Genomic DNA, 72,089 nt, shown 5'->3' with positions numbered 1-72,089 from the left:
TTTTCTTCTTCGGGTCTTCATACTTTTTTCCCCCCTGTCTCTCTCCCTCTCACACAGAAAAAGAGAAGCATAAAACAATATAGTCTCTGTAAAGCTCAACGGTTACTTGTGAGCTGACGATGTGGCAGACTGCAGATGGTTTTCAAGGCAATGACTCACTGTGAGCAAAAGGTAACGGCTGAGAGATGCAGATGAAGTCAAGAAGCGTTGAGGATGTCAGTGGCTCTGAGGGAGGAAGACCTCTGCTGGTCAGCTTGGTGTTGCTCTCATGGAGCTAATGGGCCATTGCCTTATTTCACTCTTCAGCTTTGGAGAAACATACAACACGCAGAGGCACACGCAACCACACTCACATACACATGCGTGTCATCACTGAGTGTAAAGGAATAATTCAGGCACAATGCAGACAATTCTAAACACGCACGGATGCTGTAGTGAATTACAATCTGAAATAATCGTGTCACTGCAATGTCTTTTAATTTTTTTACCAAAACACATGAATGGGTTTATTATCACTATGGCCATGCCACAGGAAGTAGGACATGGAGGTCATTGGCAGAAATCTATCAAGGCTCATATTTTTGACGAAAAACATGTGGGTGAAACAATGTAGATTGTTATTATCATTAACTGTAATTATAGGATGAAATTAAGTGGATATTATATATCAACAGAGTGGTGTATTAGAAACGGACACACAGGAAGCGTTAGTTCTTTTATTCGGCCATGACAAAACCCTAATTTCGCACTATTAGGTAGACTATTGTATCAATGCAGTAATCATGTTATTACCAGCACTGTAGGGCAATAATCCATTGGTTGATACTCTATATTTATATCCCACTGGCTCCACCAAGGCATCCTTTGCTCATTATCTCTGTACCAGTTTTCAACATCTTTCATTTTCTCCACAAATCTTCTCCCGTCACACACGGAGCCTCGGCAGCGCTCTCCTCACATCACGCCCAACCTCCAGACTAAAAGCATGAAGCAGTAACTGTCTCAGTGATGATATCGATAATACACAGCATGGTTTGTTTGGGTTTACTTTAATCAATAATGAGCTGAGAAATGTGAACAGATTTCCTGAGGCAGTATGGGTAGTGTAGTCGCCGAAAGTTTGTCTCAGTGTAGGTCTGAGCTCGGTGCTCCCTGTCGGGGTACTAAGGGGATTGGATATGCTCTGCTAATGCTATTAGTGTTGCAGCTGGGGGTTACCGTCTCTAAAAGGAAAGGGGAAAAGGGCGTGAAAAGTGAAAAAAAACACTCCAATAGGGGTGTGTGTGTGACAGAGGTTTGCATATTTCTACATGTAGACAGGAGAGATTCAAAAAGGAATATTAAGGCAGATTATTGCACACAAAAGAAAATATTAAGTAGCTAGCTTTAATGCAAAGTGTTGGGTGAGCTGTTTAAAAATATATATTTGGCCGTAAGGTACTCCTGGGATATGAGTTAATTAATTAGTCAATTAAGATGGCCAGCACCTCTTCAGAAACTGACTTATTTTTAGCCAAAGGACACATAGTTGCCCCGATTAGTGTTTTTTTCAGAAGGTCTGCGTTGTAATTTGATGCAGAAGCAGATGTCTGATCCATTTAGACTGTCTTGTGTCAGAAAAGCCTGTTTAAGAATTGTGAGACAAAATCTAAATAAAAGAAAAAAGGTGACAGTAAAGTCTCAGATTAAATACCCAGAATCGCTCAGCACATTGATGTTGGATGATATAAAGCATGCTTTCATTTCCACTTGTGCGACAACTTAGTCCTCCTTTTCTCAGTGTAAGTGATATTACTGAGCTCAGGGGAGATCTTTGCATTGGGTAGCGGGAATACTGAACAGTAAAGATAAGGTAGACTATATCTAACACTCAGCATGAGTTTTAGAAGGTCAGCATCTTGTTTCTCCTGAGGTGAAGGTAACTTTATAGTCCTCCAGTATACGTGGTGGACAGGCAGGACTCTGCTCTGCCGACCATTTCACCAGCTTGCCTCCAGGGTTGATCTGCGCTGTGAATCAGCTGGCGTGTGCCTTCAGGGAAGGACATTCATACAAGAAATTATGAAATAATAAGCAAAGAATTCTTCTAAATCGTTAAATAACAAGGATTTCATCTGGTGGAAAAACATGGCCTCATGAATATGTACAGTGTGTCGAGGACGGACATTCACCGCGGGCGATACTTTTTTATGAGGCTGCAGGTGATGTTTTGAGGTTTTCTCACCGCAACAAAAGTAACGGTTTGATTTGACCAGTTGGTACAAATACAAACAGGATACATTACGGTATATTTGGAATTAGATCTGTTCCCCTGTAGGTGATCCGGTTCTGTTGCATACTCTTCTAATTCTAATCTCTAATTGGCTACATTAACATAGTGTTTAGTTGTGTTCATGCATTAGTATAGTAGTTACCATACTTACAAAACTATGTACATCTCCTTCACCAAAGCATTTCAGTGATGTAACTGTTTAAACTACCAAAACTAATATGAGAAGCGATGTTTCTGTTTTCCACCGTTACCCCTCACCTTTTCTCTCTCGATCGTAGCCTCTCTATTTCAAGCTCTCCATGATAATCATTATTTCCCCCTATCACACATGTTTACACATTTTTCTGTTTTCCTGATGAATATTTACCAGCAGTAAGTAACAGAGGGCAATCAGCTGAGATTTGTTCACTCCCACCCATGTTTCATGCCTGTGGGCTTCTGATTGCATGTGTGTGTGTGTATGTTTTGCATTTATTGGCACTCTCCTGCAGTCAGCGTCAGGCATTTGGATCAAACCCAAGAGTAACCACTTGTTTTAACAATTCCCATTATTGTCCCAACATTAGAGTGGTATTCATCTGTGGAACGCAGAGCAGCAGCGCTCAGCCGGTTGTCAAGCTGACAGTCAGAGGACGGTAAGCACATTCCACTGATTGTGTTTAACGGACAAATAGAGGTTTTAGGATGTCTATTATATTTTGCCTTTGTGATTTTACAGTATTGTTGCACTGAACAATTTTACTTTTGTGTGTCACTTTCAGTTGTTGATAATTTACAGCTGTTTATTAAACTTATTGTAATTCACTTTTGAGTAAAGCAATAGCCAAATGAAACGTGACATTCAGTGTTGGCATTTCGAGGTTCATAGTTTTTAAGAGATTACGTTGTGTTAGCTTACCCCCGGCTTCATTTTTAAGGGCCTTCTTCATGTGGTGTTAATTTGGGAGGGGTTACTGGTTTACTATTCAGAGGTCAGTTGTTGCTTCCATGACTTACAGAAGTTGCACTTTTTCATTGGGAAACTTTCTCAGCCTCAAACACCACCAACTTTAAATTTACGGGTGACGGCAACATTTTGGCATTCTGTTTTTCTTCTTGCCTAAGAAAGAAATAGATTGTATACGATTCGCCTCTCGTTGAAAGGTTGTGGCTTTCTTTTTTTGTGGATGCACAGATTAAGGAATTCTACTTGCGATGATAAAAGAGGTGATGTTGTTGATGCATTACCAATATTACTCTCCAACTGCCCATATTGAGTCAGTGAGGACTGTTTCTAGTTTCCATATGGCGGAATATTTAAACAAATTCAACACTGATGTTCCCCATTCTGTTTGGTATGCGGGAACAGACTGATTATAACAGACATCGAACCCCTCAGCCATCCCCACTCACTCTCAGACGGGGATGATGGAAGATGAGTTTACAAATAAATGGCTACATATAATCTTGCTGTTAAATGCACCATTTGAAACGCCTGTTCAAACTTACACAAGGAACTCAAGACTTTAATACTGTAGTTCTGCTATCTACAGATTTCATGCAAGATCCCACTCTTTAAATAGAGGTCTGAAATGTAGTGCTGTTCGGATGATGAACGTAAAATACTTGTGATGTGGTACATAGAGTAATATGCCAACCTTAAACAACAATATCATCTTGATTTGGACCTATTTATTAAGGTATAGCATAAATTCAGTCAGAATTATAATATTTTTCGGGCAAAATAATAGCCTTACGGTCTCTGTAGTGATGTTACTACTGTTATATATGCAATGTTCATATTGTGGCATGTGGGTCTTTAAAAATGACACCCAGTAAAATATGCAAATAAGCCAAACATGTATACTTACTTCACAGGCTGCCACTTGAGTAAAGCAGGCGGAATTGTTCTTTGGCTCAGGAATATTGTTTGTAGGACAGGATTACAATGAATTAACAGTATCAGAAAGAGGCATGTGCAAACAGTACACGTGTCAAATCCTAATCTTAACCTATGTGAGTCTGAGGCTAGTAATAATGACACCAGCAGTTGAACCGCCATCATTATACAGAATCCAAATCAATGGTCGTTGAGAGCTGCGATGATGTTAATTGTTCCAATTAGTGGTGAGCTCTGTGTGTGTGTGTGTGTGTGTGTGTGGTGTGTGTGTGCATGTGCAAGTGGTTAGTTCTAATGTCTCTAATGAATAGATGTGGCGCACAAAGCCTGTGGACACCTGCTGTTGCCATTAGTCCCAATGTGCACGATAATCACTGTGGCTTTAAAATATGAGCAAGTTATTCACCAAGGACCCTTCATCATGTGGAGCCCTTCTGAGGAGGCCGTGATAGCTCCTTGAGTTACATGCTTCTTCCAGAGGAAACAGAATGCCACAGAAAAGTCCATTTGTATTGATTCAATGCAGTTTTCTCGCACGTGGAGCCCTGGCCCTCTGCATGAGTAGCTTTAACTTCGTGGCCCATTCTCTGTAGATCTAAATAATAAAGTAGAATAGACAGAATGAAGAGACAACCTGCATGGACGACAAGCCACAAACCACCATCTGTTGCCTCCCGCCATGTATGCACCTTATACTCTGCTCCCTTTCGTGGCCAAGCTCACTGATTAAATCATCCTCGGAGGAATTTTAACAATCAATGGTCAGTGAATCCCAGTTTCCTGCTCGTTCCCATGGCGACGAGGAGGACGGAGAACTGAACTGTGGGAGACGTAGTGATTTAAACTGGTCTGACTCCTCAAGTCATGGCTCCAGTTGGCATGGTGGTACCACTCATCTTGGTGCAACTATAAACATGTATCATCCGTGTTTCGGGGTCGGAGTGGATTCGTGTGGGGTCAGGTTGTGTCGGGAGCAGAGTGGCGATGTGGAGAGAAGAGGCGGAGAGACCGCGATGACAGCTGACAAAATAACCAGGAGACGAGATGTTGAAAGATTGAGTGTTGGGGGTTATCAGTGCGATGGAGGACTTCGCTGTGAGCTGCTGATTTACTTGGCCTGAGGAGAAGCCACGGCCTTCCACCCACTCCGTCGCAATGAGACACGGCGGAGAGGAGTTCTCCTTTTCCTCCTCATCGTCATCCTGTCTCAATTACAGCGCTCATCCCTCCATCTCTCGTTCCTTCTGCCTGTCTCTGTTTGTTGTTCTCCCCCTTTCTTGATAACCCACTGAGCTCCTATTACCATTCTGAATCAGCCACCGTGTAACGGTTCAATCCAACTTCCAGGAAGGTGAATAATGATGACAATTGAAATAATTACACAAATGGGCACAGTTAGTCTCTCTTTGTGTATTTCTACCTGCATGCATGCTCGCCCACTTCCCATTCCTTGCATGCGTCAGTCCACCTGTACTTTACGTGTTGGTAGTGTGACTGACGTGTGTGTTATCAAAGGGTCGCAGGCCTCAGTGTACAAGCAGTAGCAATGGAGAGGAGGAAATAAACCACAAACAGGGACTATAACTTGCTTCCAGGAACCAACACATCAACCCACACACTCAAAACCCCCTCACACACTCAAAGACACACACACCCGTAGAAATGCAGGTGCATGCACACACACACACACAGTATCTGTGTCCGTCTCTATTCCCTACACCCTCTCTTTATCTCAGATGGCAGGAGCAACAGTTAGTGATCACATGACATCATAGATAGATAGATAGATATATACTTTCTTAATCCCCAAGGGGAAATTTGTCAAATCATCTCATTGTTTTATTTGCCGATCAGCTCAGGCCCCAAGTAAGTACAGAATAAGAAGTAGAGGAGTAGAATGCATGCAGTTAGTTCAGCTATATTTCACTATTTAAACAGAATATATTAGGCAAGTGCCTGTAGAGCTACTGGAGCGAGAGGGTTCGGGAGGGGGTGGAGGCTGTTGCTACGGAGACCGGAGTCACGGCGCTCGTCATCATGAGGCTTCTTCTGCATTGTGTGTGTGTGTGTGTGTGTGTGTGTGTGTATGTGGACACAGCTCTGTGAGTTCACCCCCTCTTTCCAGACAGGAGGCGAGGACATCCCTCTCCACTCTGCCAGCAGAGAGAGGAGAGAGAGAGAGAGGCTGAAAACCCATAATGCACTGCATGCTGCAGGGCTGAAGTCGTGCAGATTCATCAGTTCCTGTTCGGTGGGATTGTGTGTGTGAGCGCACACACACTGGTACACCCAGACCGAGTGCAAGTGAAACGCACACAGACAACCAGGCAGGTAAGGCAGCTTTTCTCTGACCGTGCGGACGGCCACTGGCTTTGCCAGATGATCTGTGTGTCTGTGTGTCTGTCCGGTGCAGCCTTGAGAGAAGGAGAGTTGCTCTGGAGGGATGGCAGGGTATCATTAAGATTTGACATGTGAGGATTCCGACAACTTCCCTGCCTGTTGCTCGGGATTTTTCTGACACGGAAATGTCTGAGTTTGGGATTTTTCAAAAGCAAAGATATATCTTATATATTTGAACGATCTGATAAGCATTTGAATATGTGTGTTAGTTTTTGACTGTCACCGGCTTTGTTTTTTAACATAGTTTTTAATCCAGCTTGTACATTTAAACGGAGCTGATTTGAAAATGCTCGGAAGGTTTTTTTAATTAATGGACTTATTTTATGGGATCATACTTTCTCATTCTGACAACTGTTTACCTTCCCATGTACATTGGGAACAGTCCACGAAATTTGGTTATAATAGTTAAACATTGATTAAAGTTTAAAAAAAGAATCAAACAAAAGCCTTACGAATTCTACAGTAATATGGAAAGTTTAGCATTAAAGATTTAATCTAATAAATGTGCTTTACTTATACATATATGGATATAAGCCCGATGTGGCAATCAAAAGAATTTGACCCCATAAATTGCGCTTTAATTAAAAGGATCACTGGTGACATGTTTTTAGACTTAATTTTCAAAGATCTTTGTAATTAAAACTTAATATACAGTCTAACATTACGACAAATACTTTAATAAACTCTGCCTGTTTTTGTTGTTGTTATATATTACATGTTGTGTCCAGTGATTGGACGTTAAAAGCTAGGTTTCTCCTTTCCGAGTCAATGTGTGGTTTAAAGGACACTGAGGGTTGTGTCTCTTGCGCCGGAGACACAGACAAGCTGGAAAATGCGATTGCAGGAGCTCAGAGCTGGGACTCCTAAACTTTATTACCTTTGGACCCCAAAAGGAAATTTCCGTCGTCCACCCATGGGACCCTATCCTGAAATGATGTTTCTCCAGTCATGTGGAGACACAACAGGAGACTGAAACGAGGGCCAAGAGTGAGAAATTAATTTGAAATAAAACAGAATGATTTATTATTATCATCATCATTTACAAGTCCATAGAAATCCCTGAAAGAAACTTTAACACATACATTTTCTTTTAATTAAAATACAGCTCAAGGTCATTTAATTTATAGTAGCTTTAATAACAAGAGCTTTGAGAATGTTCTACCTGCGTATCTTGCACCTTTTGACAATGTGTATATGTCATATGGATGTGAGAAGCTTTTTCTGCTGAACACTAACAAACTATGCAGAGCGGTTTTGCGGTTCGGGGAAATACAACGCAAAAAAGTCATAATGCAGATCGGACAAAGAGATATTTTGAATATTCAGTGTATCTCCATTTAGCTCTGAGAGAGCATGACTTCTATTTGCACTCTCTTGCACAAATCCACCTGGCAAAACTCAAAATGGATGCTTTCATTAAATGCCACTCTTCACTATCTGTGTTGCGGCATGATATAATTATCCACCAGACCCCGAAACGATAGTAGCATTTATATATCTGGTCTTTGGTGTCCAGGAGACTGAGCGCTGTGTACTGTACTATCATCTATATGAGGTCTTCTTTAAAGTGAGTGTTTTAGTTTAACTTTTTGGCCAATGGCCATTCATCTATTTCAACACTGGTCTGTAATAGAGCTCTGTGTTGACAGGATCCCACTCTTTTCACTGAGGTCACCTCTAGAGTCCGATAATTGGTACCAGAAAAACACAGAGCTGTTCAGACCAGGAAGAAAGACACCAGAGACTCTGCAGTCGTGCAGTTTTAGCAGACTAAAATACTACGACTACTAATGCCTCTGTTGTTTGAAGATTGTCTGTTTAATTGTTGTTTCTTCAGAACTCAACATTAGAACAGAGGTCTGTTATCAAAGGTTGAAAAGCTCTCCGTCTGCCACCTCGATTTTTCCATTCGTAAGATCCTCAGATAGATTTTCTCTCCTCTCGGTCCAGCTCTGGCTTTGCTTGGCTACATGTATTAAAGGTGATATATGGATACAGATCTCCTTGTCCAACTTGAACACCTCCTGTCTTTATACTTTTTCCTCATTCCTGGCATTAATGACCTGGAACACGCGGGACACCTGTTCATGGATCTGAGGCCTTGTTTTGATTAGCCAAGAATGAGTGCGGGACACTGGCTCGTGTTGGAAAGCGGCGCCTGGGAAGTCCTTTTCGCCCCCTCTCCTTTTCTTTGTATACTTTGCAGAGCAGTGAGCTGGAACCTTAGTGTGCATTAAATTATCTGTAATTGCAGCAATTATGTGCAAGTCCAAAACCTTTCACCGTGCCTTGTTTATTGATGCGTCTCTCCTTTTCGACGAGAAGCCTGACGTTTGAAAACGCAGATTTACTCAAGTGCAGAGGTATGATTCTGAAGAAGGCCGACTTGTTATTTTTACATTATACTACTGTGCACTTCGACTTCACTTGGTCTCCAGTGGAACAAGTGCTCTCACATTGTAAAACCTTATATTGAGAATGTACAATATAATTGTCAATACTTCATACACTTCATGCTAATACACGTGAAGATAATTACATTACATTACATGTCATTTAGCAGACGCTTTTATCCAAAGCGATTTACAATAAGTGCATTCAACCTAGAGTACAAACCAAGAACTACAAGAACACAGGAAGCAACACTTCCTCAACTCAGTCGAACCACAATAATACTCCAATTACATGATGTTTGATAAAATACTTCAAATACTGACAGGGTCATTCTGCCTCCACAGTGAGTTTTTACTTTTAATACTTAGTACACGTATCTTTTCGCAGCTTTTTACATAAATCTTAAAAGTAAAATATCATAATAACAATGACTGTGTACTGGGAAACATGTTGCTCTGATGACCCTCACCTGACCCATCAGGTCCCTGCAGCTCTATGAAATGTTACTGTTTTTCTTTGCTCAAACTGTTCGCATGTTCCTCATATGATTTGCTAATATCCAAATCTTGTCTTTCCGGCTTGTTTCTTTCCGCAAGTAGCCAGTGCATCTGCAAACGTTTAAGTATATTTTTATTTGTGTTTTCTTTCACTAAATTTACATTTTAAATGTTTTCTTCATTATTTGTGGCATTGCTTCAGTTGTAATGGCCAATATTGAAATTCCATCATAATACAACATTCACACACACATGAAGACTCAGAATTCCATTCCCAATTTAGCATCATCCTATAAGACAACTGCAGGGCCTTTTTTTGGGAACACACTGGTGACTTGTCAGCTCTAAAATCTATATTCCATATTACTGCCGTCTGTACGGCATTGCTTTCAATCTATGAACAAATTGAGAAATATTTATAGAAACTGGAGCTAAACATTAACACTTGGAGCAGGACGGAGATCAATCACAGGTGCTTTTGAGAGCAGGCTGCAGGCTGCCGTTCAATCAACACCTTTACCCCCCCAGCCACTAGTCAGTGATGTGGCTCTAAGTCACTTGGTTACACCCACATGACACATACACACACACCTCCACACACACACACACATTCACCTGCGACAAAGTGTTTGATGGAGTTAGACACCATGGCAACAGCGTTGTGACTCTTGCTGTCCTGTGAGTAGACTGAAGCTGAGGAGGAGGGAGGAGAAGGCTACCAGCTAGCACAGCAGTGCAGCTATTATTATACGCAATTTCTTCCTCACTATGCTCTGCTTTTCCCTTTTCACCTTTTCACCTTATGCTGCATTTTTTGTTTATTTTTCCCAAGTGCAATATAACTGGCTGTAAATTGATTTTAAAAAACTTAGTAGAGGGGCCAGAGGAGAGGTAAGTGTGCGTGTTATAAAGGCATTTATTCTCATCGATTGTGCACAAATTGAGACATCAGAGGGAATCGCGATGATTTTACAGCTGCAACAAGACAGAACTCCTAATAATTCAAAATAATAATAAGTAATATACACTTTTATTGATCCCACAGTGGGGAAATTCTTCTCTGCATTTGACCCATCTTTAGTTATTAAGGAGCAGTGGGCTGCAGTGAAGCGCCCGCAGAGCAACTGAGGGTTCAGTGTCTTGGTCAAGGACACTTCGACATGCAACTAAATGGGGAAAGCCTACACATATATGAATAACAGAAAAATAAAGAACACAGACAAACTGAGAAACAGGCTGGATGAGGTAAGAAGATGATGTACTCACATAGAAACCAGGGAAACACACAGACTAAATACACAAGGAAGCGGGGTGATTACACACAGGTGGAATAAATCAGAGCGTAGCAGACAATCCCAGAGGCGGGAAAAGACACAGTGTCAAGGAAGTAAAACCATGCATGACACAAGTGGAAATTGAACTTACAAAATAGAACTGGAATCTAAATAAGAAACTATTACCACGACAGTAGTATATTTCATCTCGCATTCCTTGCACTTTGCTCGCCGCATCATCCTGTTTCAATCACAAAACAGAACGATTCAACTCCCCCTCTATTTGTTTTCCTCCCCTTTAACACTAGTTTTTAATGTCTTACTTTTCATTTTCCTCCTCACAGTTAGTTCACCCCCTCTCTGGTCCTGTCAGACGCGTTTCATGCAGGTAGTAGCAGAGATAAGGAGAGCGGTGGGGGGGGGGACACACAAACAGCATCTTCATGAGATTTACTGCCTGCAGATACAGATGGTGGAGAGACTGCAAGGACGAAAAAGAAATGGAGAGAGGGAGTAGTTGGAATGGTGCAGGTGGATTGGGTACTGGGCAGCATTGTCACGGTCTGATTGTCAGCATTTGCTAACATACCCACGTGGTACGCAGACGTGCCCGCACTCTCATGCAGTGTGAAATTGTGGGAACGTGGCTGTTGACAGTGGAAGTTTGTCTGGGTTGAAGTTCCCCTGCGTTTCTCTCCTCCCGCTTTTGAAAAGGAACCAAGCGCGAGCTGTGAAAGGTGAACATGCATTCTGCTGCGGATGAATTATGTGTGACATGTTTGGCCGTGCTGCCTTAAATGGAGACTGCTGTTTCTGAATACAGTAGGGCTCTGCCAAGAGAGAGAGGGAGGGAGAGAGAGAGGGAAAGAGAGGGAGAGAGAAGGACAGGGAGGGAATTAGGAGAAAGGGGAGGAAGACGAGGCAAGGGAAGTAGAAAAGGAAGGAAGGACAAAAAAAGAGGAGGGGTTAGTGACTGAGGGCGAGAAAGGGAGGAGAGCCGCGGAGCAAGCATGAGGTTTCCACTCTTCACTCTCCCCTCAGCAGCAGTCAGATGAGTCCTTGCAGAGATACAGTAAGTCGTTGCTGTTTACTCTCTGCATGTGTGTTACTTTTGTGTTGGTTGAGACACAACACTGTGTGTGTGTGTGTGTGTGTGTGTGTGTGTGTGTGTGTACATATGCAGATGGGAACCGTGCTACACTGCTAATGTGAGATAGTTTGAGGCGGGACATTTTTAATGTGGAAAACAGCTGAGCAGACACAAGAATGGGTAACGATGGTGTTTAATGTTCCGCACACACACACACACACACACACACACACACATACCCTTTTCTGACAGACTTCTTCTCTCTCTCTCTCTGTCTCGGATTACACTGAAAAGCATGTTGTGTGACTCCAACACTAAAGATATGCACTCACATTTATGGATGAATGAATCAAAACGCACAGTTAGACGCACACACACTTGAACTGCCCTCCTGTGTGATGACGGCACTCCTGGTGTTTACACTACAGCTGCCCTCAGCAAATGATTAAACTCCCGCTTCACTTCGCCGGACACACAAAAACATGAACATACGGGCTACATGTGCACACACAAAATCATCATTGACATTTGCATATTGTAGAAAGGCCCCCCAACAAAAAAGGGAGTTTATCATTTAAAGTGTGTGTTTTCCAAAAACAATAGAAGAAACACTACAGAGCTCTCAGGTTTGTTGTATTATTCTAGTATTAGCAGGGTTTGTTTTGCAATCAAAGCTTAATCAGTGAATTAAGTTAAAGAGTTATGAGATGTATTAGCTTTGGGGGTCAACATATCTTCACAGTATAACTCATCTGCAATTTTTCCTTATATTTTAGACAATGTGAGCATAATCAGAGCTCACGATGCCACTCTTCCATATCGCTTATGCTCCATGTAGCTTCATCTTCTTTGACCGTTTCTCATTTGCAACGTTTAAAACTGATCTCCTGAAAACAAGACGTAAACAAATATTCTCATTTATTTCAATATATTCACCAATAAGCCTTTTTTTTTACATGAGTTTGCACAGCTGCTAAGCTTCATAAATAAGGTTACACTTTCTGTAGCTCCATACTTTACAATAAAAGCCCAGCAGTAGTTCGCTGGTGTAAGACATTTTCTCCAGTATCATGACAAATCAGAGCGAGCTGTGAAATTAAAGCCATTTAATTTGGAACAGAAGACATCATGTTTCCCGAATGTTGATGGAAATGTGCGGGTGGTCAAATTTCCCGGATTTATTGTGGATGAAATATTGATTATTCTATTCTATTATATGAATGTGATAACCTTAGTTTGAACAATTGTTATTTACCATTCTGATGCTTCACTATACTATCTATGTATTCCATGCTGTTTTGAGTACACACCCTCTTCTACCAAACTGATCCCAACACCGCTGTCTCTCTTTCCCAGTTTCACTTCTTCACCCCTCTTTGTCTTTCTGCTTTTATTTCGTAGATCACTTTGTGTTTCTCTGTCGGTGTCTGACTCTTAGTGGGTTTGAAAAAGCTTCTGTTCAGATCAGAGCAGGCAGATCTTCAAGGTCATAAGAGTCTAGCACAGCGTGGAGGCACTCAGATACATGAAGCTACTGAATTTCAAAGCATACGACTCTGACTAAACAACCGCGTGTCAGAGAAGAAAGAGACTCCAAGGGAGATGGAGCGCTGGGAGAGAGAGACTGTGTTGATACTTGAAAAACGCTTTAAAAAAAAATATTTGTCCTCATTTGTTTTTCTGTCCCGACCTGCTCATTTCATTTCATCGCCCAACTCATCTGTCCTTTAGAAGTGATGTCATCTCCATGCTGGGAATCTGTGGAATGCAGATGAGTCGTGTGTTTGTGTGTGTGTGAGCAAGAAAATCAGTGTGTGTATGTGTGCGTGTGTATAATGACAAGAGCATCCAGATACCCTGATTAACATTATTCAATCGTCAAGAAAAAAGAGAAAGGGGCGGGTGCTCTGATCAAGGTGACAGCAGCAGAACCTGAGTGGACGACTTTGAGTCTCAAGCCTCAGAAACTCAGCACAGACCGTTTAACTGGCACATCGACGGTCGGTCACTCACAGTAATGGTCAGGGGAGTCCGTTTGGCAAGTGGCAAAAACACAGGGAGTCAGACATTAACGTATGATTGCTGTTTTTTCTGCCGTCTGCAGAATTGTCACCGGACTAATAGACGCTAGTGGAAGATGTAATCTGGAGTAAATACAGTGATTTTCTCAGATTAAGGTGTCAAACTGAATCACCAGTCATAGACAGCTGAAGAGTACAGATGATCCCCCATTTGGCCAAATGCTGCTCTGATGACAGGCCTGTGTTGGTGTGTGTGTGTGTGTGTGTGTGTGTGTGTGGTTGAGATGTGGAAAACCGATTGTAGATATTTTCTTTCAGGGAGCATCCACTATTTTGGTATTTCCTGATTGGATTAAAACTACCAGACGGGGAAATGTGAAAAATTCACACACAAGACCAAACCATTAGCATCAATCATCTCCATCAATTGACTGAATCTTTACGATAATTCTGCTATTAAGCTTTTCAACCATTCCGCTTGCAATCAGTGACCCGATGTAATTGAACCATCTTCTTTCAAGGATTTTCGATTGTCATAAATGATACTTATCTTGCTGTACTTATTGTATCTCTCTGGGTCTGAATCCTCTCTCTCACTCTGCTCTCGTCTCATTAAATGCTGAATACCTCCGCCCAGTCTTTCTAACCTGTTCCTCCCCTCGGTCGACCCGTTTGTATGTCTGTCTTTCCTCGCTTTTGGTTTTGTCATTCTCTCACCCGCCTGTCTGCCTTGCATGTCTCTCTGTTTGTCTCGTTTGGCATGAGTGTGAGAGCAAGCAAGACTAGATGTCAGTCAAAAAGGAAAGACTGTGCATACATGTATATACACGACCGTTCAAAAGTTTGGGGTCATCCAGACAATTTCGTGTCTTCCATGAAAACTTTATGAAATGAATTGAAAATTGAATATAAAATATAGTCAAGACATTGACAAGGTTAGAAATAATGATTAATATTTGAAGTATTAATTTTGTTCTTCAAACATCAAGCTCAAAGGAAGGCCAGTTGTATAGCTTATATCACCAGCATAACTGTTTTCAGCTGTGCTAACATAATTGCACAAGGGTTTTCGAATCAGATATTAGTCTTCTAAGGCGATTAGCAAACACAATGTACCATTAGAACACTGGAGTGATAGTTGATGGAAATGGGCCTCTATACACCTATGGAGATATTTCATTAGAAACCAGACGTTTCCACCTAGAATAGTCATTTACCACATTAACAATGTATAGTGTGTATTTTTGATTAATGTTATCTTTATTGAAAAAACCGTGCTTTTCTTTGAAAAATAAAGACATTTCTACGTGACCCCAAACTTTTGAACGGTAGTGTATATATACATATATATATATATATATGTGTGTGTGTTTGCCTATTATTTGTATAATAAAGGCCCCCGTGCTAGAAATGCCACATGCTGTAGTGGTACATTTACACAAGGGAGCTTTCCCAAAGTGACCAGTGTACTTTTTCACCGGCATCTGTCTGACCTCCCTTCTACCCATGACATCTATATCTCTTGGACGTCTCCTTTCTATCATTCATTGTCTACCCCTTACGCCCCTGTCTGTCTATCTGTCTTCCTGTCTCTGTGACTTCTCCTTTTTTTATCTGCCCTAAACACACACCTACACACACACACACACACCTACACACACGCAGAGTCACACACACCTACCCCCCCCCCCACCCCACCCCCACACACACTCAGAGTATATACTCGTATACACGAATGCTCCATTGCTATTCCTGAGAGGAGTAGACTGGTCTGGCAGTGGGTTGTTTTATGTCCGTGAACTCAGTGACACCCCACCACTGCATTACATCACACACAGCCAGGTAGCCACACTGCAGTGTCGATAGGAGTAGACGTTGCACATATAAACAACATGTTCACGCACAATCCATGTATTTGCTCTAGCTTCCTACCACACATGAAGGCAATCCTGTATCTAGACATATCTCACTTCCCCTTTCACGTGGGCGTCTCCTCAAACCGTCTCCCACTCCGTCTCTCTGTGCACGTCAGGCTGTTTAAACACTTCCACTGATATCACAGCGCAGATGACATCTTGCACACGTGCCACTTGACTTCCCTCGTCGTGCCCCCTCCCCTCTTTGTGTCTTACAACTGAAGGAGGGAGTCATAGATCGTGTGTGTGTGTGTCTATGTGTGTATGTGAAAGAGAGATAGAGATAGAGATAGAGAGCGCGCACAGGGGAGATAGTTGTGCATATGCATACATATTACTCATATGGCTGTGTCCTGAATATTAATGCACTGACTGACCTTCCATCCATCTCTGTAGTTGTATATGCTCCGTGGATGACGCAGATCTGCTGTCTCATGGTTTGTGGTCAATACTAATGTGTGTGTGTGTGTGTGTGTGTGTGTGTGTGCGTGTGTGTGTACGTGTCACAAGCTAGGGAATGACATTAACACTAAGATTACCCTGATGGTAGAATCTGTGGAAACAGCATGGTGATGGAGTATTATTTCAGAATGACCAGCAGATGAGATCTCAAGCTTGCACGGGTGAGATGAAGCATTCTGTTGGACAAGGTCCACGTGTAAGCATTATTAATACCGTTGTTCCCCCTCGGCAGGGTATTTGAGCTCATTAATATCGCTGAGATGTCCGTGTTCCACAGGCAGTTGAAGCAGGAAGTACGAAGAAGAGAAAAGAAAACTGAGCTAGACATTAGATTTATGGAGACTAAATGAAATATCATTGGCAAAAGTAAAAATGTATATTTATCCACCATGCATGATTCACTGTCATGTCTGTCATGTGTTTTTTTTAGGGCTGTGAAACGATTACAATTTTTAATCGGGTTAATCACAGGTTTTTGTGGATTAATCATGATTAATCACATATTACCGATATTCTCGGTATATTTTGTGAGAACATAGAGATTTATGACAAAAGACGGATATATACATTTATACATTCTTCTATACAATGGTGCTGCAACTCAGCAGTTATTTAGCAGTTTTCTTCCATATGGAACATTAATACATCTTCATCCTAAACAGAATGTTTAACCCTCCTGTTACCTTTCGGGTCAATTTGACCCCATTCAATGTTTAATGTCGGTGTTCTTTGGGGTCAATTTGACCCCAGGCTGTTTTTCACTGTGTCAAACATATAAGAAATATCAACTTTTTTATTTATTTAAAGGGCTATTTAGGTAGTCAACAAACAAACATAAAGTACCTCACACTTAAACTTGGGAAGCAATATTAATTCCAATAATTTTCTGGAGGTTTTAATTGTTGGGGTCAAATTGACCCCGAGGGTAAAATATGTTCGTAAATGTAAAGGTAACAGGAGGGTTAAACAGAACATTTTTCTCTTGTTTGTCAACCATTAACTCCACCATGATACAATCTAAAGGCCTCTAGTCTTCCTCTAGCAGCTGCTGAGGCAAACTGACTGTGTGGGTTTTCTTCATGAACTGGGCCGTGATGAAAGGGACGGCGGGGACACCGCTGCAAAGCTGAAACCTCAAGTGACTTTTTTTTTGCTCGGTCCCGATGCGCGCGCACGGAGCTCTGTGGCGAGCGAGACGGAGATCGATAAGTGTTAACGCAACGCGAAGAGACAGAAATGACATGCTGCTGTGGAGATACGATCAACAACAGACGTTTAGTTTAATAAAAGAACAAAGACGTGCTATAGAGAACATGTCAGGGGGCGGGCCAATCTTTTTAATGTCATGCGATCTACCGACACTACGCCGCGATCGACTGGCAGGTCGCGATCGACGTGTTGAGACCCTGATCTACAGGAAGTAAAAGTCGTAACAAGGTTTCCGGAGGTGAACCTGCGGAAGGATCATTACCGATGAACAGACCGTCTGCATGAGAGCGGACAGAGTTCAGATTGAAGTGGTGGATTGGAAGCTCATTTTGCAAGTGACTTTTTTTTCGTCCCGACGACCAACAACAGACGGATTGGAAGCTCATTCTGCGCATGCGTTAAATGCGTTAAAAAAAAAAAACTAGTTAAACCTGTAATTGAATTAACTGAGTTAACGCGTTATTTTTCACAGCACTAGTTTTTTTTTTAATGAGCCCTTTCATTATTGTTGATGACGATATTACATCAATCTTAAATACTATTTGTATTTAAAGAAACAAGCAGGACATCGCAATAGCTGTGACCACGAACAGCATGCGTCAGGGCGTTTGAAGGATTCAAAGAAAGGGGGCGCCAAGCTCCAAGGTGAGCAGCATGGCAGGGTATGTTTGCGCGAGCAGTGCGTTACAATTATTTTTTGGAGCCCCGGATATCCATTGTTTCTGACAGTTCATCGATTGGTTCAATCAGAATAAGTGTGATTTTGCCCTGTGGTTTTGCTGCATTCAGTATTTGATAACAGAAGACACAGAACTTCAGGGTCAGATTGATATTTTATGCTCACTGAGATAAAGATGAATCGGTCTCAAATATACCATTCAATGGAAACAAATATAATCATTATATATGTTAATGACAAGAATAAAGAGATGCTGATAGTCATTTCTTGAATTTCGAATTTGCTCGTTCACACTCTCGCTCAATGGAGACAGTTTCTAAGTTTCCCTTTCCTCAAGTAAAGCTAAATGTAAGCAGGTAACACCGGCTAACAACTACCGACAGCCACATGCTGTCACGACCTGGACTTACAAGTTCACTCCATGCATCATTTCCTTTGAGCTAACCTCATTGGCTGTAATCATGGCTGTCATTGACGAGAGACATTACTTGGCCCAGTGAGAAAAGCCAGCGCAGCAGCCTCCCCAAGGTCCTAGTGCCCCGGGGATTATATCGTTAAGTATGACGATAGGCTGTTGGATTGTAATTTCAAGGGGGAGAAAACATACAAACCAGAACGCACGCACATGTGTCGCATGTTAGTGTTCTAAATAACGTGAAGCCCCCCTGAAATAGGCCTGAAGACGCCCCTGGCATGTATCCATGCGTGCAATAATTAATTATGTTATCAGGGTTAACGTTGCCAGTTTACGACTTGTAATTAGAATTTGGTGAAACAAGCACACGTCTCCTGGAGATTTCCGTGGGACTGCAGCGTGAGGTGTTGTGGGAACAAGGAACGAGACGGACAGATAGAGGGCGCGACACCAATAAGGACAGTTACTATTAAAAGATGAGCCACGTTCACAAAGTTGTTGATGTCACATGATACTCGGAGTGCAACTCAGCAGAAGGCGAGCAGATTTCTAAGTAGTGAAGAGATTTGAGGAGTGAAAAAGTGGAAAACACTGAAGCATATCCGTGAAGAGGAATAGAAAAGGAGAACAGATGGGGATCCGGGAAAGATAAATACAAAGGGATGAGAAATGTCAAGAAATTATCACAGCTGGGAGCCAGCGGTGCTTTGGAATGGAACAAAATTCAGCTTTTTCCACCCTACTTTCCATATGATTCATACTCATTTATATATATATATATATATATATATATATATATAAGTAGATAGATAAATATATATCTATATATGTATATATATATAAAAATACAGTATATATATATATATATACACCTGCCAGTATTCACCTTGTTTTTCTCCTCTCACTACCAGACACCAGTCTCCGTTCTTCACCCACTTGTACTAATTGCTCCCGTTTACCTTCCATCACTCTTCATGTGGCCTCTATCTTCCCCCTGCCACCACCTCTGGTCACCTTTACTCTATTTGTCTCTCACAGTCTCACAGACTCTCCCCCTCTCCTCCTCTTCCTGATGCTCCTTTCAGGAGAAAGGGCAGCTCAGGTCATATACAGAGGATACCCTGGTCAGTCTGTGAAGTGGTGTACATACGAAGCGTTCAGCTTCTGCTATTTAATGCTGCAGTCAGCGCCCTTTAACCTCTCGCATTACTGAATTCCCCCTCCCTCCATCTTTTCTGTTGCGTCTCTTTTCAGAAGGTGCAAACGTTACACCACTGATCAGCCATATCTCCTCTCATCCTTTGGCATAAGGCCTTTACTGATTTGTAAAACTTAAAGAATGTCTGAACCCTCAACTTTACACCAAAACAAACAATCTGTATACGTGCCCTTGGACTTGCTAGACAGCAAGTCCAATGGCACGTATACAGATTGTTTGCTAGACAGCAAGTCCAAGGGCACGTTTACAGATCAGAGTTTACACTGCGACAGTCTTGGGGAATTTGTTAAAGAAAATTGTTTCCTCTCAGCCGCAGGCTTTGACTGTTGCTCTTTTTTTTTCACGATGAAAAGGTCAGCCATAAGAAATATGCTTTCTTTTCTTCATCTTTTATCATGTTCTTTTCTTTTCTGGAAGTCATTCAAGGTGAATGAATGTCTCTCATCTCTGGCCCCTGTTCAGTCTACTTTTCCTCATATTTTGTTCTCTCTCCCACTGCATTGCTCTCAGATGCAGAGCTCAATGTGGCTTGTGTTACCAGTGCGAGGGGCCCTGCCATAAATTAAAGTGCAGTTCCATGTGGCTTGCAACAAGCACAGCACATTAGTTTATCAAGATGTGCAGCTCCGTGTAATTATTCAACAGTAATGAACTATATTTGTTTACAAAGGTTCCTGAAGCTAGGATATCGTTTCACCAAAACACGAAGACGAAAGCTAAATATAAATGAACAAATCACCAATGAAGCAAACAAATGTCGAGCAGAATTTGCTTTGAATAGAATTTTTGTCGAGTAGGATGAACATAATCGAAGTTTTGGACGCCTCGATTTGATGAGATTCCTGTTCATAGCCTACTAAAACACAATTATTGTTTATGTAATCAGCTTGAAACAGTCAGTAACTCAGCAGCAGTGGGTTAACTGGAGGATAAATGTGTGTGTTTTTCCTGGAGAGTTGTCACAGCCATGAGTCGACAGATTAGCACACAGGATCAAGGCTTTTAAAAGAGGAGATGGAGACATGAACCCCGGTGACATTTGGCATTGCACTCTGCTTTGCACACGTCAACAGCTGAAGTGAGTCCTGAGTGAGACAACATATTTAGATAAGGCTTATAAGTGTCTCTACTCTCAATGCAGTGTGTGTGTGTGTGTGTCTGTGTGAGAGTTGGGGCATTATGAGGTTGGGGATTGCATACTGTAATATTCCCTGCCTTTCCTCCCTCTCCTCTCCAACATATTACCTCGGCGAGTTGATCTGATGGTGTAATAATATCTCCTGCCTCTGGCTATGGGAAATGGCCACATGCATTATTCACATATGCTAAGATGCTTATTGATGACTCCTTTATTTATATATTCCCTCAATGCCAGACTCATTTCTCACATTGTTTTACCCCTTACTTTTAATTCTCTGTTGTGACGTGAGCTTCGTCTCATGAGCCTCACACACTCTCGCTTTGCAAATGGGTTGTGCTCGTTTGATGGGAGTTTAGTTCAAGCTTTTGGCACAAGATATAACCATGTGAAACTGGGTCTAATAATACATGTAGGTGGAGCCCCATTCAATAAATCTGCTTTATTTGATGTCAAAGCTCAGTGGTTAATTTGGTCAGAGCTGTTTCCACTGGGGAAACCCGAGTGCTGTGTGAAAATACACAGAAAACTCTTTTGAGAAAACTCGCATGACATTGCCTCGTGACTCTAGGGTAAGTTTTTCTAATCTAATTTGTGTACACGCTCCAGCTATTAGCTTCTGTTTTATTCATGCAGTCATTGCAAATGTTGCATATTCTCTTGTATGTCTGTTTACAGACTTCAGTGCGACTGAATGTTCAATGGGTTTTCTCTCTAAAACCACATTTCCTATTTTTATTCAACACTAGAACTGTGGTGAGCCTTGTTTCTGGTTCAAAACGAGAACACATTAGAATAACAATAATCCTCTTCTGCATCCCCAAAATAGGTTATTTTGCCAGAGTTGTGCTTCCTAAATGTCTGCTTCAAAGGTGACGAGAGCAAAGTTACATTTCTCTCACCTGTCTGCAGGCTGCTGTGACTTAATGAATCTGCCTGCCAGTAGACATAATGGGTTTCATAACGACAATGAAACTGGATTTAATTTAGGATAGGTCAGGTATGGCTTAATATCCTCACACATCTGGCACATTTGATGGGTGAGGATGCAAATTAGACGGACAACTGAAAAACACAGCTTGAACCCATCCTGATTCGGGTCAACTTAATCTTGAGCATCAGAATGGCCATGGCATTTTTTAGGATAATAGCAGTGCAATACAGAGAGTCATAGGAGAGGTCAGGAAGTGAGTAAGAATAGGCAATAATTTTGCCATTCCATATTTTATGCACTGGTAATGTTAGCCCTCTCTGTATCCTCTGTCCTTACCACAGTTTCCCTGCCAGATACAGTTTACTGCCCTGGCCTCTTTTTTGCAGACACACACACAAACACACCCCTACACACACACACACACACACACACACAGAACCACACACACGCTCACCACAAATGAGACCATTCCAAATAAGAGGAGAGAGTATGACATCAGCGGTTTATGTTTAACCAAGGGACTATTTTAACTGTATTCCTTCATTCCTATAGCTTTTCTATTTTTTCATCCTCCTTTTTCTCAAAACCACCATCACTGTTGTTGTTGTTGTTGTTGTTGCAGTAACCTAGTGAATCAGATACAAAAAATATAATCAAATCACTGTTCAATCAATCTGTGTTTTAGTTGTTTTCTGTTAGCTATCACTCTCAAAGCACACACAGTTTCTGTTTTTGACTTGAGAGACAGGGGGTTACTCTAAATAAAGTATTTTTATTGAAGTAATGTGCACAAACGTTGTATCTGTGTCGATCATATTATATAGTGATTAAGGCATTGCATCTGAGTGTGGGGGACTTGGGAGTGATGTAACCACATGTAGGGTTATGGGCACTTAGTGTAAGCGTAGCACTTGTAGCGCTATATATATATATATATATATATATAGAGGTATAGAGGTTATTATCTGAAATATCAACGTTCATATTCCTCACACTAAATATATTTGTACATGCACTTTCTTTGAAAAAAGAACTTATGAAAGCGAGCCTATGAAGATATTCATACTCGTTTTGGTGACTTTCATAAGGGGTGTAAACATTTAAAATGACAAAAACAGTCTTATTATATACAACTTTAATCACCAATCCACCTCGAGCAGTGTCTATCTTTTGACAGGTAACATCGCGGCAGAGTTTTTCTTTTAGATAACTTGCCAGAGCCTCTGAGTCCAAATCGGGCGAGAATTTCAAAGCGACCAGTTTGGTCTTTATAGCTTGTATGTTTCCCCCAGCACTGGTTCCAACAATACCAGTAGTCTTCTTCTTTCTTGGAGGATCTAGACGGGCTCTGGGCTGTATTTCAGTGGCATCCCTTCCGCTCAACAAAGGCTGTTCAACGCGGCATATGCGTTGGTTTATATCCGCTCTTATCGTAAATACATAGCATGTTTCATGGAGGACATGTCTGTGCTTAGATGCTCAATTTTCTCAAGCAGGCAAGAAACGTCTCGGCAGCTGAAAGTCAAAGGCGGAAATTCGTCCATGTAATTAGACACAAAGCGAGGGATATTCTCACCCTCCTCATGAAGTAGTTTCAACCAACTCTTTACGCTATTTACGTCTTGTTGTGCCCCCTGATGTGCAACAGAGCGTTGTGGAGGTTGGGCAGAGTTCAAAAAGAACTTTCTTTGAACTCTCAATCCAATTCGACCCAAAGTGGTGGACTCAGAGTTTTCATTTTGATAACGAGGATTTAAAAGTTAATCTTCCACAGTGTTTGAATGATTGGATTTGAGGAACATGCAGGAATGTGTGTGGCTAAAGTCACATTTTTTGGTCTCACACAGTGACCTCATCTAGTCCTCTTCTCTTTTGTCCTGACTGGCCACCTGACAGCAGTGATGCTGGAAGCATCTCGCCAGCTGCTTAGTCAATTTCAAGCATATCAGAGATGAGCAGATTGATAACTGATGAATTGGAACTTTGATACTCAACGGTGGCTCATTTGTTATGGATGCCTATGAAAAGGGGAGAGAGTAATCTATCGGAAAAGGATCAATAGCAGTCGTTCTGTGAAATGATGGCTCGTTTTGTCATGTATCATATTTAGGAATCCCTGGTTAAGATGTAAAAGTCGGTAATAGTGCTTTGTGTCTGTGCAAATTACAATATTCAATCAAAATTCATTACTATGGAATTATTTTCAGAATTTGCGTTCGTCTTTGCATAAAGTACTGTATGTCTTTGGAACACATACACCTAATACTTCCCGCTTTTTTCCATATTTTCTCTTCTTCTTGATCTCGCTCTTCTTCAATGTTGTCCTTTGAAACAAATCGCCTTTGCCTGAAGGCGTGAGCTTTAATGTTAGCAAGATGGGGTTTGATTTGATTTCCCTGCTGAGGGTCTGACTGTCTCCGCGGGGGCCACCGTGAGAGAGGATTTGCAAGGGAATGACACGGAAACACGTTGGAATGAATCCAAATATTAGTGTATTAACCCCGGTGAGTGTGTGTGTGTCGGTGCATTACGGCCTTCTCCACTGACACTCTTCCCTCCTTCTCCACAGAGAGAAGTGCCTTCTTCCGGTGACCCCTGTGGCTGCGCCTCTGCCTGTGTGCCTGTCCATGTCTACCAAACCAGTCGACTTGGCCAGTCTTCACACCACTGACACCGTCCTTCTTCCCTCCGTCTCCTGCTCTGTCTGCCTGCCCGGCCTCTCTCCATCCATGCCACTCTGCCTTCCTCTGTGGAAGTCAACCACTCCCCCATCATCAGCAGACGGAGGCCGATACTGAAGGCCGTCTCCGTGCCGTCTCGTCCACCACAGCCTTCTTCCTCGTCCGACTCTTCCATTTCATATTTTTTTCCTCCTACCTCGTGTCCCCGCAGCCCTGCATCTTTTTTTTATCATGGGCAAGCTCAATCGATAATGTGTTCTGCCATTCATCTCATCTGACAGTTCAGCCGAGGAGCCTCGACAGGTGTGTGTGTGTGTGTGTGTGTGTGCGTTTGAGAGATTACAAAGCAAACCCCTTTGGCCATCACCAGCCAGGCCCTCTGTGAGAGGTGGTGAGGGATTCCTGTTGCAGCCACAAACCGACTCAAAAGGATGGGCCGCAGGTGGTAGGCGAGTCCCAGGCCTCACAGGCTTCACCTCGGAATCAAATCCTGGGGACTAAAACCTCTTAAAACTCTTTTTCCCATGTCCTTTACCTATTCGTTCTCATCATTTGCGCCAGCGTCATTCAAGACATACGGTGCAGACGGACGTCATTGCATTGGCTGGATATCTATTCCTCTCCATCGCCCCCTCCTGCCTTGTTCAAAATGGCGATGAATATGACGCAGATCCGGGATACAAAGTGGCTGACATTGGAGGTTTGTCGGGAATTCCAGAGAGGAACGTGTTCCCGACTGGACAACGAGTGCAAGTTTGCCCACCCCGCCAAGAGCTGTCAAGTGGAAAACGGCCGAGTCATCGCTTGTTTTGACTCACTCAAGGTGAGTAACACCTGTGGTATTCACCCGCCACTGCCCTGACTTCTTCTCTGTGTTGACGAGCATCATCTTCAGGATGTTTTAAGTTCTATTTCGTGTTTTTTGGGGAAGCAAGACCTCATTAGACAGAAATGGAAAGTGTAGTTGGGGATTCAAGGCTTGATGCAGGGGAGAACAGTCTCTGGTAAGTTGTAAGGGAAAGTATTGCTTTAGCCAATGCAAGGGTGGGGGGGGCAGGGGTAGATGCATCTGTGTATAAATACTTTTTTAGAGAGTGTGTGTGTGTGTGTGTGTGTCTCGGTAAACTGAGAGGAGCCAGTAATGGCATTAACATCTGTGAATCAGACTCAGAGTTTCCTTCACTGGCACATCACATTCGCTGCTAGTTGGCACATTGCGATAAAGTCTGCGTGTGATCGTCACGTCATCGGGCTGAAGAGGAAATATGGAAGTATAGGGCAGCACAATGTGTATTTCATGTTGTATTGGATGAGTCGGCGAGTATATGTCTCTGTGTTATTTTGAGGTCACGTAGCAGAGTGGGGTGTTCTCAGAAGGCTCTGTAATTTACTGTCTATTCTCGCCCTGGCACTGTGACAACACACTCCCACGATGCAGCCCCCCCCCCCCCCCTCTCGCCCTCTCTCAGGGGGGTAGGGGGGTCTGGAGGGGGTGATCAAACAGTGGAGAAGATTGAAAGTGGGAAGAAAACAGAATGGACTGGGTCGGCGCGTATTCGGTGTGGCAATACACGATTCCCCGATGCTCAAAGGCACAGCTGACGAAGGACGGCTAGAGTTTCAATGAAATGGCTTCAGTTTCTATATTGAGTGAGTTTGATTTTTGTCACGCTACGTGTCAATCAACCCTGTCTCTTACGCGTTTATTGTAAATGCTACTCTGCAAGAATACCAGTGATAATAATGGTGTCATTAGTTTTGTTTTCTTCAAACTCAATTGAGCAAACACAGACGTTGCAGGAATTGGTAGCTTGGGTGGAGGATCAGATCTTGAAACCAGAGACTGAGGCTTAAGTTCTGAGTCACATGAGTGGTTGTTAAACAACATGACTAAGTCCCCTGACTTATTAATGTTTATGGTTTTGTGGTTTTGGTTACATTTTCAACAAAACTAAGATTCTACAGCCACTCTAGCATCTTGTGAAGCTGTTATTTACGTCCGGTGTTGTGTTTACCACGGTCACCATCTTGGTGTTGTGCCTGCCTAACATTAAAAAAAATAAAGTACAGCTGCACCTTGTGAAAATTACAATGATTTTGCAGGTATTTGGAAATCAAACAACATTAACAAGTTGATTTATTTTTTTAACTCGTCAAAATGTGTTGGCTAATTTATAAACATCATTTCTCAGAGTCAAAGCAACGCGCAGTCAAATCCATTCAACTGAAACCAAGAAAAAGAAGAAGAGAGTTTTTAAAAAATTGGACGTGCAACACATTATCTCAAATCCCTCCGCCATAAACAAACGCTTCACTGTTGTGGACGCCCATACACTGTGACTGTACATCTGGTCCCACTTTTAAATGACCACAACAGTAGAAAGTGTGTTCACCTGTGGTTGTCTTTCTCCCAGGACCTTTCAAGGCTATCTCCATGGCAACGACCATCTTGCGGACTGAGAACTTTGTCTGTTGTGGCCTGGGGGAGGACGACATACCAGAACACGCATACACGAACTTTCAATAATACTGATTGCATTCACTACCCCCCTCCCCCCATCCCACGCCTTCGCCTGCTTTTTACCCCCCAGTGTGACCGGACGGGGCTGTGCGGGCGCTGCTGAGTTGGCGCCGGACCGGCTGGCTGCTTGTCGGTGCTGGTTACCTTCTGCCCCCAATGGATGGGCTTAGATCACCCATTTGTTGGATTACCTCCCCTTCCTACTTTGCAAGATATGTCTAAAAATATGTGCTTATGTGCTAAGGTGTTTTCCTGCTCCACACTGTACCCTCTCTCGGGGCATAGTCGGGGGTTGGTGTTTTCTTCTTCTTCCCTCATGTTATGCTGTAATCTTTCATCCACCCTTTCTTGTAATTTCGATGCTTTTGTACCTGTACTCTGGCAAACGACAAATAAATATATCAAATCAATCAAATCAAAATGTGTCATGGCTGACAGCCAAATAGAAACACTGGTCCTTAGTACGATAGTATATATGAAGATAAGTAGAATGCATGTAGCGAACATATGTAGACACACACACAAACACACACACTCTGTCCCACTGCGGTATTCCAGCCTGCTGTCTCATTAATCCAGATACACAGCGATATCAGTTGAGTCAATCCGTGTATTTGGCTCAAGTTAGAACAATGATTGTGGTCCCTAGGTGTCTGTCTACCGCGGTGTCCACATGTTCTGCAATATATCTCCCATCTGATGGGCATGCAGGGTGTTATTCTGTGGAACTGGAGGCCGCAGCTGGAAGTCAGTCGAGCCAGTCGAGCCAGTCCAGGGGATTTCTTGTTAAGTCGGGCACTACGTTATTCCAGTTCTTGGCTGCTCGGTTGGAGCTCCGATGGCTCGGGTGGGTTTCGTTGGTACAGGTGAGACGGGAGTGGAAAAAGGAGGGCTGCATCGGCCTTGCATGGATCATGAAAACAGACGTGCGGGCTGAGCCGGCGCGGGTGAGAGCGGGCGCAGCGGGGAATGTGCGAGGAGGCATCGCACTATGCTCAGCGCCCCTCCCTGCCCTCAGTGCCAGGGCATTCCACAGTCCACCTCCCCTCCCGGCCTCCGTGACAGAATGATAGATCGGCTCTATCTGCAGATGAATTTATAATACATAGCTAGGCATCAAGAGAGGGGCGAGGGGCGAGGGAAGGACAGGCAGGAGGATGTGCACAGAATAAAGGGAGTGGAGGGATGATACACGTGGCTTTGCACTCCTGGACTATTTGGCATACCACCCGCCCCTCATTCCTGTAGAAATGCAGGCCTGCAAAGAAACAGAGGGCCTGTAGCTGGATGAATAGAATGTAGTAATAGGTTTCTTTCTATTCAAAGCATCATTCTTTTTCAGCTTTTTTATTATTAAATGACAGTGTGTTGCCAGCTGGTCTGTATATAGTGGAGATGTCTTTCATACGTACACTTACTTCAGTCATACAGTGTTATCTAAAGTCAGCTGTGTATCAAGAGGAAATAGCATGGGTGGTGTGAACAGAGGACGGAGTGATGGAGGTGAACAGGAAAGAGGCGGAGGCTGTACGATTTGCTGCTATCACAGAGAGACTGCAATCACAAAAGTAACACAGAAAAGTAACTTGACAAAGATGTGAGGAAACTGTCTGCGTAAATGGCGGAATTTCAAAAGTATTTCACATGAGTGCATTTTTACTCATTTAGTAGTGGAAGAAAATTAGAAGACATTTCGGAAAAGCGTTGGCGTTACTCGGGTTGATGGAAGTGAATGGGTTCAACTTGCATTATGACAGCTTTATTATAATACTGATATCTAAACAGTTTTTCGGGGGAACGTAGGTTTTCCTTTTGGCTCTTGACGCAGGAATTCAGCAGCGTGTTGCCATTCGCAGCTGGAGACAAAGCTGTTTTCATTGTAAGTGAATGAAAAGCAAATCTGGGAGTATTTAGGCTGACGGAGTACAATAAACTGCCCATTAGGCTGTGATGGGAAACAGGTGAGAGTGTGCCAGAGCGCCACAGGAGCTCCCCTATAGCACGAGGGTCCACCACAACTTCAATGACTTGCAACTCATGAAACAAGCGTGACGCACATCACGGTGTGTTAGATGAATGTCCTGTGATCGACTGTCTTGCACTTTACACTAAGTCAGGTGCTCTGAGCGTGTCATCAAGACGCACCAAGCTGGGGTGTTTAATGCAGTGGTAGTGAGAATGGGTTATCTTTTGATTCTTCTCTGCTGGAACAACCACATAATATGTTCTCCATGAAAAGAAATATAGGAGTAAAGATGGTCGGTGAAGTATTGGGTGAGTGAAAATCCCTAGAACCCCTCTAAGCTACTAACCTTTTATATTGTTAAATATACCAACCTAAGTTGTTACTATTAGGAATGTAGGAAGAATATAATAACATTTAGTTTTAGTTTTGGGGCATGGTTGCTCTAATTGCTGCTTTTCTGTCTACACAGATTTCTCTTTTTGTTCTGATTTATATATTTAACTCTAAATCAAGATGTTTACTGTGTTAACATGCAGTCTAACAAGCCCACTCAGGAATTACCAATTAGGTTTGCGCTTCAAAGAAAATAACATTCCATTAAAATCTTCAAAGTGGCCAAGGATAAGAATTAGTGATTACTTGAGGGCGTGTAATGATTACAAGTAAGTAGACTATTAATGCACTTTCTGTCTGACTCTCATCATTTTGTTTGTTGAAGCTGAGATGTTTGAAAGAAATGCTGCATAGATTTGGTTTTAACTATATATTTGAATTCTTTACATGCAAGTATAGGGGTGGCAATTTGTAGATTTTACCAGTAATCAATCCCATTTACCTCCAGCAATAATCAGGATTACTGTATGTTCTGCCAAACAAAATGATTACATTCTCGCAAAGTCCACACCATAAATGTATAATAATGCAACACCGCCATTAACAATACTATTTACAACGTGTTATCTAACTTTAACCTCCTACTTGCTCTTTTTTGTATTCTTTTCTGGAAATCTGACGTTGAGATAACTTGTCCTGTAGGTCAATATACTGCAATTTCATGTTTGCTGTTATTAACACTGCAGGGATGTAATATTCCCACAACTGCACTCCAACTGTGTATTCCCCATGGATTTTAGAAGTGTGTTATAATCTGGTCTTCACCTGCTTAACTGATGTGTGACAATACAAAATCAGATCATGATTCTATGTTGGAATTTACAAACTTAGAAATGTATTGACACATCGTATTCTATTGAATTGAAAGAATTGAGGAGGAGCTAAAAAGCTTCAAACAACCAATCAAATTTCACCCAATTTATATATTAATTGAAAGAACTAGAAGGAACTTCAACTCTCCCTTCTTAGAACTACAACCTTGCCATGCCATTTTGCATATCAATAAATGTAAAAGTGGTGTGCCCTCACTTGATTGTTTACATTTGTTTTGTGATCCCCAAACAAGCGACTTGTAGAAGTGAATCAGATGTTACGGTTAACGTTGTTTGATATCAATTTGACAAGCTTTTAAAAGGAAGTGCTGTATACTCTCTCTTTTGTGTGCAATGCTTATGATTGCTAAAACTTGTGTTAATTTAACATGTATTGTTGTGATACACTTTTATGTTTGTACACTACCGTTCAAAAGTTTGGGATCACTTCGAAATGACTTTATTTTTCAAAGAAAAGCACTGTTTTTTCAATAAAGATAACATTAAATTAATCAGAAATACACTCTCTACATTGTTAATGTGGTAAATGACTATTCTAGGTGGAAGTGTCTGGTTTCTAATGAAATATCTCCATAGGTGTATAGAGGCCCATTTCCATCAACTATCACTCCAGTGTTCTAATGGTACGTTGTGTTTGCTAATCGCCTTAGAAGACTAATGTCTAATTAGAAAACCCGTGCAATTATGTTAGCACAGCTGAAAACAGTTATGCTGGTGATATAAGCTATACAACTAGCCTTCCTTTGAGCTTGAAGTTTGTAGAACAAAATTAATATTTCAAATATTAATAATTATTTCTAACCTTGTCAATGTCTTGACTATATTTTATATTCATTTGATAAATAAAAGTGTGATTTTTCATGGAAGACACAAAATTGTCTGGGTGATCCCAAACTTTTGAACGGTAGTGTATGTTACTTTTGCAATCAGACAAGAGTTTCCATTTGAGCTTTTTCTGTAGTCAGTGAAACAATCGTGTCATAAAAAAACGTGTTTAATAGATTACATTAGAAACATTTATTAATCCCCAATTATTTGGTATTTAATCTGGTTGGCTCATTGTCAGTTTGGTTCTCTGAAAAAAAGAGTCAACAAAGACGGAGTCGAAGGTCAACAAAGTCAGAGGTCCTAAAATATGTTGGGCTCAAGACTAAGAGCCAGGAGTCTGGCCAGTGTGGTGCCTGCGTGTTATTAACCGAAGACAAACCTGCCATTTGTTTGGTCACCCGGGAGGGTCATTTCACACTCATTCCACCTGCAGTGGCTTCAAGGTGTCATGTGAAGACTGGATCAGTAAACAGTTGACCAGACAAATTCTGTTTCAGGCTTCTTGCCATTTACGTCAAATACGCTGCTCAGCTCCAGTTTATTGGGCACTATGAGGCACTCTTCAGCCAAGTTCTTTTCTGAAAGGCTTATAAAAGGTGTTATTATTGCCTGGACTTGAGGAAAATATTACACTTACCAAACTGTTTTGGGTGTCATTATGCATGACATTATCCTGGAGGTGGTGCTTGTACTTGAGAATCTGTGAACCTTTTATTGCAGTAAAACAGGGCATTCTTTTGTGTTCTTATGCCTTAGCCGCTGTATTATGTACCCATAATCACTTTAAACAGCCCGTTCAAGGGAATAATGACTGTCATGAAGTGGGGCCAGTGGGTTTCTGAAATATCTTCTGCACACGTTCGAAGCACTATTTCCCGAGGTGCCAAAAAAAAGACTGAGGGTTTAAAACTATTTCAACATTCAGAAAGTAGATATCAGTGAGGCAGGAGTGTGGCTTTGGTTTTCTACCCAAAGGACCAACAACCCAATCGAAATGTATACACAAATAATTAAAAGAAAGACAACCATGAGGGACATTATTAGAGAAGCACATTGCAATTTAAAAAGAGATGGTGTTTTTATGTTTGTTTAAAAATTCCCCCAAGTAGCTAAATAATGAATTGTAGTCCAGAATATAAAAAGGAAAACAAATCAACTTAGCAGCTTTGGTAAAGTTGATCCATGTACTCTCTGAAGGAACAACATTACCGTATATTAATATACAGTATGTGTTGTAAAACCCCAACGTTTCAATCAATAAAGTATTTGCAGAAATACGTGACTCATCACTGTATGTAAGTTATGAGCAGCACTTTTTTTTAAATCCTGTCGGAGTGGTCACTAATTATAGGCTGGGGACAAGACGCATACACACATCCACAACCAAACAGCCATGAGCTAAGCAACGCATGGTGACCTAAATATACAGTATACCTCAGAGTCCTTGAAAAAACCACAATGCATGTCGAGGGTAAGTGGAACAGGGAGTGTGTGTGTGTGTGTGGGGGGGGGGGGCACAAAGAGAACAGATAACAGGAGAATAGGAAAGGCAATATGTATTGAGATGAGAACCCAGAAGAAAACAGAGGTAGAGATGTGTGTGTGTGTGTGTGTGTGTGTGTGTGCACAGAGGGATAACAACTCTTTGAAAGGGAGACGTACCCCAACAGCGTTAATCTGCTCCGTATCTGTATTCCACTGCCATGCTCGGTGCTCTCATCCTATTCTCTCATTACATCTGTTAATCTGTCTCTACTCAACCCATCCTCCCCCGCTCCCTCCTTTCTCCACTTCTTGTTTAGTCACTTTCACATTCAGAATTTGGGTTGTTGTGTCGAAGCAGTATGAACCTTATTGCTCTCCCAAACCTCAGTTATCATCCGTCAAGACCGCCACGGGAAGAGAGAGTTTGGGTGTATACCTTTTCGGGGGCTGTTTCATAAAAACTTGCGTTTGTGCATCAACAATTTGGGCTCAGCGACAGAGGGCCCACACTGAGAAAGAAAAGGCTATTTCAAATGAAGTCATCTTATTGTGAATGTGATCTAATATACATGGATCCAACATGTTCTGCACTTCCTAATCCTATAGCTGCGCTCTCTTTGCACCACATATTGTGTAGAGAATTGCGTCGTGACATTGACTTGGAAACTGTCGAGTCACCTATAAGGTCTGTTCATATTCTTAGATCCAATCAGTAGGTTGACCATATACATTCCAGGTATATACACACATAATTGAAACCTTTTAAGGTATAAGAGAACATTTAATAATGTATAATATTGCCATGTTTGGAAGATAATAAGCCTAGCTTTCTGAGATTAGTACTGATCCCCACTAGACTCTATAGATCATTTAAGTACATGGCCACTCTCAATGAAATTGTTTTGATCAAATATATATAAAAATGTTGACAAAATCGGAGTCAAAAGAAATACCAAATATATAGTGATTTATTTATTTCCTAAGCTCCTGTACTTCTGTTATCATCTAGCATTTTGCAGACCTCTTCAGAGAATACATATTTTGTGGCTCATCAAATAAGATCCCCATACCTGCTATATCACATAGCTCCGCCTACAGGACTATAAGGTGTTTCACGTTGCAATAAAGTACGCAGTAAACACACAGACAGCAGCTATTAACGTTGTCTGGCTCTAGTCATGAGCAAGGTCTCCCTGAAAATGTTTCTCTGTCCTCAGAGGCCATCATTTCTAAATCCATCTGTGGATACCTACCTACACACACACACATGCGCACATACACATCCATCCTGCATCAGCATGGAGACATGACACAACACCATCAGAGCTAAAATGCATACAAGGGCATACATGAATAGCCTTTCACCACATGATATGTCTCTCTTTCACCTTTTGGCACCCTTCATTCTTTCACTTTAATCCTCCATTTATTAAATGTATCTCTATACATGACTGATATAGTTTTTTGTCATTACACACATGTTGGTCCTCGCCCACTGTGAGGTCCTGGCACAGGGATGTCGTCTGTGTACAGATTGTAAAGCCCTCTGAGACAAATGTGTGGTATTGGGATATATAAACAGAATTGAATTGAATGTTTTCGTGTGAGGTTTGCTGAGCGCGGACAGGCAGTCTGGAGGTAATACCAGCTTTCCTGCGTGCTGAGTCGTGATGTCCCATTGATATTGCTGCTCCTGCTGCTTCTGTCGTTGGGAACAGAATATCGAATCAATTATTTGTTTCTATTTGTTTGTTTGTATTTTTTATTCAGTCAATCAAATCAAATACAATACAATATTATCCTATAAAATATACAAAAGAGAAAGACTGAAAAGGTATAGGTAGAAGCAAAAAATGCTTATAAATTCCTATCCTAAATTGAAATCAAAATAAATCAGAACATGTATATAAAATAAAGAAGAAAATAAAACAACAAAACAACAATAAACAAGATAAAAACCAAAATATATTTATATATACTACCACATACATCTTCCATATTAATCCGTTTTTAATTACATTTATAACTCAAGATTTTTTTTATAAATAATTCCCTTAAAAAACAAAAAGGAGTTCACCATTCTTACTTCTGGCCTGAGCCATTCCTGTTTGTCTGCCTCGGCACGCTTTCCACCTCACCCATCTAACTCACTGATTTCTCCAAATAAACGGTCTCCTGTCAAAGCGCACACACACTGTTACTCCCCACTGCAGTCACCCACACACACACAGTGACGCACAGGCACACTGATCTCAGTGAAGCAGTAGGAGTCCTGTGAAATGTTGAGCCTTCACCTCGGGTAGGTAATCACGTAAGAGAGCTTCGGGCCGTGTTCATGGTGATGCGGTCCGCAACAGGCTGGGCAACTTACCCGCTGCTGTTATTGGGCATTTTCAATGTATTATGTATGTGTGCCATTATGAAAGCCATCGCATGATAGCTCTCCAATCATGACGTAATGGAGCAATGAAATTGATATCTGGAGAGGAGCGAGTGAAACCAAAGGGCTGGTGAGTGAAGTCAAAAGTGACCTGAAGCGTGAGACGCAACATGTTGACTTTATAATAATACAACTATAAACTTAACATAAATTGTTATAGAATCTCGGACTTCTCCAGCTGCTGCTTAACATAATATAACGTATGTTTTGTAGTTTTGTAGATATACAATGTTCCCCTCAGAAAGTTCAGCTTGATTTATCCAACTAATGCGACTTAAACCATTTTAATATATACACCAGACACATTCATATTTTACATTAGAAACTAAATTAGTTTTTTGGATTTTTTAATTTGTTGTTTAAGTTGCAAACGTTTCTTTGTGCCGAATGACCTCCATTCCCGAGGGAGTGGCGTCAACAAGGCTCGATTGAGAACGACTTTCGTCTCTGAGCCCGGCATTGCCATGTTTGTTGTCTTACCCCCCCCCCCCCCCCCTCTGCGCCAACAGATATTAACATACATTCATGAATTTAGTCATTGCCGCTATCACTCACTCCTTTAATTAGAAAATAATCAGAGTTGGATGAGAGTTTCATTAAATCTCATCCTTGAGAGTCATCAGCCGCAAACATGGGAGTGGGATATTTATCAGGCTTATGAAAAGGACTCCGGTGCCTCTCTGCTGGGACCGAACATTGGTTCGGAGGACAGACTAGTGATGAAGCCAAAGAAAAGAAAGGATTGTAATGGAAGGGAGCAACACATTGAACAGAGAAGTACAGAAGGTGAGGGAGTGGGTGAAGGAGGCGGGGAAAAAGAGGGAGAGAGAGAGAGAGAGAGATCATTAGCGAAGGGCTAATTAACAGAACCCCCACTGTTTAGCAGCAGCTTGTCTCCATGCAATATTTATCCTTCATGATCAGCATGAAGCGGATGTTTTAATTAATGTTTTTTGTTGCTCTCGGTGTGCTTTTCGCCTCTTTGTTCCTACTCTGTTTCACCGTCTTACAGCGACTTGGAAATCACAATCTTATTTTTTACTTTCCCCCCCCCACGAAACATGCAAGTCATGCAACTCAGCAGCAAGAACGAACAAAAAAACGGTGAAATAAATGACCCTAGAAGCCTATTTGATTTGCGGAAATTGCATCATCATGACATTAAATAGGAGGCAAGTAATGGCAGACAGGAGGGTGGTGTCAACATGCAGACACCAGCCAGAAAGGAAAAGAGACGGAGGGAGAGAGAAAGTGAAAGGGTGATAAATGGCTGCACATACAATCAATGGTGTAACATGGACAGTGATGGACAGATGGAGAGGGGGGGGGGGGGGGGACAGATAGATGGTGCATGGGTGGGGAGAAAGTAATGACAGAGGAGGAGAGCATGGAAGGGGAACGGGAGTCGTGTCAGTTGTCTGTTCAACGCGCGCAAGGTTGAAAAATGTCTGTAATATCCCTTTATTGTTATGGTGCATGTTGCAGGGCTCGCTATTGGACGTTGTAATTCTTCAAAATGGCTATAACTGGATTACAGCGGTATCAGCCTCAGCCATCAGAGGGAGAAGCAGCAGCTGTGTCGGGTCTGCCCCTGAGCCGGCTCCCACTGCTTCCTGCTAATATTACACTACAAATCACAGAATATGTGTTCTAAAGGACTCTGACATCACCATCAGAGCCGTAGTATTCATGCAACACAAATAGCTTAGCTCCAATTTGAATTTCAGGCCACATTTCTATCTGACCTTTAGCTCTTTTTGTTTTCATTTTAGCTCCCGATATACAACACTACTTTTGCAGCGGCATCTTTGACGGCGGGTGAGTCCATCTTGAGGGAGGCTGAGGGGAGGTGATCACCCCGCTCTTTGCTTAAGTGGTACAAGCGAACTTTGATCGATGTGGATGAGGGTGCAGCCGGGTGGCACGACGTGGTGACGGCCCTCTGGTCGGTCGCGGTGTGTGTGTTGGGGGGGGATTGAGACGCACTATCATGCTTTTCTACATGATGTGTTGCGGCAACAAAACATATCCTAACTTTGAAATGACTCCGTCTCAGTCTATTGTGTCTCAATGTCACTCACTTTTGCAGGGAAATATGTAACTTCAAAAAATTGATGGATCTTACATTATATTTTCAAGTTATTCCCCATCCGTTTCTTCTTCTATCGTTCTTGTTTTAATTTTGTTTCACTTTTTGTGTCAGGCTACAGTTTGAGGATTTATCCAGCTCTGCAGTTGGATGTATAAAAGGATTACATAACGTTGCTCTGTATTTCCCTTTGTTTCTTTTGAGCTTTGCCGGCGTGTCTTTTAAAAAAGGGAAGTGTGTGTGCCTTGAGCATTCGTGTGTTTGTGTGTGTGTGTGTGATTATGTGTGTGTGTGTGTTTGTGCTTGCGGGAGGTATTGTCACTTTATGGAGTAATGAATGCTAATCCTCTTTTATCTGCTTTAACCTCAAGGCAATGACAATAGCTGCTGATGCCAGTATAGTGACACCCTTCGTTGGAGTAGAGTGTGAGTGTGTCGGTGTGTGTCGGTGTGTGCAGACACATAGCGTGTGTGCATGCAAGTAAAGATGTCTCTACTGGTGTCTGACAACCTTCTCCCACTCCGGGTTGAGAGCTTGAGGGTGCGGTCTAGAGATTATCTGCCATGTCCTCCATGACTCATCACAAGTAGAATAGAACATTCCAGCCCTCTGACTCTTCTGCATCTGATCCTGACTCGTTTCATCTGGAGAAAAAAAACACGGCCATTTGAGACTAAATCTCACTAATCTCACGACACATACAAAGCAGGCACATGTCTTGTTCTTTGTGTCCACTCACACGGGCTCAGAGGGCCGACAGCCTTTCTATTGTTTTCACGTTGGATTCACAAAGCAAAGGCAGATGCTTGTCTTAATTGAGCATCTTTTGTTCATTCACAACTTCAAACTTTTATTTGTATGTATTATTATTGCACCCATCTCTTGATGAACAAGAGATGAACACGTAATGACAATGGCTTTGAAGCATAGAAGATCGAGACGAGACATTTTCTTTATTTCTAGATGTAATTTTAAAACGAAAATGAAGAAATAGGTCCATCAGCCACTGAGGTCCAGACATGCCCAGAATGAGCGCTACCAAAGATGGGCAGAACATTATCAGGCCTGGGTGCCAATCTTCCGTCAAGACGGTTTTCATGGGTCTGCTCTCTGCCGGCCTCCTTGGTACGGTGAACGGGAAATAAAACGGACATTTCAGACTTTGTAAATAGAGAACGCTTTAGGAAAGATGAAGGCAGAAAGAAAAGGATGAATGGATAGATGATGGAGGAAGAGGGTTAATTGAAAGAGATATCGAGAAGACAGGTCAGATCTCTTGGGCTGTGGTTCTCTCGGCACCACTATCTGTGTGTGTGTGTGTGTGTGTGTGTGTGTTTGAGGGAAGATAGTGTGGTAGACCTAATAAGAACAAAGCTAATTAGAGACTTTGCCTTGCACAGTTCCATGGCGTTCCCACAGGAGCCAGGACAATACTTGCACCTATACTGCACCCCGCAGAGAGAGAGGCACTCTCACACATTTTCACTATATGGTCTAGCTGACTCGATGACTGATCAGCAACTTTATTTCTTTAAAAGATAATTGTTATGTGTTTGGCTTTGTAAATCAAAGTTACCAATCAAATCCAATCAATAACTTATCAAATCCATCTGTTTATTTGTTTATTTGCTTTTCCAGAGAGAACTGGGTCGTAACATTGCTGCTGACTCTCTGACCAAATGGAATGTGCACTTCCAAAGCAGTCAGCGACGGTCCTCAAGGGCTCAGGCCTGTTCACTGGGAAATAAGCAAGCGGAGACTGAACTTGTGAAAATCTGGAATCCTCCGGACTTTGCTTAAAGGATCAACCCATCATGGCACAATAAAAAAGAAATGAAAGTGGAAGCGTAAAGCAAAACAACATTTAAAAAAGACAATGGAGCGAGTTGTTAAAAGATATGTCTTCTAGATGTATAATATAAAATGTATAAAGAAAATGTGCCAACCACATTACCCCCTCGTTATTGTAACACCGATCATGCATATGCTGACTACAATTTGTATTATAGCTATTGGAAATATTGGTTTTATAAAACCTTTGAACCTAAATACTAAAAACATGTTTCATAGTAAGTAACAAACACATGAATTCTTAAAACCTTTCAGAAAACCAACAGTAGCAAGACTGGTATAGTCCAAATAAATCAGATATTCAAATGTACCAATCCAACGCTGACTTAAAAATAATGAATTTATTGCTTTGTTTCACAATTATATCTAAGATTCTATTGGCCCAAAGTTAGCTTGGGTGGGAGTAATGGTATCAATATACTGGTTTTACTAGTACAAATGGTCCCCTTCTGTAGACATGCCTTTTATAATGAAACGGCACCATTTTACAATTCACAGCTCATTAGTTGGCGGAGTTCTGTTAAAGGTCGGGTTGATCTCGACCTCACACATTGGAATAGAGACATTTTAGTTGGTAGAAGAGCTAAAACAATTAAAATGTACGTGAATTGGTTCATCTTGGGCTCTTGGAATTCCTCATTGGGCATTTCTTCACTATTTCTGGACACTAAAGTTATTCATGATTTTATTGAAAAACATGAATCAATCAAAAGATTGATCCAACAAGGGAAAGAAGTGAACAACCGATGTGTCAGAAACAAAGCTAATGTTGCAAAAACATCAAACTGTCAATGTCTTATAAAGAAGATCGGATCGCTTTTTTTTTATCTTAAAAGATTGACATTAGTGTGGAGCGTGCCGCCTCTTAACCTAAACTCAACCAGATTTTCAAACCATAAAGGACCCAAAATTGGTGTAAAAAATAATGCACTTCCACCACTGATCATGAAAAACACTTATAACCAGCAGAAATCCCAAATCAAAGAGTTATTTATCAGTTTCACATGGGCTACTTGAACCGGACATGTTGGCCATGCATGGTAGTGGATAACAGACCAGTCCAGCTGACAGTGGTGGAGTGCTGCCATTATGACTCATGATTCTGACCCATCGCTTCCTGTGCTAACGATTTTGTACCCTCACCCATTCATAACTTGCTAACACCCTGCCAGGCTAAGTAGAGCTTTTTTATGCTGTAATCGGTGTTTTGGTTAATTGAGCACTTCTGCTAAAAGCTTTCTGCGGACTGGACATCATTTGTGACGTGAACGAGCATCACTTTCTCAGCATTTTCTTTCCACGAAGTGATCCGCTGTTTGATTTATATATATATATATATACAGTAACTATATAGTTATAGTTTGATCTAGCCGTGTTGTGTTTCCTCCCTCTATCATTTCCAGTGATTCTTCTGTCCACATATCTGTCTTTGTCGTTTTCTCAAAGGCTTATCGCTCTGTACAGTAAACTGTTCATCATTAATGTCATCAACATGATCCAGGTTATTGTACTAATGCACCGGGGGTGTTCCGGATTTAATAAATCATCGGATGGAGATAATGAGACAAATAGACATCTGGCATTAGCAGTGGCACACGGCAAGAGAAGACAAACACCGGATGTTTTTCTCCCTTCGACTTCAAAGAAAAAACATGTTTGTCATCAGGTTGACTTCCTAACATTTGGCATCAAGGGTCAGTGGTTTCCAGCTGCTGAGTTATTAAATGTGCAGAATTCATGGTTGTGTGTGCGTGTGTGTGTGTGTGTGTGTGTAGCCAGTCTGCCAGCACTCTCAGTCTTCAGACAGGCCGTTCTTTGTGCTCCATCTGATGTCATAATTTGTTTGACGTAGGCTTGCCAACAGGAACCTCTGGTCAAGAAAGCGCATGCTTTTCTGTGTGTGTGTGTATATGTGTGTGTGTGTGTGTATATAGTTTTCTCATCACAGACTTCATCCAGACAGCGTTTACTTGATTGATGTCGTCTTTGGGAGCAGGGGGGAGACAGAGTACCAATGGGAGAAAATGAAAAATGTAATGAACACCGGTTTGGAACAGCGGCGTCTGGACTTGAGCTCTACAGTCGTCACACTGGTCACGCTGTTCGGTCGTCTGAGGGGAGTTCAGACACGGCGTGTGCAGAGAGAGAATATGAGCGAGAATGCGGAAAAATCTGAAGCTTTTGGATTATCTGTGGTTAAATCAAAATGCGTCATTCTCGATGTGTCGTTAAACAGCTAATTTAGAATCAATGGGTGATTACTGGAGGAAAGCAATGCGCTATTCAACCCTATAGGAGGATGTAGGTATCTGCCAGTAAAGACGCTGCTGAAATCAGTCAGACATACTTCTTTAATCAATACTAATCTCCCTCTTTCTGCTTTGGTACCTCATACTGTCTACCCCTCTTTTCTCCTGTTCTTGTTTTTTTTATCTGTTGCTGGTATGTGACTGGAATTCTGCCACAAGTTGCATTCTCTAGGATTTAGACGCATCTTTCAGAGAGTTGCCAAACTACCACAGGCAACACATGGTTTAAGGGTTTGATCGTATTGTAGTGCACACACACACAGATTCCCCCCCCCCCCCCCCACACACACACACACACACACACACACACACATATCACACACAAACAAGTGTAAGACAAGTTGGATCAAATGGATACAAATAAACCTTCTAAGAGAAGAGAGACAAAGAGAATGATGAAAACGTAGGAAAGAATTAAAAATACTGACCATCACAAAGAAAAGGAGTGACAGAGCATCAGCGACAGTTGGTATTTTTGTGAAAAATGGTGCAATAAAGTAATGCTGCAGCCTGAATCATGACTTGACAAAACCAGATAAATAAACTTAAAGGGTAAAGTTTAGAAACAATGTTATGCTTTTTGTAGGTCTAGGTATGAGGACGAAACAAAGAAAGAGAATAGATGGATAAATGGGTGACACAATCACCATAATGACCTGCATTTATAACATCATAAACATGTTAATATTTGCTCTCACAGTATTTTCAGCATTAAACTTAATCTCTAAGTTTATGGTGTCTCCTCATCTAACCCAGAAGAATTTAATCATATCTTAACCACAACTGTGGTTTGTTTCTTGAAAGGCATTATGTACAATTACAGACAATGAATCCCTCATAATTTTCCCCACGCAATGCTCTGCGAACATACCAAGAGTATTATTCAAAGATGTTACATGTAATGCATAAAATAATTGTATTGATGGGTCTTTGATAATTGTGCCTTTTGTGAAAATACATTGTATTATAACTGAAACCGTATAACTGTGATCATAACTTTTTTGACCACTTTGTGGCAGCAAAAACAAACTGTAAACATAGCATTGACTGTTAATGCTTCATATGTTTTGCTCAAGAACGTGCTAGCAAGCAGTTGCCTATTCATACATCTAGAACATAAGGTGCAAAATGATCAATCATTCAGAGTTGGGTTTCTGGTCAAGTCAAATCCAATATTTGGTCGACTTTTCGCTCTATCTACACAAACTCTTGTGGAAAATATCTCGCTCTTTCGCAGGCGGCAACTTCAGGTTTTGAAGAGTGAAGCCAATGTGGAGATGTCTTAAACACGCATTCTCTCTAATGTCCACCAGAGGGTAACTCCTCTGGTCGTAGAACAGTTAATGAGAAAACAGCCCCTTCTTCTCACTTGATTCATCACCTCAGTGAACATTGTAAACATGAGTGTATGGTCTCAATCGCACGTTTCAAGTCTTCTTCAATACGGCATTATTTCATTTCGTAAAATTGCGGTTCCACTTCGAGTAAAACAAGACCATAAAGCGAAGTATGCTTTAGGGAGGGCTCACTGTGATTGACAGGTCACTACCACTACCAGAGCCGTACACATTTCTCTACCTGCCCGTACGTTTGGCAGGTCGAGTTCTGTGGGTTTGAAAGAGCTTAAGGTTGATGAGTGTTGAGACTAAAGTAATACGCTGAAAGACACATTCAAATGCTCTGTTTAGCAGAAGACCCTCTCCTCACACATTAGTCATTTGATTCCTTACTAATGTGAAAATACTGATCTGAGCTGCTTTAAATGTAGCGGGTCCAGGGGGGTGGAAATTAAAGGGTTAATGAAACACAGAGCCCACTGTCCTGCCATACTGTTGTTTCTATGGACAGCCTCGTTGATGTAACCTCATCGTAGAGGGTTATGTGATCCTGATTAAAACCCTGTTGTTGCCGAGGTCAGAACCCGCCGCATGTGCGATACGTGAGACTGCAGTCAAAATGCTGCAGTGGGAATTGAAGAAACTCAAGGTGAGGACACGTATGTGCATATGCCATGTATATGTAGGCACCTGGGAAATAATGAGGCTGTATAGTTCCCATTATACTGATGAATTAATAAGCTTTAAACACATTCAGAAACCCCTACATTTGTGTCATACCCTCCTAAAATAATTAACACGAGTGAATGTGTGGATGTGTGTCCAGGAGCTGATTGATGGCTGAAAGCTATCTGGTGTAATGAGGCCAAGGTTGATTTATAAGTATAAAATGCCTCATTCCCCATTCCCCAGCGTGTACATGCAAACACATACACCTAAGATTGGGTGTGTGACAGCTGGTTCACTTTCTTTTAATGGCTTGCCAATTAAAAGAAAGTCAAACTAGGCTTTGCCACATCCAAAGCTTGGCAAAAACTATTTGGTTCAAATTTCTTGAACAACACCTTGCCCCGGCATGTTAAATTGGGTTTGTGTAGCTTGGATTGAAGAACAAATATAATTTGTTTACTGCAAAGGCTGTAAGAGCAGTCCAGTCCAGAAAATCACCTGGAAGGTGAAGGATGGGAGTGAAACAGACGGATAGGAGACGAGGGGGGAATCGGCATATTAGCGTCGGAGCGGAGGACTGGCAGACAGGTGAAGGAGGAACAGAGGTAACAGGAGTGGAGTCTGGAGGCCATACGCTCCAGGCCAGAGGGAGCACTGCTTTGGATCAGACACACTCATTATTAACCTGTTCCGACACTGTGTACACAGTGGGGGGGAACAGCAGGGAAAAGGGGCCGGAGAGACATTAGCATCGCAGGCAGTGATCGGTGGGGACTTCATGCAGGATTGAATAGTTCAAACACAGCAATAGATTATGGATTTAAAACAGAGGGGTAGGACGACTTCAAGGTGCTGACCTTTTTAAATGTGTGGTGTAAATCCTCATCATGCCAAGCATAGCAATTATGATTTAGTCTTTTTTCTCATGAGATAATGGGTTCACACTTGTCTATCTTCAAGGCACTAAATAGTACCTCTTTAGAAAAACTATTAATGAAGCTACACATAAAGTTATACACATCAGATTGCACTATATTATAAGTGGTTCCACCCCAACAGTAGTATTGCTCCAACTACAACGGGTTTGTCACGGGGTGAGGATCAGGTGCAGAGAGACAGGCTGGACTCCAGGTTTGAGTGAAACAAAAAACGCTTTACTTCAGAAAATGGTCAAAGATGAAAAAACTATGGCTTGAAAGCGACTACAAAAAACACTAGGAATCACCATGCGAAGAAAGTCTGCGAGTGAGAAATCCAAACAGAGCCACTAAGAGACTGAGATAAAGACAACAAACCAACTGGCACAATATATATGGGGAAAAACACAGGTGTACGGCATGATGCAATCAGGGAGACAGCGGAGTGGCTGAGGGCAGGTGAAGGGAATTAACCAATCAAGAAAGAGGAGACACAGAGGAGAAACGGGAGACATAGAGACAGTAAACACAGGAGACAGAGGAGAAACGGAACAGGGCGTTACAACAACTGATTGAGAAAATAACAACATAAAAGCCACTGAACTAACATTTAGGAAAATGAAAGAGATATTCTTAAACGAGGCTTTTTTGCCCCATCATAATGATGTGCTTCCACTCCATCTCTTTTTGTAGATGTCCTTGCAGCTGAAAAGAAGATGTATTCTGTTGATACACTTTTTCAAACAATGGAGATGAATTTTCCTATAATTTAATTTTACAGTTTGTCTACAAAATGTTAAACATAAATTGTATTAAAAATATATAGCATAGTATAAAACGTTCTTATTGACAAACATTCACTAGATGTCATGTTCTGGCCACCTGATGAATGTAAATGTTCTACTCATACCCATTTGCTCTCCACTCACACAACTAGTCACTCACTGTCTGCTGTTTGATGCAGAGTTTCTTTTTTTTAGAACAGTTGCTGGTAAAGATATGTTGCAAGCGATAAAAAACAACAATGTGCTGAAATAAAGCGCTTAAGAGAGCTGCAGAGTTTGTCACAATGGTAAATGGTAAATAAATGTACCAACATCTCAGCTTCCACGATTTGGGATCCAGCATCTTGCTCAAGGACACATCAACATAAACTAGAGGAACCAGAGATCGAACTTCCAATCCACAGCCGCCCTGACAATGAGACACCCTTCAAAATACACAAACACACTTGATCTATTACATATACATACGACATTTTGAGTAAAGCTTCCTTTGCTGCCCATTGTAAGCCAATAAAGAGACTCCCTTTAAAGAGGGCTTGGGTTATTTAATGTAAGCTCTGCATTGTCACAGTTAATCACACACACACACACACACTCTCGGCTGGAGTTAACATGCCAGAGTCTGTGCAGGGTTAATGTGCCTTAAAAATCAAAAGACATAAACCAATTAGCACTAATCAATAGTCACAGCCACACAGGGTCACGCTAGATGGAGAGCATTGCTAATGTGGGTCTCTAGGCCAATAGGCAGGCTGGGAATACAATTCCTCTCAGCCAATGGAAATGCTGGAAGAACTCCTGACATTTTGCTGCTCTCCAATGCAACGTAGCTTTGCTGCAGTAACTAGGCAGAACCGGCTGCTCGAGGAAATACAAGGGAGAGATGGAGAGATAGAGCGAGACAGGGGAAAGAGGGGAGGTCGGAGGAAGAACGGGACAGTGCATGTGTTAGCTTGTGAAAGCATACAGGTGTCAGTGTGCAGGTAATCTCACTGAGATGAGCATGACAACAAACCTTTAATTCCCCATGGGAGGTGGTACTGTGGAGTTGTTGCAGGGCTGTTCTCCCTGTCCCCATGGAAATAGATTCATATAAAAGACTAATGGGAGGATATGGATGGAGGAGGTGTTTTGAGGGGGAAAGGTTGAGCCGAGGGAAGATAAAAAAGAGTAAACAGTCGCACATTCTGCACAGAGACCTGAATATGTTTGCGTTATCCCAGCAGCACCTCTGCACTGCAACTGTTCTGTATTCATGATGAAGAGAACACATATCAGCATGGGGCTTGGGATGTGCAGGAGATTTAGGCTGGAGGGAGTGATGGAGAAAGGGGAAGTAAAAAAGAAGGGGAGATATCTAAAATAGTACCCCTATCCGGGCGAGTGTTCAGTGGAGCGGGCATTATGAGAGAGTAAATTACATTCCTTTGGCTGCCGGAGAAATATATTCAGCCACAGCTCCGAGCACCCAGTCACACACTGCATTGCCTGTAGATGCTTACAGATTATCAGATGAAGTCCCGTGATGTGTTTATGTTATTGTTACAGGAGTCTCATATCGATCTGGCGTCACTTCTCCAGACGTTTTTTTTTCTGAAATGAACTCGTATGTCATTTGTCTTAATTGGGAAGACATCAATAGTAATTCCCTGGGTCATGTAAAACATCCAGCATCAAGTGGGACAGCTTCTAAGGTGGTAGGGCGGACAGGAGCGCTGGTCTTTGCTAATTAAAATTTGCAGAACAGTGCAGCAGAAGTTCAGTTTCCGAGCTTTTTGTCTCCCTTTTAATTTTCTGTCTATATTTCTACTCATCAATGATTTTTTTTTAAAAAGTGTGTTCTTGACCTTTTTGAAGGTGTGCCTCTATTCCTCGAAATATCATTTGTTTGAAAATAGACAATGTCTTTTTTAATGAAAAAGCACAGCACATGCTGAACAGAAGCTGAACATTATTGGACGATTGGTTATTCCAACGGCAGGAACATTTATCTGCAACTACTTTGCAAAGAATGAGTGAATCATTTCAAGTGAAATGAATATATTTTGGACTGGTGGTCTGACAAAAGAAGCAATTTAAAAATGTCAAATTGAGTTTTCAGAAATTGCAGAAATAAAATGTTCTGAAATTTTACAATTCTGACAGCACAAAAAAAAACTATAACTTTGTCTATAAAATAAAAAAAATAAGCCACAGTTTGATGGATAATGAAAAGTAGCCATATCATAATCGTGAGAGTATTAAGATGTATTAGCAGAATCATATCAATCCTCCGCCAATGCTCGTCATCTCTGCTCTTGAAGCTAATTTGTCTCAAGATGGGAGCTAGAGAAAAAACAGAAAAGTATCAAGCGCACAGCTCAGGTCACAAAGGGTTAAACGAAAGCAGAACTGATCAGTCTTTATGGCAAAGCCAGTCGCAGTCCCAGAAGACAGAGATGTGAGGTCAACGCCTGCTAATTCAGAGTCAAGGCTCATTACTTCTTTACATTAGGCACAAGTTAAAGAAAACACTATTCTGATTGGCCTCTTTCCATGTCTCTATCCTCCCTATCCCATCTTCTCTTTTGCCCTCCTTGTCTCCTCCGACTTCCTCCTCCTCTCTCACCCAATCAGGGCCGCTGTTCCAGGGAGAACTGCAAGTACCTGCATCCTCCCCCCCACCTAAAGACCCAGCTGGAGATCAATGGAAGGAACAACCTCATCCAGCAGAAAAACATGGCCATGCTGGCCCAGCAGATTCATCTCGCCAACGCCATGATGCCGGGCACACAGCTACAGCCAGTGGTGAGAGGACACGTGGACATAAACACAACAAAACGCAGCTCACATGATTACACTCATTATCTACACACATGCCTTCATTCTTTTAAAATATATCTGGAGTTATTTATTCCAGTCAGAGGATTTGTGATGCTCGGAAAAAAACACGTTATTATGGTTTAGAGCGGAATGTTTTTTTTGAGCCAGAGGGCTCAGAGACCTGGATTTTTTTGAATTGATGGTTTTTAATTAATTGTTTAAATAGTTTTTATAGTTATATACAAATGAAGGGAGAGATGCTAGATAATGAAATCCAATTTGTGAAGAGACATGACATACAAATTGTGTTTGTTTGTGATTCATGGAGCAAAAGAGACAAATTCAACCGCAAAAAAATTCTATCAATAAAGACATTTTAGTTTGATTTCTTTCGTTTAAAGTCAAATTGCTGAGTGAACTCCGGAACTCTGACAGGTTGATGGAAATATGAAGTTTAAACTGGTTTAAGAGTGCCTGTATCATGGTTTATTGGCTTTTAGGGTTTCATTTAATTGCATATGTTAAAAGGCAAAGATATGAATACATGCTGGCAAAACATGAGTGCAATCATATGATCAACTTGTGGCCAGCCATAGAAAAACTAAAAATGTATTGGACTGTGTAGCTTTTGTTCTTACAAGCCAAAATGACTAAATCTATCCTCCAGCTTTAAAGAGCCAGCATTACAGCATAATAATTAGCATGTGGTCTTGACCAACAAAAGAACCCAACAATGTAATGTCTGCCTTGTCCTCTAAATATAATGAGACTATCTGGCTCTCGGCCTATGGTAATCAAAATACAAAATTCAACAGCGCTTTTTCCAGAAATTCAGACTTGGGGTCTCAAAATAATCCACAATGAAATCTTTGGGCCGAACTTCCCTCTAAATGATTTAGCAGTCATTACAATTGTTTGCCGATTTAATTTTCTCTCAATTGGTGAACTTATTAATTCACTAATTGTTTCAGCACAAGTTCATTCATATCACGTTAGCCCCTATTAATCAATAAATCAATGAACAACATGGCCCGGACATCAGACACTGAATTATTTCCATACTGTGATCACTAAAGTATTCTATTAGTATCGTGTAACACATGCCACACATACATACATGCACACCCACACATACATACGCAGTCAATTGCATTAGAAATGTCTGACTGCATGTGTTGCATGCTCCACAGAACTTTAAGGGGATGGCCGGAGCTGCAATCAGTCAAATGAATCGGTTCCGTCAGTCAGGCTTGAGTCAGTTCCTCTGTCTTTCCTCTGTCCGTTCATATTTAAGTGAGAGCAGTGGAGTGAATTTGTCTCAAAAGAGCTTCAGATGCTGCTTGGACACACACACACACACACACACACACACGCATGGACACTTTGCCGATGGCTTATCGCTCTTATCGTCGGGAAGAGGGGCTACATTGAGAGGCCCATTGAGAGGAACAGAGGAAACCACGACAGGATTTAAAGAATCAATAGATCTCTCTGGGACTGCAAGGCCTTCCCTTTCTGTTTATGTCCCGGGTGGCCATAAAGTAAGGAGAAGAGAGGATGAGGGAGACAGGCTGACAGAGAAGGACACAGCTGAAGAAGAAAGGGAGGGCCGAGCGAGGCAGACCGAGATATATGAACAGTGTCGAGACAGGTCGGTAACGGGAAAGAGATAGGACGACAGCGGGGAGGAGAGATGGCTTTAGACCTGCACGAAGAAGAAAAGTCAAGAAAACAGAGCCATGTTGGATGCAAAGGGAATACATGATTGGGTACTATAGTCTTTCCAGGAAACAGACTTTGTATTTTCATCCTTCCCTTGCACCCTTAGCTTAGTTTCCTGCCACTGGTATCTCTACCCAATTATATCTGCTGCTCTCACACTTTTTTTGTTTTTATATATAGCCGGCAACCCTCCCTCCATGTGCATAGGAGAGTGCTTTCATTTCACGCATGGAGCTGTGCAGAGGGTGAAGTAATTAAGGCCCCCACAGCTGCCTGTGACTGATTGTGCTTTTTATTAGAGAATCAACATCAGCGGATGGCCACGTTATGAATATATCTATCTGCAATAGCACTTCACTCACTCACTTTTGAAATATATGAATTAAAACCAAAAAAGCCACGAGTGAATTTTTCCGTCTGTTAATATCAATCTGAATTATTTATTTTAATGGTGTGTTGCAAGCTCCTGCAAATTCAGAATAACATCACATAGCAAATGTGCAATATGTGTCGGATAAGACATATTGTGTCTGCCCCTCAATGTTTAGGTACCGGGCCTCACACAAAGGCAACAAGGAAGGCCAGTGTTTAAAATGGTTGCCCCAAAGGGTGTCACAGTATAGATACAGTGCTATAGAAATCCAATAAATCTGAAGTCAGGTTTCTTCCAAATCATTAAATGTAATGGACTTAAAGTAAATGGTCTGGGACAGACTTTCAGAATCAGTGACATTTTAAATTCAGATCTTAAAAAAGTAATAAAACAAACCCAAATATGTCTCCTTCAAACAGTTCAAGATGATAAGCAACATTCTTGCTCAACTCAACACACTCAAGAGGTCTGCTGCTCCAGCCGGGGTATGGCACCTCTAGCTTATAGAGGAAACATTGGATACATTAAACTGTGCAATGACATCAATTCAGCTTGTGAATTTAATAAACTGTGTTCTACTTGCATTACTGTTAGAATATATTTACAGTTATCCCGTTTCAGCAAAATACTTGCTCATCTTACTTGTTTGCAATTTTCAAATTCATGTGTCTTAGACAATTATTATTTCACTCATCTTTTCTTATATTGTGTATTTTTTTTAATAACTTTTCATGACCAACCTTTTATTATTTTTCATTTGTAATCAATGTAAATCACCATGCAATTCAGCTTATTTTCAATTTTATTAAAAAGAAATGTTTTGTTGACGTTTTGCATATTTGACCAACATCTCTATAGAATAGCGTAGGAGCAGCGGTTTGCTCAAACTCGGCGCTACAATGTAACAATGTGTGGTAAATAGGATTATTAAACAACTTTAGAGATTGTGCCATTTATCCACTCAATTTATCAAGCTAAATGTTATTTATATAAATTACATGGTAAAACAAAATACATACCATACTTGGTTGGCATAGAAGGACATTGGAATAGCTCTAGTTGAACCCAATGCTTTGCATATTTCTATTTAACTCTTCGAGGACAAGTTGAGTTGTCTGGTCCAGACCAGAGGAAACCCTCATCGCATTCTGTCCTCACATAACATTGTGATTACCTGACAGGAGACATGTAGTGTGTGTCGTGGTGAGGGCACAATGTGGACCCGAAAGCAGCACACAGGATGAGATTCAGGTCGAAAAAAGAGGTTTTAATCAAGGAGAGCAGAACCACAGTCAGACAACAGGAGGAAACAAAAACAATCTGACCACGAACAAGCAGTAGACACAGGCTAAATACACTGGGGGACGAGACACAGGTGGAAACAATGAGGGCGGGGCTAGATAATCACACAGGAGGAAACAGGAACAAGACAGACAATCACAGGGACAGGAAGCGCAGGGAAACAGAGGAGACGACAGACAGGGATTTCAAAATAAGACAGGACGCAAGACACAAACTCCAGATCATGACAGTGTGATGTTTTCTGTTGTTACTGCGTGGGTACGTTTGGTTTGACATCACTGCTTTCAATCTGTTGTAGTTGTGATTTATCACAATAATCTCCAATGTCCAATCATCAAGTGAAGAGATATTCACAACAGAACATTCTTGCATGATGACATCACTGCATCGTTACAGCCTCGTGAGTCTTTTCACTGACAACATTCAAACCTTGAGCTTCGGATATCTGAGATCCTCCAGCGAGATAAATCTATTGTTCCAGAGTACCTCGTGATAGGAAATCATTTTTCAGGCATTACAGAGAGGAGAACTGAAAGACTTAGATAGTCTGCGTTCTTCTTCTTGATTTTCTGAGTCATCTCAGGAGGTTTGGGGAGGAATGTAGCTGTCCACAGCGCTGGCTGCCGCTGCTCTATTACTCACTGTGTCCTGTTGGCAGGGGCTGAAGAGACAATCCTCCGACTGGGGTTGAGGGCAGGAATGGGCAGGGACAACTTGTGCTGTGCTACGTGAGTCAGCGTGCTCCTGAAGGCCTCGTTGGCTTTTTAAACTCCACTCAAACACAAACACAGGAAGTGGATTGTTGCCCTTCTTCCGCCTTACGTGCTCACACAGCTCGATGCCGCTCAGATTAATTCTCAATCAGGAGAGACAAGTAAATGAAGAAAAGATTATTGTTTATTCATTATTTTGAAACAAAATTATGTGTGCAGATCAAATCATGACAAAGTCTTTGGGACTTCGACCACACCGGGAAATTTGTAATTGAGTCCAGACACTGGTGGTGGTGGTGGTGGTGGAGGTGATGATTCTGCTGAGACTGGAGGATGATGATGAAATGATCAAACAGGGGACGCAGAGTGAATTAAACAATGTTAAAGTTGGACAGCGCTTGGACACTTTTGAAAAAGAAGACTGATCACAATTATTGAATGGCATAAACCTAAATGTATGTCTTCACCTTGATTGTGGAGCGGCTTGACTTGGAGTAAATGAATCCGAGGCTCATGCGTCGGCTGAAACCAGGAGGCCTGCTGGTGACGACACAGCCTGCGGCGTGAATGGATCGTCTGCTGGATTTTCCCCCCTGGTGGCGATCCGGTTGTCAACCTGCAGTAACCGGTGCACTTGCTTGTGCAGGGAAACGAGTGGTACAAGACGGCGTCTCCTCGGCTGAGGAATCGGACACTAACTGTCCCGTAAACGAGAGACTCGGGGGGGGGACCATTCGGGGGGGGGACCATTCGCGCCGGTTCATAAAAACACAACGAGCGCGTGTCACAGCAGCATGAGCAAAGCCTACTTAACCCTTATGTTGCCTTAGGGTCATTTTGACCCGAATCAATATTACACCCTCCCCCCGCCTTAGGATTAATTTGACCCCATTCAATGTTTAATGTCGGTGTTCTTTCGGTAGTCAACAAACAAACATAAAGTGCCTCACACTTAAACTTGGAAAACAATATTAATTCTAATAATTTTCTGGAGGTTTTAATTGCTGGCGTCAAATTGAACCCAAAGTGTAAAATATGTTAGTAAATATAAAGGTAACAGGAGGGTGAAACATTGAATCGGGTCAAAATGACCCAAAGGCGGGGGGAGGGTGTAATATTGATTCGGGTCAAAATGACCCTAAGGCAACACAAGGGTTAAAGCATATTTAAAAAGAGAGAGCAGCCAGATGATAGGCTAACAATGATGGAAGGTCACTCCGCTATTGAATAAGAAGCGAGCAGCAGATAAGAAGAGCATAAAGCGTGATTGACAGCCCAAAACCATGACGGCTATGACATTATGAGTGAGGGGAGGGACCATCTGGATGTAGGCCTATGACAACTGAAGTCTCCTTGACTGAGCTACCGCTGGAGCTTCATTACTCCTGGTGTGTGAAGCGTGCGATCGCATCTGATCCACGTAGGGAGGAGCTGACACCACATCTCCCTTAAGTGTTGTCTCAAAAGAAAGAAAACGGCTATTGAAGAAGGCATATTGTTTTCCCTCAGATGTAGGCCCAATACTTGTTTATCTTTGACATCTTCTTTGCCTCCACATCCCGAAACACACTTCCTGTCCTCTCCTTGGCTATTGCTGATTGCATATTTATTTCACATATAGTATATATCATATAGCTTCAATGCATATAGCTTCAGCATGAATGGAAATAGGTTTTCTGGCAGATTTTTGCATGTGAGTGAGATAGTTTTGCTCAATCTTCTGCTCAATTTTGGCCAACTGTCTTTTTTTTGCTTTTGCCCCACAGCCCATGTTTTCAGTCACACCCAGCCTTGCAACCAACATCAACGCTGCAGCCGCATTTAACCCCTACCTTGGCCCGATGTCGCCCGGCATGATGTCCGCGGACATCTTGCCCAGTGGCCCCGTACTGGTCACCAGCAACCACAGCGTCCCCATACCAGCTGCTGCTGCTGCTGTTGCTGCACAGAAACTCATGAGGACAGACAGGCTGGAGGTGAGCAACACACACACACACACACACACAGACGGAGACAAAGAGCGGGGTAAATGTGAATGCACGAGCATGCCCATAGACCACACAGACGGGATCATTTGCATAATTTCATTTTTTAAATTCACTTTCATGTCAGTCGTAGATTAAAAGATGAATTAACAAAACTCTAGTAAACAGTGAGATGAGGCTCTTTTTTTTCTCCCAGCTATGCAATCAGATTGGGCTTTGAAATGTGGTCTGTGCCTATTTGAATATTAAATGCATTGGTTGGAAAGTCTTGCCTCAACGGTTTCTGTTGCAGTAACTACATCCATTACCATCGCACTGTCATTAGCCAGTCGTAAGCAAAGAGAGAGAGAGAGGCGTTAATAAGGGTATCCACACAATATCATAGTCGATGTTGCATCCCGTCAACAGGCAGAAGACAACATTGTTTGCCACAAGCTCAAGTTATATCGTATCGGTGTGTACAAAAAAAGAAAATCTTGATTTTTCCGTGAAGGCCATCAGTCATTTGAAACTTGATGAGTGCCGCTCCTCTGGCTGTGTTCAGATAATCATTTATTGGACAGTAAATCCATCTCGTGCATTAAGCAGCCCCGCTCAGGAAACACTCGCAGCGGAATAATTGGGGAATCGTTGGAGGCGGGCAGGAGGCCTGCCCAAGTGGCAGGAAGGTTACATTTAAACTGTAACGTTGAGTGGCCAGGTAATTAATTGAGGTGAAGCTGAGGAAGTCTCTCGGCCCGATGAACGAGTGGATGACATGCAGAGCGAGGGAATGGGTCAATAAGAGGAATACGAGATGGAGGGGTAGAGAATACATCCATTGTTAGACCTGTTGTGGTCATCAGGGGAGTGGTTTGAACATAAGGAGTCGTGACTGCTCCTTGAGGTCGAGGGAATTTGGAGGCAAGAAGATGTTGATCAAAAAAAAGAACATAAAGCGTCTGAGTGTTTTGAAAAGCGCTATAAAAATGTAATGTATTATTATTATTATTATTATTATTATAAAGTTCTCGATTCAGATTGTGATTGAAACAACTGCCCGGAAAAAAAGATGAATAGTCCGGTTAACATATATTTAATATTTACCAGCCAAATGCAATAAGTGGCCCAGTGGTCAGCGTGCTGTGTTTTTATTAGGAGAAATCACACACTAGCCTAATTTAGCAGAAACTAGGTTTGCTAAAAATAACATAGCGAGAAGGGCCAGCTGTGTGTCGTTCCAAATATTCATAGCTGGGATTCTGTGGACCTACATACACACCAGTGAGTAGATGTGGTACAGGCTATCTCCATGAGGCTGAGAGAAAAATTGTTTTTAAAATTTTAGAATATAAGGCCCCCGACTGTTTGTCCGAGAAATATTTTCCGTCAGTCTCTCTTGTCTCTCTATCTTTTATGGAGCTACTCATGCATACAGGCATAATGTTGCTTACCTGGAACCGTGGTGATGTAAAGGGCCCAGTCAGAGGGATAGTTACCATAGGGAAAGAAATATGATTAACAGGCCTTTTATTTGTTGGTGCAACTAAGCACTTTGCTCTCTCTAATGCATGATTAACCACTGATGAGAAGAAGAAAAAAACACTGCTGCATACCTGGTGCAGAGAACATCGAATTGCTTCAATCTAGTCTCCCTTTTCGTATTCATTTCATTTTCTCCCATGTCAGCCACACTCCCTCGATCCCAAAGACTCTCACTCTGTCTCCTTGATCCTCATCTGTCTGTCCTTTACTCTTCATTCATCAACCACTCTTACATGTCCCTCTCTCTCGTTTGTTTCCCCTCTCTCTCTCTCCCTCACCCACCTCTCCAACATCTGCCTGACAACGAGCCAGTCTCTCTCTCTTTTTATTTTATTTTATTTTTTCTATTAATAAGACCAGTAGCAGCAGTGTTGATTGTGGCAGTGGTGGGGAATGAATGACTTGGTGCACACGAAAAAAGAAGTGACACACACACACACGCACACACACACACATACACAGATACACACAGACACACACAGACAGACAAACTGAATCCTGCCCCATCGCTCAAACAGATCGGTGATTGCGGGGTCGTGACGGGAGACGGAGCAGGGTTAGTTTGTAGATGACACTGTCGGTGGCCTTTTGTCTGTCACCGTTCCCCCGCCAATCAAATCCATTATGCATGCAGACAGTGAGACTGGTACACAGACATTTGGTAAAGGGCTCTTTCTGTTACAATAACTGATCGGTCGATGCCCCGTACCGTGACATTACATTTCCTTTGGTGCAGGATAGGAGTGCAATGGAGACTCAGCGGTGGCTGACAGTGCTTACACAGAGATCTTAAGTTACTGCACAGCTATGTTTATGTTAATATTCTATTCTGGGGAAAAAATGCTGCCTCACAATTTATATGTGCACTCACCTTGTGTGTGTGTGTGTGTGTGTGTGGGTGTGTGGGTGTGTTATTATGCGTGGGCTGGTGATTACATCAGCTGCAACCTCCCTTGAGGATAACCAGCCTCATATTTCCCATGAGCCACGTGAAGACGGCTACTTTCAGACAGAGGCAGTCAGTTTCCCAACTGTTCACGCAGATGCCGCCCCCTTCTGTCTCCATGCGGAAGGCCGACTACACGGCTCATTTGAATAATGGATAAGTGGCGTGTGATGGATGAGTCTGCACACGCTGGTTACGATCTGGTCTGCTTATCAATCAACAGTAATGGCCGTACCTGTCCTTAAGATTGGTTAGCTCTGTCTGGTAAAGTGATTGTCAAGTTCTATAATGACTGGACAGATTTACTACTTCATCAAAAGTGAAGTAAAAGTGAACGGTAACTTCATAATGTGTTTTGTTTTTCAGACCTGACGAACAACTCATTTTCAAAATCTAAACGACGTTCTACAGGATTGTTGACTTGAGTAAAAACAAAAGAGCATAAAGCGTGTATTTGTCTCCAGGTGTGTCGGGAATACCAGCGGGGTAACTGCACACGCGGGGAGAGCGACTGTCGCTTCGCCCACCCTTCCGATAGCACGATGATCGACACCAACGACAACACAGTCACCGTGTGCATGGACTACATTAAGGGCCGCTGCTCCAGGGAGAAGTGCAAGTACTTTCACCCGCCGGCTCACCTGCAGGCCAAGATCAAAGCCGCCCAACACCAAGTCAACCAGGCGGCGGCGGCTGCAGCCATGGTAGGTTTCTGTCCACGGGCGATCACACCAATGAGGACTCAAAATAAAGAACACACACTGTATCATAGCAGACAAAGGAATCCTTTTCAGAGAAGACTAAATCAAATGTGAGTAGAGTAGAATTCATATAGTTGTTCCAACAAGTCGAGCTTGATTACCTTCGCATTGAAAATGCGGAAGGTTATGTTTTGATCGCCGTGTATTTATTTATTTATTTATTTATTTATTTGTATGTGTGTTACTCGCATAACTAAAAAAGTATTAAACCGAATCACATGAAATTTGGTGGGATGATTGGTTATTATCCGGGGACCATTTGATTCGATTTTGGGATCGATCGGGTCAAAGGTCAAGGTCATGAAAAGGTCAAAATCTTCTTTTTACCATAGCGCGGTCAATTTGTATCCAATTGGCATGCAACTAATGCCAACATGTTCATAATTCAATGCCCAATCGTGTGATATGCGAAGGTATGCGCTCTACCGAGTGCCCGTTCTAGTTTCTCATGTGATTACCTACAACGCATCATTAAGTGTTCTCATGTTGATGTGGGTTCATTCAACATGTGTGCTGAAACTGCCCTCTCTCATTGTAACAACATGATGTGTGTGTGTGTGTGTGTGTGTGTGTGTGTGTGTGTGTGTTGGTGTGAGGCGCAGTAGCTAGGGTAGAAGCAGACATAATATTTCTTATCAGGCACATATTCCATCTGCTATACTGTTTATTCTGAGTTTGCAGGGACTTGAACACAACAATCCCTTCAATAAGTCAGTTTTATACGATCAGGTGTACTGGAGACACTCTGAAGTGGGCCTTGATTTGATGGATGTAGATATTTGACAACACCTTCCAACCTCCGAGTGCACGTCCCAGTCTCCTCTGCTCTCCTCAGCTCTGACCCGATGTGCACTGTGTGCTTTATTGGCGGCAGGCTGTAGTGAGCATGGCAGTACTGACTGAGGCTACTGCTCCCTCCTCCTGCTCCTCCTTGTTGTGCTGCTTTGCTCATTGTATATTGTTGCTGTTGTTTGCAGTCAATAGTTACATCTGTGCTGAAAGTGGGAAGCTGTGAATTACAACATATCGAGGGCCACTTTGAGGTTTTTGCTCAGCCAAATTCTGTAGATGATATTATGCAGCAGGTGTTCCATAAAGGAGGGTAAGCTGGATTTCACTTTAAAGCCAAATTAGGCATACGATCACCTAAGCCTACGTATTTGAACAATAGTGTCAATAATATCTGCCCTTTTTAAGCTTCTTTTTGTTTTTAAATGTTACATGTTACGAACAGATTAAATCCTTTAATTCAGCTAGTATGGTATTTTAATTACCTCGCTGGTGAAAACACAAGAGACTTGGACAAAAGTATTTGTTTCCTTTATTTATACACAATTTAACAAATGTGTTCAGTTGGATGGACCAAAACACCAATAGGTTCAACGTTGATGAAACAGAAGAGAACAAACTATGTTAAGGGCCATCATTATTTGTCAGTAACCCCACAGCCATTAATGTGCATGTCTTAGTCGTGTTATTGTTGACTATTGCATTCCAATGATTTATTTTTATTTTTGTGTATTTTTTCACCAACCCACACTGCACTGCTGCCCCCATGATGCACCTCTGCTTACTGTTTATTTGAATGCGCTTGAACCCCATTGGCCCATTGCCATCATGTGCTCGCTGCCTGCTTATCAAGACTCAGTCGGCTGTCTTATCACAGAAGCGACCCCTCGACGCAACTATGACCTTTCAGCTTTCGGCTTGGCATGTAGCTGTGGTGTAGCAGATATACCGTTGCAGTTATCAAACTAAGTGTGTGATGGTGAAACACTGAGGGCTGATGAACAACTGGCGGATTCATTTTGTAGCATGCTATTTGAATCTTGTCTCAAAACCAAAACAATAAAACGCTTTAAAAAGAAAATCCCCGACAGTGTTTACTGACAGTGGTCAGTTCATCGCCTTAATGCTTCTCAAAAGAAAACCATTTGTGGCATTAAAATGTAATATTTTGGTTTCCAGTAATGTTTGGTACTCCCTGCATGATTCCGTCACTTCTCATATTGCATGTAAACATGTGAAGAGGCGGCTTACAGCGTAACTCTTATCGTGCAGCTTCCCCTAACTACACCATTCATGTTGTTGATGGACCAACAACAAATACAACAGCTATAGCTGTCATTAGTTATCATGACAGAAATATCTCAACATGTGAATTGTATCTCCTTTTATATCCACAATTATCTCATGATGTCAAATGCCATTGGTGTTTGCTGTTTTAAAAAAAGAGCAATGTTATCTATAGTGTAAGTATTTCTTCTCTCTGTCTTGAATGTCACTGCTTCCATCCTTTGTGTTCCCCTCACTCCCATCCTTTTATTTTGGTGTTGCCCCCTCTTCAGGGGCTCCCTCCCTTGCCTCCTTTACCAAAGAGACCTGCACTTGAAAAAGCCAATGGTGCCACCCATATGTTCAATGCTGGTGTGTTCCAGTACCAACAGGCCCTGGCCAACATGCAGTTTCAGCAGCAGGCTGCCTTCATACCGTCAGGTAAAGCCCGAGTTGGTTTGAAACCATATGTGTGGCAGTGACCTCGTCGCTATTGGCTGTCAGATCTCATGTTTGTATCTTCCTCACAACTGCTTGTGTTTTGGCGCCAGCAGTGAATGGCTGAATGATTGTGTGATTTCCTTGTTGGTGACAAGATGGAACAACTTGCATGGGCTTAATTGCGCATATATGTACAGCATGGGTGTAAGTTGAGTAGCAGACATTGTTCTTTTAAGATATTATGCTCTTTTTGTATGTATAGTTGTTTAGTATATCAATTAAGACAATTCACATTGTGTTAAACATGGTCTTTGTATCGATAGTCTGTGTTCGGTTTTTATCAGTATTATTTGTGTTAGAGCTTTGTATTTCATGCATAAGTATGTGTGGTTTCAGCAATTCATATGTTTCCAAAGGAATGATTATTATTGTGCAGTGTAAGTATTAATACTCAGCGTATAATCCACAATATCACCTTAAGAAGAAAGCCAGCAGGCCAACATTAAATGAGTACAGTTAAATCCAATATGTCTGACTTTATAACACTTGTAATGGCTTTTCTTGATTTTTTCTCCTCCCTATTCACTCCACTCCCTGTTGAAATGCATGATGGGCAGGCTCGATATTGTGCATGACACCTGCAACAAGTATTGGTAGGTACCAGCTTTCCTTACCGATTCTCTCTGATCCCATTGCAATCACTCACGTGTCATTCAACTCATCACAGAATGTGAGCACATTCTCCATTTTGTAAACTTAAACTTTGACATTAGACTTTGACATTAGCCTAAATGTATTTGTCATTTAAATTGGAAGTTATATGTTTTATTATGCTCTGCATTACATTTCTGTGGGATGGAATGAACCTTTTTTTGCTCTGCCACAAATCTGTCTGACACCAAGTGTGTGTGTGTGTGTGCCCTGACGCCGCTTCATTATACTTTTAGCTTTTTAATCTATAGAGCACCTCATTACACTGTCTGGTTGTATATGCCACAGAAACATTAAGTGTTTTTGAAAGATAAAACCAAAGCCAATAAACAAGCCTGTTCAGTATTAAAATAGAAAGCCTGGATGTAAGATACTGCCACCTGAATTATTATATTTTGCACTTCAAAATAGCCAATTGGCTCCCTTGCAACCTAAATATTTCCTCTGATGTTTCTTTTTCTTCCTTCTACAACACGTCTGTTTCTATTCTCATGTGTTGAGTAACTGTCTGTGAAAAAGAAAAGTAACGATTACGAGAAGAACATATTTGATTTAAAGCTATTTAAAACTACCAACATATGTCCTTGCTTTATCAACAGTCTGTCGACACAAGTACAATTTAAGTATTAATGTAAAAAAGAGCTTCAGATCAACTTTTTGTGCCATCTTTCCCTCCCAGTACCCATGATGCACGGTGCTAATCCAGCCACATCTGCCACAAGTGTTCCCTTTGCAACGGCAACAGCCAATCAGGTTTGCTCCATTTCTGCATTCTCCCTTCTTCTTGTTTTATTCCTGCTGATGAACTCTGACAGTTTTCCTTTTTAATCTTATGATTCACATTTGCCTAGTCATAAAAAAATGCATGAATGGTGCCTATGGCTCTTCTGTGAGTTTATCAGACTATCTGATAGGGATTATTTAGATAGTTACAATGCCTATCTTTATTATCAATGAAGGTGGAAGTGCTGTTTGTTCTCATTTCAACTGATGTGTGTGTCTCCTTCCTGCTTTGTCCCCCTGGTTATGTCTGTCCATCTTTGCCTTTCCCCCTCTCTTATTTTTCTTTATTCCTCTCAATCAGATTCCAATAATATCTGCTGACCATCTGACTAGTCACAAATATGTGACCCAGATGTAGGAATCTAAATCAGAAAAGTATGTACTGCACCTCCCTCTAACATCTCAACCCGCTTTTATTTAAAGCATTTGCCACGACTGCATTGTTTTTTCTGGCGGTTACCATTGTTATTATTATTATTATCATTATTAATAATAATAATAATAATAGTATATGGTATTATCCTTGTTGTTGTTATGGTATTATTTCTACTCGCAAACTACTTTGCAAAGTTATAAAGAGAATAATGAAGATGTCATTTAAAATAGATATGTATATGGCTTAGATTAGTTTTTTTTGTATATATATGTAATATTTATTATGCTTGCTATGTTTTATCTATAAGATATTGTTTATATTGATTTTTTAATGTGTAATATTTGACATTACTTTCTTTTTACAAGAAAGTAATGTCAAATAATTAGTTTTCTTGCAAAGTGAGATGCAAGGATTGATTGCGCTCTCAAACAATACTAAATATGCAGCTCCAGCCAGAAGCCTCTGAGTGTAGCTTAGTTAGACGGGAACAGTGGGCACAGCTAACTCCGTCCAAATGTAACATAACCCACCGACCAGAAAGGTCACATTAACATGTTATATGTTAATTCCTACAAAAACTACATCATTTGCCTAATCGTGGTCAGATTTCAAGACAATGAGAAACATCTAAACCAAACAGCTTGTGCTCTTGCTTCACATCTGTTTTTCTTTCTCTCCATGTGAACTTCTTTCCAGGTGGAACTGGAACTGCACCCTTCACGCCTGTAACGTTAAGAGCAAAACTCAGAACCGATCTAAATTGGTTTGGGATATATCTGCATGTTAATGTAGGAGGCACAGTTTGTAAGGATTGTTTTAATGTGTACTTCATGCACACTATTACATCAAAAGAGAAAAAGAACATCATTTACATTACAGACGGCCTTTTCTCGCTCTGTGGAGGCAACTAACCTTTATTCACCGGACACACTTTGAATGTTACCATGAGGCGAAAGAGTGGAGCGGTCGTCAACACACATCGGCTGGAAGAATCATGACGTGTGGCTTTTTCGTTTGACCTAAATGTGTTCATTCGTTTACACATTTAATTTGAGTTCAAAGAAATGAATGATCCGACTGAATCGCACACGCATGTACGATGACTTTGTTTGCGATTTTATTTTTTATTTTGTGATGAGGGAAATCACGTGAGTGCACTCAGAGGCAAAATGGCAACTGATTGTCTGTTGTCTGTCAAACCCGTGTAGCCTACCTTTCTCTATCTTAAGCACATGCCTTCACCCTAGCAGGCCTCCCTGGAGACTACCATACATCTCAAAACACATGAACGGTATTAAAGCAGTTCTACGAAGCGTTAAACCCAACAGTTCCCTTTAATATGTCGATTGTGTCTCTTGAACAGCATGTCGTGTACATTATTGTGCCCTTTTATTTTCTGTGAGTCCCAGTAGCACCACCGCTGACTCGATAACCTGCTCCAGATTGACTGCTTCACTCAAATCTTCTCCTGAATGAATCGGTTTTTTGTGTGTGTGTCTCAGACTTTGTTGTTGATGTCAGTTGTTCGGACAGGGAATGACTGGATCTCTCCGCGGGGTCTCTGTGGGGAGACCAAAAGCTCATTTTGATGAAGATGTTGCGATGATTAGCTCTGAAACCACGATCAGTTGGTATCCCGACTGCTGTGAGACCCAAGTCCAGATCGACGGTGCAACTGGCGATGGATTTGTATGACGTCATTTGTCCTTCATTCGTATGGTCGTGCATATTTCGCCAAAGTAGATTCAGTTTAGTGGATGTATAGTCTGACATATTTAAAACAATATTTGTTGAATGCATCTACCTGAGAGCTGTTTTCAGATAGTCAGCCAAAGTCTTTTCGTGTCACTGTTACTAGATATCGTGGGTAGGCTAGTGGGACTAAATTGAAAAGATGTGTGGGCCTCACACGCGAACTCGCAGTAGGATCAGGTGCATAGAGTAGATCTCTAGAAATCTTTGTTTGTGTCGTGTTCTCGGTGGATAGTACAGGGAAAGTGGCAAGAATATAAACGATTGTATGACTCATCCAAAGCCTTAGAATGTACCATCGGGTCAGCACAATGCAACACGCCATGTTGAACCATCCAGTTGCCTAACCCACGCCATATTTACTTACACACACAGAGCACTCTGTTATTGTTTTTTTTCTTTAGATGAGGAGCATTTAACTTTATTTAGTTTTGCTCATTATATTTATCCTTCTTATGATAAACATGAGGTTAAAAGAAAAGTGTGGTTGTGTGTCGTCTTGCACAGTTACCTGAAATTCCATGTAATGTTAATTTTTAGTAAGATTATGATTGTAAACTTAATATTTTCTACGTTATGCATATTGTTGAACTTTATGCATATTGTTCATTTCTCTCGTCTATTTGTGTTCTTTGAACAGAGATGTTTTATATGAGTATCTAACAGTGATGAAATAATAGAACAGAGAGGCTAAGTTGTCACTGTGGCAACCATCACCGATAATGGAGTAATATTTTAACGATTGTAAGGTTTGTAACTAGTCATATAAGAAGAAAAAAAGACAATTGTAAAAATATAATTCCTTAGATGTTTCGAGTAAAGATGTTATTTTCTACTGTATCCATTTCAAATAGTAAATATTGTTTTAATATTTTTACTCTCCCTGGAAATTGGGCCATGTTGGAAAACAAGCTGCATCTTTGATCACTTTTTTGGGGCGTCGCTGGCGGGGTCAGGTGAGCAGGGTGACAGGGAACAGAGTCTGGACACCCGGCTCTTACTTAGCCAACTGCAAACAACAAGGGAGGGGATGGGGAACGTTAGAGGAGATAAAAGGTGATAAAGGTTGACTTTTTTGCACTTCTGTACATAGTCAAAAAAGAGAGATTCATGTATATTGAGATCTTATTTTGAATAAAAAAAATTATGTCTATATGACACGGAATTTTGCTAGGATAACAAACAAAAAAAATCTTCTGAAAGGCTGAACAAAATTGCTTGCATCAAAAGGGCACTGAGTTGTCATGCTCCGACCCGATTCAGAAAAGGCCACGTGTTGCTCTTCTTTTCTGTCAGCGGCTTGTAGTTTGCCAGGTAACCTTCCGGAGGAGGCGTCCACGACCCTCTAGCTAAGGGCCTGACTGGGTTTGTCTGGTCCCCTAACCGGCCTGTACTCACAGGTCTGGGCGTCATGGCCACGCCCTCCCAGGCCCAACCAATCACAACACATCCTGTCTACTTACTTAACTCAGAGAGGAATGCATGTTAAAGGAAATACATATACCGCTTAAAAAGATTCGGAGCAGTAATATTAAATAGGAAAATATGTTACAGAGAAAGATGTATTCACACTATACAATTTTCTATCAATGTAATTGAATAATATACTGTATATATATATATATACAGTATATAAATATATATATATATATATATATACATATATATATAATACAAAAATAGAATAGTGGTTTGTTAAAAAATAAAAAAAGATTCCTGAGAAAATACTCACTAAAGTTGGAGAGTACATGCAACACAAACACAGTTTCTATAAGTATGTTCTTTATGTTTATGTAAGCTGTGCTTCTAGTAGATGAAACTGATCAAACAGGTGGAATTTAAGAATAATTTCAGATTGAAATACTGTTTTGTGGTATGGTCATTGAGTTGTTCGTTTGAAATGATCTCCTGATCATCTTTGTCATCTCTCATCTCCTACAAGCACGCATGCTTACGTTTATGATACAATGTAAATTGAACTTTTCTTTTCTTGTTTGTTTTCTCTGCTCGTAGTGCTAATATGATGTATTCTGTCTTCTGCTGCAATTTGTTTTGCTTGTTTTATTGCTCCAGGCCCCTTGAAAGGATGTGACATGTTTTAAAATACCAGCACCTGATTGCCACAATCTAAAGCCATAAAATATATGCTGCTCAGAAGAAAATGTGTGGGAGGAAATCAGAAGTGAAATCGAGGTAGGGAACGGTACCTTCTGAAGCTGGTATAATATTCGCTGGGGTTTTATAAACTACAACATCTTGTCATAATTTAAGTCATGAATGTAGCTAATATAACCTGTGATGTGCTGTACCAACTTTGATGGATGTCTTCGGTTAAAAGAGAAAAAGTTATTCGCACATTTTTTCACGGGGCCTGAATTGCTATATTTGATGATTGCTGTTATGAATTAAAACAAAAAAAGTAATAAAAATGTACAAATGAACTGAGGAATTGTCTTACTACATTATTTCATAGAAATGAATTGCCTAGCTTAATGATGTGCAGGCCAATTAAAGTATTAGTTCCACTTTTTAGAAAAATGTATACGGCGCCCTCATATCGTCCATGAAGCTGCAGCCCATTGGCTAATTAGCTCAGCAGAACAACAGGAAACGGAAATACAATTGGACATAACCACCCAAAGCTTCTAATCTCAGCAAGAAAGCGTAAAGACATTTCTTAAGATACTCTATTGTTTAATATATCATTAGCTGTAATTCTGTCATGTAATTATTGTATATTTGCAATAAAAGATGTACTCATATTCAGTGAGTGAACATTGTCCGACCTGTTACAGATATTTTTTTAACGTTTTTTATTGCACTGAAGTGACTTCAAATCAATATTGCAATTCATTAACATCCTATTACAATGCATCGCTGTGTCCTGCCCACTGAAGCTTCTGATTAGGAGCAGCGATTTTAATTTGAGATAGAGATATCAACCTCATTTCTTTGCAAAACATGAATAGATACAATCTGAATGTGATTTAATGTAGATGCATTTTTATTAAAGAAGCAAACTAAGTAGGTGGGGCGAAGTATACCTTGATGTATTCTACTGACATGTTCACACATTGTGGAGGAGACACGTTTCATGTCAACATTTTAGCATTTCAAACATTATGTTGTCCATAGACAGGAAGACCAAACCCCTCAAGCCAGCCATTTACACACACACACACACACACACACACACACACACACACACACACACACACACAGACCTATTGTCTGAGAGACGCTGGATTCACTGCCTGGACCGGAATAGTCACGCGCTCCGACACGCGCTCCATCATCGCAGGAACGTCACTGTGTTTCCCAAGTTTATTTATTTATGTATTATTTATTATTTGGTATTATTTTGTATTTTATTATTTTGTATTTAATTTTTTATTTGTTTTATTTAGTGGCTAGCACTGTCGCCTCACAGCAAGAGGGCCGTGGGTTCAATTCCCGGTCTCGACGGTCCTTCTGTGTGGAGTTTGCATGTTCTCCCCGTGGCAGCGTGGGTTCCCTCCGGGTTCTCCGGCTTCCTCCCACAATCCAAAGACATGCAGCTCATGTTAATTGACCTGTAAATTGCCCGTATGTGTGAATGTGAGCATGAATGGTTGTCTGTCTGTAAATGAGCCCTGAGATGGACTGGCGACCTGTCCAGTGTGAACCCTGCCCTCGCCCAATGTCAGCTTGGATTGGCTCCAGCGCCCCGCGACCCTAAAGAAGGATAAGCAGTTTGGATAATGGAATTTATCTCATTTTATTTATTTATTTTATTTATTTCATTTATTTCATTTATTTCATTTATTTTATTTTTCAACATGACTCCGGCTGGCCCTGAGAGCGACAACATGAAGGTAATGTAATGTGATCTCTGCGACATGATCCCTGAAGAAGATTTTACTATGAGTGTTCTCCTCTGCTCCAAATGTACCAAGAACAACAACTTACAAGACCTCATTATCGAACTGAAAGGCCAAATCAAGCTGCTAACCCAGCGAAATGCCATTTTTAAGGGAGCAATCCAAAATGCAGGACAATTCTGACAGCACTGTTTCAGTTGGTTCTCCAGGGCTCGGGCCTCTTCATTCTGCTCTGTTTGCTGCTACCTTGCCACTTCTGGACCCTCTTGCCATCATCACCACACACACCGCTCCACATGACCCTCCTGCTGCCACACCACCTCACACGCTCTTCTCCAGGACTCTCCTGCCATCACCGCTGCTCTCCCACATCTACCTTGCTGACCTCCGTCAGCTGGTCCCACCAACTCGACCCCACTTTGGAACGACCCACCAGAGGGGGTAAGGCTCGCAGAAACAGTAACTTCTTTTAAATCACTTCATAAAAGCCATTTTTAAAGAACAGCTTTTAAGTGATGTCGTCCTTTTAATTTAATTTTTCTGTTGTTTTTTATTTTATATTTGTATCTTACCATTCTATTTGTTTGGCCTTTATTCTCTGTAGAGCCCTTTGTAAACACTGTTTATAAAGGTGCTATATAAATAAATTTTGTATTATTATTATGATTATAATTTTTTTTTTTTTTATTATGATTATTATCATATTATTATTATTAGTAGTATTATCAATATTATTATTATTATCATTATTATAATGATTATTATTAGTATTAGTATCATTATTATTATGATTATTATGATTATTATTATTAGTATCATTATTATTAGTATCATTATTATGATTATTGTTATTATTATTATTGTTGTTATTACTATCCCTGGTTCACTAACACAGGTGTTTTCCGTTAAAGAGGCTGATTTGAATAGTCTGCACAGTCCTGATAAGATATCTAACTAGCCCAAATATCTGCTTGCAGTTTGCAGGGACTTTATAGTTGAATGTTTAATTGAGAAACCAGTCACAGTGTTGTCCTTTTCTTTAAGCAAAATCATAAGCATGCTGCCAGTTCAAAGATGTGATGCACAGAACCGCCGCCAGATGGCGCCATCTCGTTGTCGTTTCAGCGGCCCCGCAGTGACTGCACGGTGTCAGAATCTCCAATCACATCGTCCATCATCTGAGCGCTGCATATATTTAATTATAGAAGTCTTTGAAAAGGCTGGCGTTATTCTCCCTGTTGTCTTATCTTCCTTTGATCATTCCACAATTAAATAATAGCGACAGTTGTCAGGGAAAAGGAGGCGGACAGATAGTTGGATGGAAATGATCCCCTTCGACTTGGATGCTGGAAGCTGATGGGGGGGATTTGCCAACCCACTGATTGAGTTGTTGTGGAAATGTTGACTCAGCCAGCCTTAACAGGAAGCTGCAGGCCATTATCGCTAATGCATTGTTTCCTTACTCGCCGATTTATATGTGAGATTATCTCCCTGAAAAGTAATCCTCAAATGTCCTCGAGTCACATAACAATGCCATGACTGTTTCCTTTTGATCACGTTCGAGCTCACTCTCCTTTCCCTTTCTCCTTGCACAATTATTTTGTCTCTCTTGTGGTGGCTAGATTTCCTCCTTTTTGATCGATGCTGACTCATCTCTGAACTTGATCATATCAACGTGTGTCTATCTCCTCTCTGCGGGTCAGACGCCACAGGATACTCACACACTGGAACTCAGTAATCAAACACACACAGGACACACAGAGTTTGGATCAGAGTTCAATTCACGTAGATTTATTTGTAACCAACAGTTTCAGTTTTCAGTTGGGTCCAGTATCAAAGACAACGACCTCCCTCCACATCTGTCTTTCCCAACTTCCCGAACAAACACCGTGACATATTATTTATACCATCATACTCAATGCAGGTGCCGCCTCCCTCATTACATATGTCTCGTCACTCAGTTTACCCCCCTGCACCGGTTCAAGCCGGTTACTTTAAGGAATGTGGCGGTTCTTGCTGACGTCTCCCCCCTCGTCACTTCTCTTATCGTTATTTTGTCTGAGCATCCCGGTCCTCGCTCTACAGTCTCCTCTCTACCGGTTAATACTGGACCAGCACAAGGCCGCTGGGTCTCTCTCCGTCTGCCGTTCTTGTAGCTCGTGTCCAGAAGAGAGATGTGTGTGTGCGCCCTAAGTCCTCTTTGCAGTTGTAATTTAAGCCGAATATAAAACTATGCACAAGTAGAACACACTTTCCTCTAAATGTTGTGGCAGCACACAATACAACACACGTTATCTTCCACACTCTCCTGTCCACTCCAGCTCCTTTTTCCTTGTCTCTTTCCTTCCATCTCTTCCTCTGCAGCTCTTGTCCTCTAACTCTCCTCCTCAGTCGTCTCTCTCCATCTCTCTGTCCACAGGCGTGAGCGGCAGACTGTGTCGTGTGGAGACTTAATGAAGCACTGCTGATCCAATAATTGCAGCTTCTGTCGCCCGCCTCACAAAGTATGGTGTACACCATTATGTTCGCGACGCACCATGAATCTCACTTACCACTGACCCCCTCAACATGCCCAGTTTTTCAATGAGGCTATTTTTGTAACGACAAAGGAGGCTGAATAGTGTGTGAGTGTGTGTGTGATTCTTGGTGCGCGTGGATAAAAAGATTGCACCCAAGTTGTCATGTCGGAAATACATCTGCAATACGAACACTCAGCCGTAACTACCATTAATACACAATAAATGTCAATTAATGAATGACCTCTCAGCGGAGAGAAATACAACACTGAGAAATACAATTAAAATGTTCAACATTTAATTTCTGAATTATAGAAAGAGGCAATACAGTGATGAGGTTTTCTGAATGTCTGTTAAATTAAGTGGTTTGATAGTGTTTCTTTTTTTATAACGTGACCCCACGATGAACTAATGCTCTGACGTCATCATGGAGGCAATAATGAGAAATGAGGGAGGGAGGGGAAGAGAGCTAGAAAACAAGGGAAAGAAAAAAAGAACAGGAGAAGCCAAAGTGAAGCTCGAAGAGGAAGTGAATCTTCGCTGAGTATTGGATGGTACTAAGTATAACGGAATAGTGACAAAGTGTTTCCTTTGAGATCAGAGATACACAACAGATCAGAGAGAAAAGGACTCATAAAGGGTTTTATGTGCAAACAAAAAGAGACAGGTAATCCCAGGGTCGATGCACGACGATCAGCTTGGATCATCATCTTCACTCTTTGCCACCGTGACTCCAAAGTGCGCTCCATCCTCCCCACCTGGACCTACACCCTGTTGCTGTCTCTCCCTCCCTCCAGTCTGTCTGCTGAGTCGCCCCCCCGACTCTCACAGAGTGCCACTTGGAGCACGACTTAAACATCCAATTTTCTCCAGGGTTCATGTGTGAGTGTTTGTGTGTGTGTCTGTGTGTGTGTGTGTGTGTGCATGCATCCAGGTGTATTTGATTACGGTAAGTGTGTTTGTGTATGTATGTGTTTACGGTAAGCGTGAGAGTTTCTTCCTGTGCTGATGGAGAAAAGGGAGTGGGAGAAGCAGGTTAGTCTAATGGCATCTCCTCCTGGATGAGGAGCGGTATCGATTGGGCCGGTTGCAGTCCATCAGAGAATGTAACACCAACCGGCTGCCAATAACAGGGCTGTTGTGTTTTGCTGGGAGTCATGTAACTGAATCCCTTGTTACCTTCGCATTCAAGGTCATGGAAAGGTCAAAATCTTCTTTTTATCCAATTGGCATGCAACTAATGCCAAAATGTTCATAATTCAATGCCCAATCTTGTGATATGCGAAGGTATGCGCTCTCCCGAGTGCCCGTACACTTTGCTGACAATGTCAGGGCAACTCCCTGGTGGTTAAGTTGGACATTGTCAACTTTATTATCTTAAAACCTTTTCAAAACCTTGCCCCTCATATGGGGTGAAATTACTATATGTAAAACATGACAATAAATATGAGCAAATATATTGTTAGAAATCAAATTTAACAACAGAACCTGGGCTACAAGAATCATTAAGCCATTTCAATACAACTTAAACACTAACTAAAATAATTAGTGGAATATAATAATCATAATTTTGTCAGAAATCAGCCCACTCAGCATGTTTCCGTAACTAGCGACCTGTCGCTTGGTGCAGATGGATAACACAGATTCTAAAAATCTTCGCAAAATCATTCGGCACCAAAGCATCACTGAGCTATGAGCCAAAGAACACAGCAACATGAATGGAACGGAACAAAATTCTGCTTTTTCCACCCTACTTTTCTATATGATTTATATATATATATATATATATATATATATATATGTATTTATTTTTAAAAACAAAGACTGTTGTATTTGGATGTATTGAACACCATAAGTAATATACAAGTGAAATATATGGTTTGGTACCTTCATATTGCATATATGGTGTCCAAATGTGCCCAAATGCACATTTTGGAGACCTGGCCTAAATTCTCTTGACTAAAAAGTCTCCAGCTATTGTTCCGTTTCACTTTATCAAAGTCAAACTTTGCAGAGAGAATTTCCAGACCATCCAAGAGATAATCATCCTGAAAGTGCAAACCGTAAACTTCTATTTCTGCCGTGTTTCATCTTTATTTACTCTTAACCAGTAACATGTATACTAATATTTACACATCTGAACCAAAGCTTACATGTGTTGCCTTTACTTTAACACCGACATTATTTCAAATGGCCTTTCTGGTAAGACATACACCCTTTTTAGTTTGGGTATGTTATTTTCGAGCGGAGGCCTCAAAAATAAGTGTTTTAAAAAAAAGGTTTAAAGAGAACTGCCTGAATAAGTGATGTAAATAGCAGTCCTAGAAGGGCTTTAGGATCCTTCAAAAGGAGGGAGCCTCTCGCTTGGGAACATGTTGTCACAAGTATGGTTGTAGTATACAATAAAAGAAAACAGACTTAGGTCGTCGAAGCCTGTGAGTTGAATGCCACATTGACAGAACATCATACACCATGAGATTAAACCCCAGACCTAATAAACACGATTTAAAGCCACTGCGATGAGTTTGGTGTTAATTTTGTGGTGTTTCTGGACAAAGTGTTT

General features: G+C 41.5%; 1 protein-coding gene across 2 annotated transcripts; it reads left to right on the top strand.

Moving 5' to 3' along the window:
- Positions 1-11,723: 11,723 nt before the first annotated feature.
- Positions 11,724-65,595, top strand: LOC130210291 (muscleblind-like protein 1). Of its 2 annotated transcripts, none has more exons than XM_056440352.1 (10): positions 11,724-11,788; positions 24,369-25,303; positions 47,521-47,691; positions 53,583-53,792; positions 56,736-56,975; positions 59,381-59,528; positions 60,146-60,181; positions 60,919-60,992; positions 61,324-61,397; positions 62,095-65,595. In XM_056440352.1, exons 2-9 carry the CDS (start codon positions 25,130-25,132, stop codon positions 61,378-61,380), a joined length of 1,110 nt encoding a protein of 369 aa, XP_056296327.1. In that variant the 5' UTR covers positions 11,724-11,788; positions 24,369-25,129; the 3' UTR covers positions 61,381-61,397; positions 62,095-65,595. The 2 variants fall into 2 exon arrangements, with proteins under 2 accessions (XP_056296327.1, XP_056296328.1); XM_056440353.1 differs by lacking the exon at positions 11,724-11,788 and adding an exon at positions 21,359-21,437.
- Positions 65,596-72,089: the final 6,494 nt, after the last annotated feature.

The sequence above is a fragment of the Pseudoliparis swirei genome, chromosome 20 (assembly GCF_029220125.1).
Source record: "Pseudoliparis swirei isolate HS2019 ecotype Mariana Trench chromosome 20, NWPU_hadal_v1, whole genome shotgun sequence".
In the NCBI taxonomy this organism is placed as follows: domain Eukaryota; kingdom Metazoa; phylum Chordata; class Actinopteri; order Perciformes; family Liparidae; genus Pseudoliparis; species Pseudoliparis swirei.
The sequence above is the reverse complement of the archived record's forward strand: the minus strand, read 5'-3'. Positions and strand labels throughout refer to the sequence as shown.

Excerpts from the sequence above, each read along its gene's own strand:
- LOC130210291 (XM_056440352.1), top strand. The coding sequence starts at position 25,130 with ATGGCGATGAATATGACGCAGATCCGGGATACAAAGTGGCTGACATTG. Across the intron at positions 60,182-60,918 it reads GACACCTGCAACAAGTATTG|TACCCATGATGCACGGTGCT; the intron begins GTAGGTACCAGC and ends TTTCCCTCCCAG. Across the intron at positions 60,993-61,323 it reads CAACGGCAACAGCCAATCAG|ATTCCAATAATATCTGCTGA; the intron begins GTTTGCTCCATT and ends CCTCTCAATCAG.